Source organism: Eretmochelys imbricata, chromosome 4 (assembly GCF_965152235.1).
Source record: "Eretmochelys imbricata isolate rEreImb1 chromosome 4, rEreImb1.hap1, whole genome shotgun sequence".
NCBI classification, from domain to species: domain Eukaryota; kingdom Metazoa; phylum Chordata; order Testudines; family Cheloniidae; genus Eretmochelys; species Eretmochelys imbricata.
In genome coordinates this window covers 1,054,529-1,115,476 of record NC_135575.1, presented here as the reverse complement: position 1 = coordinate 1,115,476, position 60,948 = coordinate 1,054,529, and the positions used below count along the sequence as shown (strand labels likewise).

The window sequence follows — 60,948 nt, the reverse complement described above, 5'->3', positions numbered from 1 at the left end:
CATTGGAATTCTGGGTTGAGATCCCAAAGCCTGATGGGGCTAAAATATTGTCTCGGGTGGTTCTGGGTCCATATCGTCAGGCCCCTGTTCCCTCCCTCCCTCCGTGAAAGCAACAGCAGACAATCGTTTTGCACCTTTTTTCTTGAGTTACCTGTGCGGACGCCATACCACGGCAAGCATGGGGCCCGCTCAGCTCACTTGGGCAATTAGGATCACATTAAACACCACACGCGTTACCCATCATGGTGCACCATGGTGCTAATGGGGCAGGTTCATGCAGTGGAACGCCGATTCTGGGCCCGGGAAACAAGCACAGACTGGTGGGACCGCATAGTGTTGCGGGTCTGGGACGATTCCCAGTGGCTGCGAAACTTTCGCGTGCGTAAGGGCACTTTCATGGAACTTTGTGACTTGCTTTCCCCTGCCCTGAAGCGCAGGGGTTTTTGTAACCTTTAAGCTGGACCCCAGAACGTCACTCTTGGTGCTGAATCCTTGCAGCTGCTCTTTTAATATCTAGCAACTGCCTGAGTCTCCACATGCTTGTTCTTTCTTTCTTTCTTTCTTTCTTTCTTAATAAAATTTACCTTTTTGAAGACCATGCCTGTGTCTTTAGAGGTCCGTACACGTTTTTCAGTTAGTTGCTCGCAACAGCTGATTTCTTCTTCTTTTCCTTTTCTCAGCTCTTCCCCGGGGGTTGGGGGGGGGGTGGAAGAGCTTGGGGGTACCCCACAGGAAGGAATTCCCGAATGTGCCTTCCTGGGTTCTCAGAGGGGTTCTGCATTTGGTGGCAGCATTTCCCAGCCCAAGGCCAGGGGGATCTGGAACCGTGGGAGTTTAATACAAGCCTGGAGTGGCCAGTATTAATGTGTAGAGACCTTGTGGATCCCGGCCTTCTGCGCTCTAAGTGCCAGTGGGGAATCCGCCTTGACAGCATCCCAGATGGGGAAGTTTCCCATGAGCCTGGCTCCCCAGACCAGGAGAGACCAGCCCAGGGCAGGATCCAAAACCCAGTGATACTAACGCCCACAGTGACCCTACTGCAGCATGGGGCAACCTTCCCAGGCCCCAGAGCCTCGGAACCTCCTCTCCCCGCCAGAGGAGGAGACGCACCAAAAAGAGTTCCCAGAAATGATGTAAACAGCTGAGTGACCAGCAAAAGCAGAGAAAATAAAGGGGTTAGGTCATCATCTGCCTGTGCCTAGATCAGGGGGCTGGGGCCCGGACTCCTGGGTTCTCTCCCTATCTTTGCTGCTTCCTTGGCAAATCCCTTTCCTCTCTTTGTGGCTCTCTCCCCATGCCCGGGGGGTGGCGGCGCTGGGAGGTGCCGGGATGACTGTGTCTCACTCCCCCAAGGGGAGAGCGGGGCGGGCGCTTCGTTCACCGGCCCCGCGGAGCGGTTCGAGCCCCTCGCCGGCCGGAGCAGCGGCCGAGCTCCGGGAGAGCGGCGAGAGCCCCGGCCCCGGGGCCCCCGGACCGACCGGAGCCCGAGCTGCCGCGGCCCGTCCCCCGCGGGCTGCGGGGCCCCTGGAGGCTCGGGGGGATCCCCGGCCGGGGCGGGGCCCGGCCCGAGCTGTGACCCCCCCTCTCCCGCCGGCCACCCCCAGCCGGGGGGTGCGGCCCCCCCCAACCTCCAGCCTCGGCATCCAGGGAACAGCGACCTCGGCCGGGGAGCGAGTCGCGGCTCCGGGCCGGGCAGCCCCGAGGCCACGGTCCCCGCCGCGCCGAACCCCCCGCTCGGACTGCCCCTCCCCTCCGCCTACCGGCCCCGCCGGGCTCTGCCCAGCGACCGGTGACGGCGCCGGGACTCCGCGTCGCGATTGGTGGGATGCTCGGGGCAGGAGCTGGCTCCGCCCCCCGCGGCGTTCTCGGGTCCCGGGGCCGCGTCCGGTCGCGCTGCGGGGGGTCCGGGCCTGGCGCTGGCGCTGCGCCTCCTGCTGCCGCTGCTGGGGGCTGCAGCCCTGCCGGGGGCCCGATCCCGTGAGCATCGGGGCGCGGGCAGCCGGGCTGGGGGGAGCTGGGTGCCGGGGGGGGGGCAGTTCTGGGCTCTGCGTTCAGAGGTGTCGGGAGACCCCCCCCCGCGCCCCCCCCCGGCACTGAGCGGTCGCTGACAGGGATCAGTGACGTTGCTATAGTGACCGGGGGGGGTCCTGGCCCCCTTGTGCCCGGCGCTGCCGGGGGCTGCGGGGACAATGTGCCGTGGGGGGCGGAGCGCCCCTGACCCGAGCGGTGACCCCGGCGTCTCCCGCCGACCGCCCCCAGCCGGGGGGTGCGGCCCCGCTCGGACCGGCACCCATGGGTGCTGCACCCGCCGACGAGCCCCTCGCGGCCCCGTGCGGCTCCCGGGCTGCGGGGCATCCCCGGGGCCAGGCGCTGCCCAGGCCGGGTCCCTGCCCGCGTCTCCGGGCCGGGCGGGGCTCTCAGACCCGCGTCCTGTGGGCAGAGCCGGGCTGAGGGTCAGCGGGGGGAGTAAACTGACCCCCCAGACAGACCAGGGTTCAGTGACCGGAAAAGGCTTCTCGGGTCTCTCGGACCTTTAATGGCTCCCAGACGGTTCCTCACGCCGGGTTTCACCCCAGGGCCCGGGACTCCCGAGTGGGGCTTGTCCTCGGCTCCGTCCAGCCGGGCTCCGTCAGCACCAGTCTAGTCCCACCCACAGTCCCCAATGGGTCCTGTCTGTCCTGGGAGCAGGTCCTTCGAGGCGTCATCCCAAGGAGGAGATGTCAACCCCGCTCTCTCTCTGGCCGCGTGTTGGCACCCCGGGTCGGGGGGAGAGTTTGGAGCCCCTGGATCTGTGCGTTAGTCGGGTCTTCGTTTGGGCGAGGTGAGCTCCCGCGGCAGAGCCCAGAACAGCTGCTGCGTTTGTGCGGTTGGGGTCTCCTGAACCTGCCGGATAAAGAGCTTCCGGATCCCTGCAGGGTGGGGTGAGGAGAGGGGAAGGCCCATCCTGCTTTTCCAGGCGTGGACTTGAATCTTCCTTGTTCCCCAGGGGGCAGCAGCTCAGACCCTGGGGAGCTCAGGAGCCTGTATTGAGCTGGGTGAGGCTGCGGGGTGGGTTTGGGGTTCGTTTGAAATGGTTTAAGGCACACTGGTGCCCTTGTGTCACCTCAGTAACAGGCTTGTTTTGACTTAAAGAGGGTTAGGCCCCAGTGCAGCCTGGCCCTACAGGATCATAGGACCATGGAAGACATGGGTTGGAAGAGACCTCAGGAGGTCATCTAATCCAACCCCCTGCTCAAAGCAGGACCAATCCCCAACTAAATCATCCCAGCCAGGGCTTTGTCAAGCTGGACCTTAAAAACCTGTAAGGAGGGAGATTCCACCACCTCCCTAGGTAACCCATTCCAGTGCTTCACCACCCTCCTAGTGAAATAGTGTTTCCTAATATCCAACCTAGATCTCCCCCACTGCAACTTGAGACCATTGCTCCTTGTTGTGTCTTCTGCCACCACTGAGAACAGCTGAGCTCCTTCCTTTTTGGAACTCCCCTTCAGGTAGTTGAAGGCTGCTGTCAAATTCTCCCCTCACTCTTTTCTTCTGCAGACTAAATAACCCCAGTTCTCTCAGCCTCTCCTCATAAGTCATGTGCCCCAGCCCCCTAGTCATTTTCGTTGCTCTCCACTGGACTCTATCCAATTTGCCCACGTCCTTTGTTTAGTGGGGGGGGGACCAAAACTGGCCGCAGTACTCGAGATGTGGCCTCACCAGTGCCGAATAGAGGGGAATAATCTCTTCCCTCGATCTGCTGGCAATGCTCCGACTAATGCAGCCCAGTATGCCGTTGGCCTTCTTGGCAACAAGGGCACACCGCTGACTCATCTCCAGCTTCCCATGCACTGTCATCCCCCGGTCCTTTTCTGGAGAATTGCCACTTAGCCAGTCGGTCTGCAGCCTGTAGCGGTGCATGGGATGCTTCCATCCTAAGTGCAGGACTCTGCACTTGTCCTTGTTGAACCTCATCAGATTTCTTTTGGCCCAATCCTCTAATTTGTCTTGGTCACTCTGGACCCTGTGCCTACCCTCCAGCATATCTACCTATCCCCCTAACTTAGTGTCATCCGCAAACTTTCTGACGGTGCAATCCATCCCATCATCCAGATCATTAATAAAGGTGTTGAACAAAACCGGCCCCAGGACTGACCCCTGGGGCACTCTGCTTGATACCGGCTGCCAGCTAGACATCGAGCCATTGATCCCTACTCGTTGAGCCCGACGATCTAGCTAGCTTTCTATCCACCTTATAGTCCATTCATCCAGTCCATACTTCTTTAACTTGCTGACAAGAATACTGTGGGAGACCGTATCAAAATCTTTGCTAAAGTCAAGGAATAACACGTCCACTTTTTTCCCCATATCCACAGAGCTAGTGCTCTCATCATAGAAGGCAATCAGGTTGGTCAGGCATGACTTGCTCTTGGTGAATCCATGTTGACTGTTCCTGATCAGCTTCCTCTCTTCCAAGTGCTTCAAAATGGATTCTTTGAAGCTCTGCTCCATGATTTTTCCAGGGACTGAAGTGAGGCTGACAGGTCTGTAGTTCCCTGTATTTTTGTTCTTCCCTTTTTTAAAGATGGACACTATATTTACCTTTTTCCAGTCGTCCGGCACCTCATCCCAATGGCCTCAGGTTTTCAAGGATAATGGCCAATGACTCTGCAATCACATCAGCCAACTCGGCACCCTTGGAGGCACTAGATCCGACTCTATGGACTTGTGCATGTCCAGCTTTTCTAAATAGTCCTTAACCTGTTCTTTTCACCATTGAGGGCTTCTCACCTCCTCCCCATACTCTGCTGCCAAGTGCAGCAGTCTGGGAGCTGACCTTGTCTGTGAAGACCGGCAGAAAAAGCATTGTGAGTACTTCAACTTTTTCTACATCATCTGTCACTAAGTTGCCTCCCCCATTCAGTAAGAGTCCCACACTTTCCCTGACCGCCTTCTTGTTGCTAACATACGTGTAGAAACCTGTCTTTTTACCCTTCACATCCCTTGCTAGCTACAACTCCAATTGTGCTTTGGCCTTCCTGATTACACCCCCGCATGCTCGAGCAATATGGTTATACTTCTCCCTAGTCATCCAGTTTCCACTTCTTGTAAGCTTCCTTTTTGTATTTAAGTTTACCGAAGATTTTCACTGTGAAGCCAAGCTGGTCACCTGCCATATTTGCCATTCTTTCTGCACATCGGGTTGTTTCTTCCTGTGCCCACAATAAGGCTTCTTTAAAATACAGCCAGCTCTCCTGGACTCCTTTCCCCTTCATATTAGCCTCTCAGGGGATCCTGCCCATCAATTCCCTGAGGGAGTCAAAATCTGCTTTTCTGAAATCCAGGGTCTGTATTCTGCTGCTCTTCTTTCTTCCTTTTGTCAGGATCCTGAACTCGACCATCTCATGGTCACTGCTGCCTAGGTTGCCACCCACTTCTACTTCCTCTACCAATTCTTCCTTGTTGGTGAGCAGGTCAAGAGGAGCAGGGCCCGTAGTTGGTTCCTCCAGCACTTGCACCAGGAAGTTGTTCTCAACACTCTCCAAAAACTTCCTGGATTGTCTATGCACTGCTGTATTGCTCTCCCAGCAGATGTCAGGGTGATTGAAGTCCCCCATGAGAACCAGGGCCTGTGATCTGGAAACTTGTTAGTTGTCTGAAGAAAGCCTCGTCTACCTCATCCTCCTGATCTGGTGGTCTATAGCACAAGCCCACCACGACATCACTCTTGTTGCTCTCTCCTCTAAACTTAACCTAACCATTAGAGAATGGAAAGTTACAGCAAGTCCATCTGGGTCTGTCCAGAACTTTCTCTTTTGTTCCAGTCCAGAAGCTTCTCCTCCCTCCAGCAGCCCACACTTAGCCCCAAGGGGCCCCTCCTTAGTCTTTTGTTGTTGTTTCTGCCAAACATTGTCATCTGGACTCGTCTTCGGCTCTTTGTTTTTCAGCTGGTCACAGCTGGTTGGCTTCCTGCAGAGAATGGGTCATCCATCGTCATTAGTTGCTTGGTGCCAAATGTCCAGGCAGTTGTCTTCTGGGACTCCCCATCAGCATGGGGCTCAGACCCCAGATAGTGAGGCATCAGTCACACCTGGATCTCTGCAGCGTAAACAACCTTTTCCCCCACCTTGATAACCATGCAGCTTATAGGGGAAACTGAGGCACACACATTACAAATCATTGGGAGAGGTGATTGGTGGGTGATGCTGAGAAAGACCAGGTGATGATCGGAGCAGAGGAGTCTGCACCGGAGAGTTCAGAGAGCAGGGCTTGGTGAACCCAAGTCCAGTGCATGGCCCTTCTGGAGAGTCGGGGAGCTGACCCAGGGCAGCCAGGTGAATGCAGAGGGGAGGGTGAGAAGATGGGGAGCAGAGGGTCGGATGGGCCATCGCCTTGGAAGCTGAAGTTACTGAGGGGGAGTGTGGGAAGCTGAGGAAAGGGAGGGAGAGCTGGGGTGGGGACCAGGGAGGGTGACTGAGGGGAGGAGCGGGGTGGATGGCAGATGACAGCAGCGTGGAGAGAAGAAAAGAGAGAAATTAAGTGCAGGGCCCTGTAAAAGAAGAGATGGAGTGAGGAGGGGAGAGGGAGTGGCTGGAAGTAGCAGGTGAGTGGGGAGCAGAGGCCGCTGCAGGGCAGTGTCAAGAGGCAGGGAGCCAGATCTCTGAGAGGCAGGAGCGGGATCAGACTCTGATCCGTAGTGTCCCTGTTGCTCCCATCACTTCAGTGTCCAAGGGCTAGAGCCATAAAGGGGCTAAGGTGCCTAAATCCCAGAATCAGGCCCCCCAGTGTTCACAGTTGTGGGCCCCACGCTGCAGGCCAGTCAGCCTCACCTCAGTCCGTGGAAAAATCATGGAGGAGGCCCTCAAGGAATCAATTCTGAAGCACTTACAGGAGAGGAAAGTGATCAGGAACAGTCAGCATGGATTCACCAAGGGCAAGTCATGCCTGATTAACCTAACTGCCTTTTATAATGAGATAACTGGCTCTGTGGATGAGGGGAAAGCAATGGACGTGTTATTCCTTGACTTCAGCAAAGCTTTTGATACGGTCTCCCACAGTATCTTGCCAGCAAGTTAAAGAAGTGTGGGCTGGATGAATGGACTATAAGGTGGACAGAAAGTTGGCTAGATCATCATATAGTGGAGAAGCAGCTGTGGGTGACGGTGAGGAACCGGTCCCTTGGACATAGGGGAGGAGAAGCTGCGGACGACGGTGAGGAACCGGTCCCTTGGATAAGGGACCATAAACCAGTCGGAGAACACTTCAATCTCTCTCGTCACACAATCACAGACATGAAGGTCGCTATCTTAAAACAAAAAAACTTCAAATCCAGACTCCAGCGAGAAACTGCTGAACTGGAATTCATTTGCAAATTGGATACTATTAATTTAGGCTTAAATAGAGACTGGGAGTGGCTAAGTCATTATGCAAGGTAGCCTATTTCCTCTTGTTTTTTCCTACCCCCCCCCCCCCGATGTTCTGGTTTAACTTGGATTTAAACTTGGAGAGTGGTCAGTTTGGACGAGCTATTACCAGCAGGAGAGTGAGTTTGTGTGTGTATGGGGGTGGGTTTTTGGAGGGGTGTGAGGGAGTGAGAGAACCTGGATTTGTGCAGGAAATGGCCTAACTTCATTATCATGCACATTGTGTAAAGAGTTGTCACTTTGGATGGGCTATCACCAGCAGGAGAGTGAATTTGTGTGGGGGGGTGGAGGGTGAGAAAACCTGGATTTGTGCTGGAAATGGCCTAACCTGAAGATTACTTTAGATAAGCTATTACCAGCAGGACAGTGGGGTGGGAGGAGGTATTGTTTCATATTCTCTGTGTATATATAAAGTCTGCTGCAGTTTCCACGGTATGCATCTGATGAAGTGAGCTGTAGCTCACGAAAGCTCATGCTCAAATAAATTGGTTAGTCTCTAAGATGCCACAAGTACTCCTTTTCTTTTTGCGAATACAGACTAACACGGCTGTTACTCTGAAACCTGTCTTATGAAAGGCGACTCAAGGAGCTTGGCTTCTTTAGCCTAACCAAAAGAAGGCTGAAGGGAGATATGATTGCTCTCTCTAAATATATCACAGGGAAAAATACCAGGGATGGAGAAGAATTATTTAAGCTCAGTACCAATGTGGACACAAGAACAAATGGATATAAACTGGCCATCAGGAAGTTTAGACTTGAAATTAGACGAAGGTTTGTAACCGTCAGAGGAGTGAAGTTCTGGAGTAGCCTTCCAAGGGAAGCAGTGGGGGCAAAAGACCTATCTGGCTTCAAGATTAAGCTCGATAAGTTTATGGAAGAGATGATATGATGGGATAACATGATTTTGGCTATTAACTGATCTTTGACTACTAGTGGTAAATAGGCCCAATGGCCTGTGATGAGATGTTAGATGGGGTAGGATCTGAGTTACTACAGAGAATTCTTTCCTGGATATCTGGCTCGTGAGTCTTGCCCACATGCTCAGGGTTCAGCTGATGGCCATATTTGGGGTTGGGAAGGAATTTTCCTCCAGGGCAGATTGGCAGAGGCCCTGGGGCTTTTTCGCTTTCCTCTGCAGCATGGGACATGGGTCACTTGCTGGAGGATTTGCTGCACCTTGAAGTCTTCAAACCATGATTTGATGACTTCAATAGCTCAGACATAGGTGAGAGGTTTATTGCAGGTGTGGGTGGACCCCCATTCCCTGTTCCCATTCCCCCTCTCTCACTTCCTGATTGACTGCAGACTATATAGTAAAACTTGAGTTCTGCTTAGCTATGCCTTAATCAATCATTTTCCTGAAATTTAACTAACCAATCCTAACATATTGTAACATGATTATTAGGCAATTATATTCCACCACCTTAATTAGTTTACACCCAGCAAAATTAATTATACAGCAGAGAGAAACAATCACAGAACCAGACAGAGATTATACAGACAAACAATGGGGAAATGGGGACTACAGTGATAGAACAACACAGAAATGAGAATTTCACATCCCAGCTATTGATAAAAAGAAAAGGAGTACTTGTGGCACCTTGGAGACTAACCAATTTATTTGAGCATGAGCTTTTGTGAGCTACAGCTCACATCATCGGATGCATCACTTCATCGGATGCATACGGTATGCATCCGATGAAGTGAGCTGTAGCTCACGAAAGCTCATGCTCAAATAAATTGGTTAGTCTCTAAGGTGCCACAAGTACTCCTTTTCTTTTTGCGAATACAGACTAACACAGCTGTTACTCTGAAACCAGCTATTGATAAGTGAGTTCTTGCCAGACAGGATGCTATCAAACTAAGTTTCTTTTTACATTTTCTAGGCACTTCCCTTTCTCTGGAGGCGATAGGCATTATCAGGACAGGATTGTATCCTAACAGCCCAATAGCACCTTCTTTCAATGTGACTAGTTTGGAATGTGAGGATGTGACCGGTCACTTCCCAGCTTATGGCTGCCTCTGTTGCTTAGCCATAGGCCTTAGCCTAAGAACAGGGCCTCAGACTGTCACAGTAGGAGACGGCCCTTACACTGGCAGACAGTGACTTTGATTCTTTCTTTTATACCTCTAGAATTAGCTAAGTGCTAAGAATACACCGAATTTCTTAGAGTCTAGGCCTTTACAGACAGGCTTGAATGTCTATATCCTAACAGACATAAGCTTTCCTGTGCTGGAACCCACTTCGTCAGATGCATACATGAAAGCTTATGCTCAAATAAATGCGTTAGTCTTTAAGGTGCCACAGGACTCCTTGTTTTTTTCAATGTGCAGTGGAAGTCAAACAAGCTATCAGAATGTTGGGAATCATAAGTAAAGGGATTGAGAATAAGTCAGAAAATGTCATGTTGCCCCTCTATAAATCCATGGGACGCCCACATCTTGAATACTGCGTGCAGATGTAGTCATCTCATCTGAAAAAAGATTTATTGGAATTGGAAAATGTACAGAAAAGGGCAACAAACATGATTGGGGTATGGAATGTCTGCTACATGAGGAGAGATTAATAAGACTGGAACTTTTCAGCTTGGAAAAGAGACGACTAAGGGGGATATGATGAATGTCTATAAAATCAAGACTAAGGCTATGTTTTTTTCACAGAGGTCGCGGAAGTCACGGAATCTGTGACTTCCAGCAAACTCCATGACTTCAGCCCGTGGCGGCCGGAAGCTGTGGGGTCCCCCTGCCACCTGTAGCAGCCGGGAGCGGCGGGGGGGCCTCCATGGCTGTGGGGGGACCAACCGCTCCCAGTTGCCATAGGCAGCAGGGGGACCCCGGAGTTCTGAGTGGCCCGCAGTTGCCTAGCCCCTGCAGGTGGTGTTTGGGTCACGCAGCTGAGCTCCCCGTTTTGCCATGGATATTTTTAGTAAAGTCATGGATGGGTCACGGGCTTCCGTGACCTTTTCTTTGTTGCCTGTGACCTGTCCAGGTCTTTTACTAAAAATATCCATGACAAAATCATAGTCTTCATCATGGCAGGTATGAGGAAAGTGAATCCCGAAGTGTTATTTACCCCTTCATGTCACACAAGAACTAGAGTTCACCCAAGGAAATTAATAGGTAGCAGGTCTAAAACAAACAAAAGGAAGTATTTTTTCACACAATTCACAGTCAACCAGTAGAACTCCTTTCCAGAGGATGTTGTGAAGGTCAAGACTATAACGTGATTCAAAAAAGAACTAGATAGATTCATGGCGGCTCGGTCCATCAGTGGCTATTAGACAGGATGGGCAGGGATGGTGTTCCTAACCTCTGTTCGCTAGAAGCTGGGAATGGGCGACGGGATGGATCACTAGATGATTGCCTGTCCGTTTATTTCCTCTGGGGCACCTGGCACTGGCCACGGTTGACAGACGGATACTGGGCTTGATGGACCTTTGGTCTGACCCCATCTGGCCGTTCTTATATTCTGAATAAGTTATAGTAAATTGTGTGCACAGCCAGTGTCCTGGCTCCCACCTGTATCTTGGACACATCCCCCTGCCCACCTTGCCTTCCCCAGCTTCAGCTCCTGCATCTCCCATCCCCCAGTCCTCCTGCCCCACCCTCTCTCATAACACCCCCTTCCATTTCCCCACACTGCACTCCAGCCTGCCCCTCCTCCTGGGCCCCCTTTCCTTCTTCACACTTCCCTGCACGCCCAATACATTCTCCCCATATACTCCCCTCCTCCTCACACATGCTCCAGCCGCCCTGTACCTCCCCACCCCTTCCCCTCCTCACTCCCCCTCCAGCCCTGCCTCCCTTTCTCCTCGTACCACACCATCTCTTGCTCCCCAGTCAGGCCGTTCTGTGAGCCCTTCCCCAGGTCTCCCTCCCACAGGAGCGCTCCTGTGTATTGCCAGGGGCTACCTGGCAGGGTCTGGTTGGATCTGACCTCCCTGCCCCCAATCTTTCCCCCCAGGCCTGCACTCCAGGCGTGTATTGGACACGGTGGTGTCGGAGCCCGGCCCGGGGCTTCCCTGGTACAGCCGTGTTGTGTACGTGGACGATCAGGTCACCTATGTCTACACCAGCGGGATGAAGAGGGCAGAGCCCTACACAGCGTGGATGGCGCAGAACGAGGGTCTGGAGTTCTGGGACGAGGTGACCTGGTGGGGACTGCGCTTCCAGAAATGGTACAATGTGAGTCTGACCACCCTGGGTCAGCTCTACAACCAGAGTGAGGGTGAGTGCGGGACCCGACCCGACCTAGGGACGCAGGGACATGGGGTGGGGGGCCTGGTTGATGTAAACAGGGTGAAGGGACACAGGGATGCGTGTTGGGGATGGGGGGAAGGGACAGCCCCCAGGGGCATTTTCTCGCTGGAGTCCGTGTGAATGTGGGGGACAAAGGGACATGGGGCGGGGGGAGGGGCTGCAGGATGGAGGGTTCATGTGAAAGACATGTTTTGACACCCTCCAAAGTGGGACTCTCATACTGTCCCCTCCCCAGACACCCCAGATTTGTGCTACCAGTCCCACTTGCAGCTTCCTCTGCTGCCCTTCGGGGGACCCCCCGCCCCTTGTGTGTGGTCATTTCCTGGGCAGAGCGGCAGAGGTGCGAAAGCCAGAAGTTCCCGTCAGACCCGGCTAGTCTGACCTCCTGGTCACCCAGGCCAGAGAATCGTACCCAGCAATTCCTGCACGGAGGGGTTTGTTCCTCTCGGCTACGACAGTGACGCTGTCAGACCCTAGAGCTAGAGCAGGGCTTTGGGACGTCTTGTCTCAATTCCCAGACACCGAGTGATGGGGAATCCCAGTATCGACAGCCCCAAGTGTTGAGACATCACGAGTCAGGCCCCCAAAATCCTGAGTTTGGCTTAAATGTCGTCAGTATTTTGGGAATAGTATTGGAGCTTATTTTTATTTGCCCTCTGGTCTGAGCCTTTAGGGGACACATTTCCGGGGTTTTCCCTGCTCCTAGAAGGACTAGAAGTTACTGCTGTAAGAAGAGAGCTGAGTCCTCTAATCTCATGAGTCCAGGAACTAGGGATTTAATAAAACCATCCAGCATCATGAGACGCACGGTAAAGTCACAAGAGCAGGCAGTGCTGCATTCACCCAGCCCTGGGGAGAAGCTGCTCACCGGTGAGCCTCCTTCATTGTTCGCTTTGTCTTATTTCCCAGGTGAGTTTGTTTAAGGTCAGATTCCTCTTCACTCCGCAGAGTGAGGGACTGACATTGACTTGGGCTGGAGAGTTAGTGAGAGAATCAGCCCCTGCAACGTGCAGAGACTCCCGGGCTTCCTTACTCCCGGCAGCACAAACCCCAGCCTGTGTCCACTGGTTGGAGCCCCTGGGGTCAGGCAGGTTCCCCTGCACACTATCGATAAATGTGTAAAGAGCCGTTCTTCCTGCTCAGCCTTATATGTGGGGTGTAGCCCCTTGGCCAGGCCCCTGGATTGGGCTGTCTCACTTAGCACGGGGATGATCCATAAGCGTTCAGTGCCTGTCACTGCTGAACTATTCCTGGCAGATGAGGGTCTCTGATGTAATTGCTCTGCCCTTCCTGACAGGAATTTTCACTCGCCAGCCCCGTGATTCCCCTGTGTCAGTGGTACTGGCCTGTCACATTGGTCCTCACCCAGGAGTGTCCCCAACCCCTTGTTATAGCACCCCCCGGCCTGCCCGAATCCCTCCTGGCTCCCAGCACTGAGACAGCAGCAATGAGAACTAATTCCCATCCTCTCATGGACACCTGGGTTCCTGGTGGCGCTGCCCCATGGCTAAGCGACAGGGTGGAGGGTTGTCAAGTGTCTGCCCCCTAGTGTGGGAGCCCCTTCTGTAGCTAGTTTAACCATCTCCTGACTAGTCTCACCCATTGGTCCCCGGCTGCTGAGACTCCAACCTGACCTGCTCACACGGACACTTGCCTCCCCAATGTTAAGAAAGGGGCTCCGCTCGCCTGCCCCTAACCCTGCGGTGGGGAGCTGCTGTTCTGTCCCCGCAGCCCCCTCCCGAACCACTGTCCTGACTGCCCCCTCCTGCCTTCCTCCCCCCATTTACCCCCTCCTCGCAGTCCTCGGGCTGCCAGGTCACCAGAGACTGTCCTGAGTCCTGCATCCTGGCCACCAACGCTGTTCCCCTCTCTAGCTGTGTCTGCCCCCAACACGCATATGGGGGAATTCGGAGTCTGGTCCCTCTGAGACCCCATCGGTGCCCCCACCCTGCTCATCCCTGTGGAGATCAGCATAGAGGAGAAGAGGGATGTGTGGGGCTGCTTGCTTCTCTCATTACTCCATCCCTTTTCCCCTCAGTTGTTTTTCTCACTTTTTGACTTCAGTTGACTGGAATAAATAGTTAGTTGGACTCTCATAGCAGAGTTTCTTCTGGTCCTGAAACTGGGCATGCCTCGGTCTCCGGGCTTCAAACCCGGGACCTTCTGCGGCGAGCCCATGCCTTTGAGCGACCGGCACTCTAGCTGTCTAAAGTGCGTGGATGAGACTCCTCTTGCGGATCTCTGTCAGCTCTGCCACCAGTTCAGTCCACATGTGAAACAGGATAGGGAGGCCACGCTGAAGTTGTGACAGGTTTGGTCACAGAGACTCCCCTCGAGACTGTCACTCTATGTGCTGAGATACCAATGAAAACAACCCTCCTGCGAGAATAGGCTCCCCTCTACTCCTGTCTTGCTGAGTTAGACACACCAGTCATCTCCAGCACAGACACAGAGGTTGGGCCACAGAAGCTGAGTTTCACTCAGCCCTGGAGCTTTTCAGTTAACAGGGACTTTCCCAGCACCCAGTGTTCAGCCTTTCTGGGAGCCTGAACCCCAAATAAATCTGTTTTACTCTGTATAAAGCTTATACAGGGTAAATTCATAAATTGTCCACCCTCTATAACACTGCTAGAGAGAGATGGAAAGCTGTTTGCTCACCAAGGTATTAATCACTTACTCTGTGTTTATTAATAAACAAAAGTGATTTTATTAAGTATAGAAAGTAGGATTTAAGTGGTTTCAAGTAATAACAGACAGAACAAAGTAAGTCACAAAAGCAAAATAAAACAAACTCGCAAGTCTAAGCCTAATACATTAAGTAACTGATTACCGGAAATATCTCACCCTCAAAGAAGTTCCAATAAATTTCTTTCACAGACTAGACTCCTTCCTAGTCTGGGCCCAATCCTTTCCCCTGGTACAGTCTTTGTTAGATCCAGCAGACAACTCAGGTGGTAAGTAGGGGTTTTCTCATGACTGGCAGCCCCCTTTGTCCTGCTCCACCCCCTTTTATAGCTTTGGCACAAGGTGGAAACCTTTTGTCTCTCTGGGTCCCCACCTCTCCTGCTAAATGGAAAAGTACGAGATTTAAGATGGATTTCATTACCAGGTGATATGGTCACTGTAAGACCCCTAGTCTCCATTCTTCCTGGGTTGGCCCTCACATGCACAGGAAGGCTTGCAAGTATATGGAGCCATTCACAGTTCATTGACTCTGAAGCATCCTTAATGGTTTCCAATTAATATGTTTACATTAGTGATACAAGTTTATATCTTATTCTCCTAACTCCAGAGATGGAATTAATACATGCAAACAAATGGGATGAATACACTTAGTAGATTACAAGCTTTCTAATAATACCATACAAGAGACCTTTTGCATAAAGCATATTCCAGTTACATCATATTCACATTCATAAGCATATTTCCGTAAAACACATGGAGTGCAACGTCACAGAAGTCCCTCCTGATGGAATCAGCACTCAGACCTTCTTCAGAGCTGAGCCAGTCAAACTTGGCACCGTGTACCTCAGTGCTGGTACGAAGAGCTGCTGCAGAGAGAGTCCGTACGGGACTCTCGGCACCGTTCCCCATGCCCAGGGCTAGGAAAGAAACATGAGCAGCAGCTGCCTGAGAGGTTCCCCATCTCTCAGAATGGACAAGCATGGGGAGTGCCGGGGAGTGCGACCAGCGTCTGGCCACTCCTCTGCCCCTGCTCCGTGGCGATACCGTCGACTCCGCCCTGTCCACAGGCCCTGTGGAGTCTGGTGCCCGACCAGCCGCCAGCACCAGAGGGGCAGAGAGGCACAGCAGGGTCGCGGTGCCGTCCGTCCCGGAGGGGTTTGCGGTGGCCAGGGACTGGCTGGCATGGTCGCTACCACCCTTGCTGGCAGTACAAGAGTTGGTGCCAGCAGTGGGGGAAGCAGAAGGGAGCATGTTGCCCCGAGCTCCCGTCTGGTACCAGGCCCCTTGCTCTCTGCTTATGTCGAAGCAGCTTCCCCATCTCGGCCCGATCCCTGGATCCTCAGCACTGTCCCTTGGAGCCGATGGGTACCACACCCCCCTCGTCTCCACAAGATGACTCATCAACCAAGTTGGAGTTTGAATCTTGCACCCAACCGAGGGCCTGGTACCAGTACCCCAGCAACCAGCCCTATGCAATGGTGGGTCCCGGGGTGGGGGTTCCTCCGATTGCCTGGCTCAGTGGGCAATGGCCCATGCAGATACAATGGCCTTTTCAGAACCCCTGGGGTTTTCCTCCACCGCCTGGCCTCCCGTCTAGGTGCTCCTACTCAGTGGTGTCTGAGAGAAGGCTGCCTCCTCCTCCCCAGAAGAGGCAGGGATGTGTGTTTTGCCACCCCAGGACCCTTCAAGGCTCACCAGGAGTTATGGAAGAAGGTGGCCTCAAACTTAGGGCTGAAAGTGGAGGTAGTTAAAAAAAATCCTCCAACAGCTTTGTCAACATCTGGGCTGCAGTGGTCCTGTTGAAGGTAGCTCTGCCTTTCAATGAGGCCATAGTGGGTCCAGTTAAAACACTATGGCAGACCCCTTCCTCACTGCCCCCCACGTCAAAGAAGGCAGATAGGAAGTACTATGTCTCCACCAAAGGGTAGGAGTACATATGTTCCCATCCCCCTCCCGGATCCTTGGTCGTCTCGGCAGCCAATGAGAGGGAAAGGAAAGGGTTATGAGGAGCCACCCCCAAGTCAAAAAACTAAAAAAAGCAGGACTATTTTGGTAGGAAAATGTATTCTACCAACGGTCTATGGCTCCACAGCGCCAGCCAACAGGCACTGCTGGGCAGATATGACTTTCATTCCATGTTGAAATTTAAAGACTAGTTTCCCCAAGAGTCCAGGCAGGAGATTGTTGCTGTGGTGGAAGAAGGGAAGGCAGTGACCAGGGCTTCCCCACAAGCCACCCTTGACAGAGTGAATGCGGCAGCCGGGGCTATGCCGTCACCAGTGGCCATGCAAAGGGGCTCCTGGCTTCAGTCCTCTGGCCTACAGACAAAGGTACAGCAGTCTCTTCAAGACCGTCTGTTTGAAGGGACTTTGCTCTTCTCAGAGCAAACGGATGCCAGACTCCACTGCCTGAAGGACTCCAGAGCCATCCTCAAGTCCTTGAATCTCCATGTCCCGGGTGCCTTTGAGGAAACAATTCAAACCCCAACAACCTGCCCACTTCCCAGGCCCGCCGCCTTGTCAAGACCTGTTCAAAAAGCAGAACAGCAGTTGTAGATGCAGACAGGCGCCCCCATCTGCCTCAGCCTCGCTGTTTGGCCCTCATGGATACTCAGGGGGCTCCAAGCAAAACTTTTGATGGGGCACCCAAGGGCATTACACCAGTCCACATACCAGATCCTGCCCCCCTTTTGTTTTTGGACCATCTCTCCTGCTTCAGTTTGGCATGGTCCCTTATCACCACAGACCATTTGGTGCTGAGTACAGTGGAGGAGGGATTATACAAAGCAGTTTGTTTCCATTCCTCCCTCCTACCCCTCATCCGTGTCCCTCTTCAGGGACCCTTCTCATGAGCAACTTTTAGCCCAGGAGGTGCAAGTCCTTCTGTGGCTCGGAGCCATGAAGGAGGTGCCTCGGAACTTAAGAGGGAAAGGGTTTCACTCCTGTTATTCCTGTGATGGGTTCTGTCACAGAGATCCCCTTCGGACTGTCACTGATATACTGAAATCATCTCTGAGCCAGTTTTCCCTGCCAGCTTGGGAATTCCAGAACCCTGTCTTGTTGAGCCAGACATGCGAGTCTGTTTACACAGACCCAGGGTCTGGGCCACGCTCCCAAAGCTGCAGGCTTTAGCTGAAAGCTGTTCTGCAGGTTACCTGTCTCCAGTGCCCAGACACCCAGTTCCCAATGGGATCCAAACCCCAGATAAATCTGTTTTACTCTGTATAATGCTTATACAGGGTAAATTCATAAATTGTCCGAACCCTATAACACTGATAGTGAGATATGCACAGCTGTTTGCTCCTCCAGGTATTAATCACCTACTCTGGGTTTATTAAAAAACAACAGTGATTTTATTAAGTATAAAAGGTAGGATTTAAGTGATTTCAAATAATAACAGACACAACAAAGTAGGTCATAGAGCAAAATGAAACAAAACACGCAAGTCTAAGCCTAATACATTAAGAAACTGATTACAGGAAATATCTCGCCCTCAAAGATGTTCCAATAAGTTTACTTCACAGACTAGACTTTTTCCTTGTCTGGGCCCAGTCCTTTTCCCCTGGTACAGTCTTTGTTAGATCCAGCAGACATCTCAGGTGATAAGCAGGGGTTTTCTCATGACTGGCACCCCATTTTATAACTTTGGCACAAGGCGGGAATCTTGTGTGTCTCTGGGTCCCCGCCCCTCCTGCTAAATGGAAAAGTACCAGATTTAAGATGGATTTCACGACCGGGTAACATGGTCACCTGTCTAGTCTCCATTCCTCCTGGGTTGTCCCCCACATACACAGGAAGGCTTTCAGGTAAATAAACCATTTACCATCAATTGTTCTAACTAATGGGAGCCATCAAGTTCCTAATGCCCCATTGATGGCCCTCACCTGGTGTGACTACAACAGTGATACAAGTTTATATCTTATTTCCCCAACTCCAGACATAGAAATAATACATGCAAACAAATAGGATGAACACACTCAGTAGATTACAAGCTTTCTAATGACATCATACAAGAGCACTTTTGCGTAAAGCATATTCCAGTTACATCATATTCACATTCGTAAGCATATTTCTATAAAACATATGGAGTGCAAAATCACAATACATTAATCCTGAGTGTCAAAGGGCGTCTCTGACCCATTCTAGTCCTGCAACACCTCAAAGGCTGAAGTTGTGCATTGTCTCCCTGGCCTTCATCATTCCTTCCCTGGATCCAGGGGATGGGTACGCTGCCCTCGATTTGAAAGATGCCTATTTCTACATCTCTATTTTCTGAGACCACAGAAGGTTTCTCAAGACTGTTGTGAACCAGGCTCATTAGCAGTTTACCATCCTCCTGTTCATCCTGTCAGCAGCCAAATGGGTCTTTATGAAATGCATGGTAATAGTGGCAGCCTTCCTGAGAAGGTGAGGGGTGCAGGTGTATCCGTATCTCAGTGACTGGCTGGTCAAGGGCCAGTCCAAGTGCCAGGTAAAAGCCAGTATCCACCTCGTCCAAGCAACCTTTCGAGCACAGGGCCTGCTGATAAACGAGCAGAAGTTTATTGAAGCAGTGCTCTATTATACCCAGGCCAGGGCTTCCTCCCAGAAGCCCACTTCCAGTCAGTGTCGTCACAGGTCAAGGCCCTCTCAGGCTGTTGGGTCACAAGGCCTTCTACATATATGTGGTGCGATATGCGAGGTTGCACCTCAGACCCCTTCAGGCTTGGCTGGCCTTGGTGTACTGGCCAAACAGCCATCATTTGGACTCGGTGCTCATGGTGCCTGCCCATCTCGGACACCTCAGGACACAAGGTCAGTGGTCCCAGCAGTAACTCTTGCTACAGATGAACATCAGAGAGCTCAGGGCGGTCCGCCTAGCACGTCAGGTGTTCTTCCCGCTCATCGCAAACAAGGTGGTGCGAGTTCTTACAGAGAATATGGCAGCCATGTTTTACATTGACAGGCAGAGAGCGGCCCGCTCTTCTCCCCCCGTGTCAGGAGGCCATTTGCTTGTGGGAGTTCTGCATAAAGCACTCGAGCCACCTTGAAGCTTCTCACCTTTCGGGAGCCCAGAGTGAGCTGGCAGATCAGCTCTTCTCACCGCGAATGGTCCCTATGCCCTGACATAGCACGGGCCATTTTCCAGTGGCGGGGTGCTCCCCTCGTAGAACTGTTCACAACCAGACAAGAAGGGGAAATGTCAGCAGTTCTGCTGTCTGCATGACTGCAACCTGGGCTCGCTCCCAGATGCCTTCTTACTCCCTTGGAGAAAGCACCTGTTCTGCGCCTTCCCCCCCATTCCTTTAGTGCACAAGGTCTTGCTGAGGTCAGGGGCGAAGGTTATTTTCATAGCCTCAGCCTGGCCACGTCAGCACTAGTCTGGCTTATTTCTAGACCTGTCAGTAGCTACTCCAATGCTGCTCCCTCCCCTTCTGGACCTGATCTCGCAAGATCACGGCCAGATGCTCCATCTGCCTGACAGCTCCATGGTGAAGCCTGCAGAACTGGCCTGTTCGGAGCAGGTCTGTTAGGTCTTGCTAGGCAGTAGGAAACCTTCTAGCAGAGCTACTTACCTCCCCGAGTGGAAGCGTTTCTCCATTTGGTCGACCCAGCAAGGCCTCTCACCGGGGTGCCAGAACCTCTCTATGAGTGGGGGGGCCCCCGGGGCTGAAACTGTGACTCCGTCTCTTCCCCGACACCCTCCCCCCCGCTCCAGCTCTTCTCCTGAGGCTCTGTCCCCTTCCCCCTGCTGCTGAAGTGGCAGGGCCCTGGCCCCTCGGTCCCCCTGTTCCGGCACCCCTGCCCCTCACCGGCTGAGTCATCTCTCAGATGAAGCAGATTCTCCAGAACAGTCTGGGAACAGCCAGGTCTAGCGATTCCATCTGTTGAGGTGCACCTAGCCGCCATCTCCGCATTCTACCCCCAGGTGGGTGGGTGGGTGGTCAGTTTTTTCACATGAAATGTCCCTTCACTTCCTGAAAGGCTTTATCCGCGAATCTGGGAACCCGTCTGTGATAAATGAGGGTGGGTAGCACCCTTATGTAACTCCCCAACCATTCAGTTAGCCTTAGAATCCTTCTTAGCCGCTGCACCCTAATTGCCTTACCTGTGAAGGGTTAAGAGGTAAACGTCAAATGAGTTGGCACCTGACCAGGGGAACCAATAAGGAAGCTGTACCCTCTCAAATTGGGAAAGACTGCTGGGTGTGTGGGTCTTTTGTTCTCTCGGCTGCAGAGGGACAGGGCAGCAGTCATGCTGTAAAAAGCTCTGGGTCAGGTATGAAAAGTCATCTGGATCATACCTAGAAACTACTCATTTGGAACCACTGATATGGAAGTAGAACAGGAAATGGTCAGGTAGACGCAATTAGGCTTGTCTCTTTTTATGGCTTGTGGACTCCTCTGTGCTGACCCCAGGTGCTTTTGTTTTGTTGTAACCTTTAAGCTGGACCCCAAGAAAGCTACTCTCGCTGATTAATCCTTGCGGTTGCTCTTTTAAGATCTAGCAATAACTTAAGTTTTCCAAACGTGTTTTCTTTCTTTTTTATTTTTTAATAAAATTTCCTTTTTTTAAGAACATGATTGGATTTCTATGTCTTTTGAGGTGAGGAGGTTGTGCATATCTTAATCTGCCAATACAACAGCTGGGTTCCCCTTTTCTTTTGTTTCCTTTCTCGGCTTCCCCGAGGAAGGGGTGGAAAAGCCGAGGGGCCCCAGAAAATCTTCCCAAGTGAGTTTTTCTGGATTGGCAAAAGGCAGATTTTCACTTGGGTGGTGGCAGCATTACCAGCCTGGAGTGGCCAGTATTAATTTTTAGAGTCCTTGCAGGCCCCCACCTTCTGCACTCGAAGTGCCAGAGTGGGGAATCAGCCCTGACACCATCCCCCTGGGGGACTTAAACATGGTCCTGTCAGAGCTCACAGGGCCTCCCTTTGAGCCACTGGCATTGTGCCCTCTGTTGTACCTTTCCTGGAAGATCGCCTTTCTGGTAGCAATTACCTCAGTCAGGAGGGTCTCGGAGATCAGAGCTCTTATGTCAAAAACTCCGTATACAGTGTTCTTTAATGACAAGGGTTGCACCCACCCTTGTTCCTCCTGAAGGTAGTCTTGGAGTTTCATAGTAATCAGGCTATTTTCCTGCCCATTTTCTTCTCGAAGCTGCACAAGAATAGGGAGGAAAGACATCTCCATACTCTTGGATGTTAGGCAGGGCATCCTAGTGTTCTGTATAGAAAGGACTATATAGAAAGTCGATCCATAAATCCACACAGCTCTTTGTGGCAGTCGCTGATAGGATGAAAGCCCCACCCATTTCAGCTCAGAGAATTTCATTGTGGATCACACTGTGTATTCACATGTGGTACGAGCAGGCAGGTGTCCCACCACCTGCCTTCCCGGCGGCCCAGTCTATGAGAGCACAAGCTTCCTCAGTGGTGTTCATGGCCCAGGCTTGATCCAGGACATTTGTAAAGCAGCGACCTGGGCGTCAGGACATACTTTTTCTTCCAACTACGCCATCACCCAGCAAGCTAGAGATGACACTGGGTTTGGTTGGCCCACCTCTTACGGTACTGCAAGGGAGTCACCGAACGTGGCATGAACGTGTGCAAGCAGTTGAAGAAGAAAAAATGGTTACTAACCATTCTGTAACTCTTGGTCTTAGAGACCTCTTGCAAACGTCCATTCCATGAGCCACCATCCTCCTCCTCTGTTGGAGTTGCTGGCAACAAGGAACTGAGAATGTGCGGGGTCGACGGGTCCTCTTATACTGCGCCATGAGCGCATGGTACCAGAGGGTACGAGAGGCGACCTGATGGGTACCACTGAGAGAGAAATTTCTGGCGACTGTGCGCGGGGCCCGCACACCTAGCGTGGAATGGACGTGTGCAGCACAGCTCTGAGAACAGCCGTCACAGGAAGGTTAGTAACCGGTTTTTGCCCAAGCCTGGGGCATGGTTCAGGGACACAGCTCAGTGGGCTCGGCTCTCACCTGTGGCTGTGACCCCAAGTGGTATTTTAATCCCTTGGCCGACGTTTTTCCAAACGTGATTCGTGATTTTTTGGGTGTCTGAGATTCAGCGGCCGGGTGCCACCATGTTCTGATCAGGCCCCTTTAAAAGGTCTCAGGTGGGCACCCAAAATCACTAGTGATTGCTGAAAATCTAGGCATTTACCTCGGTGTATCTAATGCATGATGGGGGAGGGGTGTAAATACTTGGGACCCTGTGTGGGGTATTTTTGTGCCCCCACATTCTGCCCTGTTTGCCAAGCGCGGGGTCTGATCCGTTCCCCGCGCGTTTCAGTCTTCCTCGTGATCCTCACAGTGTTCTCTGTTCATCACAGCCTCCCTCCCTCTCTCCTAAATTCTCCTTCCTGTCCCCATCTCCTTTCCCTCCCCCCTAGTCTCCCTCCCTGCCTCCTGTCAGGCCGGGGGTGGCTGTATTAACTGAGTCTGCTCTTGGTTGTGTGCGAGATGGTGGCCGTTGTTGTGAAGATTAGCCTGGCTGTGGGAAAATGGTGGCCAGTTGAACTAAAGGCCGTCAATGGCCTGATCCTTACAGGGAATCACCTTGAGACAGTGGCCGTGTGAAAAAGAGGCCAAGCATCCGAAGTTGGTGCTTTGCCGTTCCTAGATTGAGCTGGAGACACGGGGAAGATGGGGCAGGGAAACAGAGGGACCCTGGGGATTCTGTGAGGTCATTAAACCAGAGCAGAAGTTAGTGTGGGGGACAGATCTCCTGTACCCCTTCTCTACAGGGACATGCGGGTAATGTGAATGGAGGAGGTGGGGGACCAAGTCACCCTGAGGATCCTGCAAAATTAATACAACCAGAGCAGGAGAGAGTGGGGTATAGACACCCCGAACTCTCTCTCTTCTCCAGAATGACCCTGATTACCAGAACTGGGGGAGTCCTCAGAGAGCAGAAGAGAGCTGGAGGGGATAGACCTCTGCAATATGGACTATATGGTGGATAGAAAATTGGTCCTCGGGCCGGTTTTGTTCAATATCTTCATAAATGATCTGGAGGATGGTGTGGATTGCACCCTCAGCAAGTTTGCGGATGACACTAAACTGGGAGGAGAGGTAGATACGCTGAAGGGTAGGGATACGATACAGAGGGACCTAGACAAATTGGAGGATTGGGCCAAAAGAAATCTGATGAGGTTCAACAAGGACAAGTGCAGAGTCCTGCACTTAGGACGGAAGAATCCAATGCATCGCTACAGTCTAGGGACCGAATGGCTCGGCAGCAGTTCTGCAGAAAAGGACCTAGGGGTTACAGTGGACGAGAAGCTGGATATGAGTCAACAGTGTGCCCTTGTTGCCAAGAAGGCCAATGGCATTTTGGGATGTATATGTAGGGGCATTGCCAGAAGATCGAGGGACGTGATCGTTCCCCTCTATTCGACATTGGTGAGGCCTCATCTGGAGTCCTCTGTCCAATTTTGGGCCCCACACTACAAGAAGGATGTGGACAAATTGGAAAGCATCCAGCGGAGGGCAACAAAAATGATTAGGGGACTGGAACACATGACTTATGAGGAGAGGCTGAGGGAACTGGGATTGTTTAGTCTGTGGAAGAGAAGAACGAGGGGGGACTTGATAGCTGCTTTCAACTACTTGAAAGGGGGTTCCAGAGAGGATGGTTCTAGACTATTCTCAGTGGTGGCAGATGACAGAACAAGGAGTAATGGTCTCAAATTGCAGTGGAGGAGGTTTAGGTTGGATATTAGGAAAAACTTTTTCACTAGGAGGATGGTGAAACACTGGAATGCGTTCCCTAGGGAGTTGGTGGAATCTCCTTCCCTAGAAGTTTTTAAGGTCAGGCTTGACAAAGCCCTGGCTAGGATGATTTAGTTGGGGATTGGTCCTGCTTTGAGCAGGGGGTTGGACTAGATGACCTCTTGAGGTCCCTTCCAACCCTGATATTCTATGATTCTATTAATATCCAGAGTACTCCCTTTGGGGTTGTGCCACCCTGCACCCCCTACAGGGAACATACAAGAACAAGCAGCAGTGAGGTGATCCTTGAAGGTTGTGAGCTCTCTATAGTGGGGGGTCTTTAGTGTACAAAGACCCAACAGATGGAGCGTGGGCCCCCTGTGGGTTTGGCTTCCCTCCTGAAAGGAGCTGGGAGGGTGTAGGACCCAGCAGCATAAGTGGGAACCCCATTTCTCAGGGGAGGGAGGGCCCAGTAGCAAGGGGAGGACCCAGTGGTCTACCTGCAATGGGGTCTTGGTGAGATTTCAGAGAGAGGCTGCTGCTGAACCTCAGCTGTGTTTCAGGGTTTCACATTATCCAGACGATATACGGCTGTGATCTCCGGGAAGACAACACCACTTGGGGGGTTTATCAGGATTCATATGACGGACGCGACTTTCTTACCTTCGATAAGGAGACCATGACTTGGGTAGCAGCAGATATTGGGGCTCAGATCTCCAAGAGGAGATGGGATGCTGAAGTACTTGACAACCAGCGGTGGAAACGCTACCTGGAGGAGAAATGTATTCCCTGGCTAAGGAGTTCTCTAGAGTACGGGAAGGAGACTCTGCAGAGGAAAGGTAAGATGGGGCACAAGCCCCACCCAAGAGGTCAATACAAGTTACATCTCCATTCCCCAGCCCCAGTTCCAAAATGGAGCAGGGGAGTAAGGGGCAATTCAGCGAACCTTGCACCAGGGATGGGTGGGGAAAGAACCCCTTCCCCGCCAGCGCTGCTGGAAAAAAAGATAAGAAATTGAAAATGTTAAAAGCAGCTCACTGTAGAGAAGCTGATCAAATGAGCCCAAATTTGCAGCACACATTCTAGCTCTTCCCCTGGTGTTGACACAGTAGTTATCAAGGCAATCTGCCAATGCGTGTGCATGTTAAAGCACTTTACTTAATTATGGAAGAGCCACCACTTCTCTGGACACCAGCTTCATTCACCATGTAATTCTTCCTCATTCACTGTCTGCACCATCATATTTTCTTGTGTTACCCCCAGCCCCTGTGTTCCACCAATGACGGTAGCTTTGTTCTTGTTGCCTTTGTCCAAACTTCTCCCACAGTCATTTATGTGCTTTCTTCCATGCCATCCCCTACATGTGGAATTGCCCTCCCCATACTAATCTGGAAGAAGGCACCCCTTGTCCTTAAAGTTTTCCCCCTCAAGACCTACCTTTGCTGCAACACCCTCTTACTTATTCCTTGATTCTTTTATCAATAAGACATCTGATAATCACACTCAAATTTATCAAAGCTTTTTCAGTAAAGATTAATCAGCACAAACATAGAAGGGAAGAGGTTAAATGCTTTACCACTCCGACTCAGGAGGACAGTTGCAGCGTAGTCTGCTTCAAAATGTTAACTCGCTATTACTCACATATGTACCTTGTGTGTTACCATGTACACACATTTCCCAGATTAGTTAGCATCATTACACACCCTAATCTTTCCCTTCCCAAACAGTTTGCACTTGCTGTTCAAAGTTACTTGAAATTTGTACCCAGTTTTTTGCAACATACTAGTTACTTATTTCTCTCAGGAACCTCAGCAGAACATTATCTTGTCAATTGCCATCTTTACAAATGCCAAGAAGTAAAAGCCATACACAGCAGTCTAATGTATATTTCAGTGCCAACGGGCTGGGAAACTGATTTTTCAACATAAGAGTAAATGCATTTGAAATCCATAATATTGGGGTAAATAGATTTGGTAACAACCTACAAGAAATTAGCCAATTAATATTAGTTAATTTGAGGGGCAATTTAGCACTGTCACTTTTTGTTAAATGGGCCCTTTCCATCTTTAATTGGTCATTTTATCTAGTTCATTTTTTTGCTCCCTGGCCAGGGCAAGATTCTTCTCTCTTTCATATCCAGGGACTGAGAGGAGATGGGCACAAACCTAGCACATGATTGACACCTGTATGTGGAGCTTAGTGAAGCCTTTCAAGGTACTTGTGTCACTGTGGTTGGGAGCAGAGGCCAGGTCAGGGACCTGGATTTGTGGTTCACCGTTGCTGATGCTGTGAATTGGGCACAGGAATTCTCTAACATGGTGGTTCTCTCTCATCAGAGGGATTCCGTCTCATGGACTTTTGTCCTCTCCCACTCCTGGGGTCTCAGAATTTCATGCTGCAAAGCTCCAGCAAAGGCTGCCTGGATTAGAGCTTGAAAATAACTAACTTCAGTTTCTTCTTTTTCCCAGTGCGCCCAACAGCTAGAGTGAGGGACAGGTCATCTCATGACGGCCTCACCACCCTCTCCTGTAAGGTCAGTGGGTTCTACCCCCGGGACATCACCGTGACCTGGCTGAGAAATGGGGAGAGCAGACAGCAAGAGACCTACTCTGAAGGCATCCTACCCAGTGGGGACGGGACCTACCAGACCTGGGTGACAATGGAGATTGATCCCAAGATCAAAGGCCATTATTCATGTCACGTGGAGCATGAAAGCCTATCAGAGCCACTCTCCATCTCCTGGGGTAAGGCATTTGTGTGTGTGTCTCTTTTTTTCCTTGTGGGAGAGGGGGAATCCATTAAACTCAACCCCTGAAAAATTCTCATTTGGATTTATAGGCTGAAGCTGGAATTTCCTCAGGGTCTGTGAGGCCCTGTCCCCTTTGGCCCTGTCCCTCTGCATCAAGTTCTTGTGCTAGAGTTGGGACCCACAGTGCCTGGGGCTCATGCCTTGCTCTCCAGTTTGCTGCCTCTGGGGCTGTTCGATACATCTCAGCAATACACTGTCTCTGAAGGGAGAAGATTAGTAATCGGACATTAAGGCCTGAAGGGACCATTCTAATCATCTGATCTGAGCTCCTGCATAGCCCAGGGCAGGGGGGAATCACACCAGGGACCCCAGCATCCAGTCTGGTCATCCGTGAGCAAACTAGAGCTCATCCTTCAGAAAGAGATGTCGATTCCAGATATAAAGTCTCCAAGGGATGGAGAATTTACCACATCCCAGGGGAAGCTCAAATCTGCCCCTTATTTCCAGACAGAATTGGTCTTGCTTCAGCTTGCAGCCCGGTGTCAGAGAAAAACACAGTTCTCACTCTCAGGTTGGGTGCAGCAAGTCAGATACACTTTATTATCTCAAGCAATTGCACAGAGGGAGAGAGTGCCCTAGGACACAGGGTTTCCCACACCTAGGCAGGTCTCTCTACAGATAAACAATTAGAGCAAGTATTTATACCTTTATTACAGACAATAATAAGCAACAGCTGCATATTGTTTATACATATTCCTTCATGATATCTCATTTTGCTCAATTTCTCTTATAGTCTACGTTCTATTCTTATCTAATACAAGGTCACAACAGCCTCTTTCACAGTTCTTTTCCACTCGCTTCGCACTATCCCCGCTTCTACAAATCTTGCGTTATTAAAGCTAGAGTTAGCCTGACTTCTGTTCATTTCAGAGGCCTGCATCCAAATTCCCTTTATATACTTCCACTTCGGTCTCAACTTCATGCACTTGTTGTCCTGCCATGAGTGCAGGGGACGGGACTAGATGACCTCTTGAAGTCCCTTCCGGTCCTCTGATTCAGCAGGTTCTCAGAAACATGGTTCTACGGGCCCTTCATTCTTGCCCATGTGGCCAGATAGAGAGGTTTAATGTTGGGAGCAACTTGTTTCTGTGCGCAGTGATGCTGGAAGGGAGGTATGGCCTTGGAATGGAGCGAGGAGGCAGATGAGAGCCCTGCATCACGGGGGAGAGTCTCCTATGCCCCTAGCACAAGAAAGTCTAGGAATAATTTATTGCACATGGAGCTGCCTTCCAGCCATCTTTTTGCTTGGTTAAATGGGATGTGCAAAAATGCAGCATTTGGAAGTGCAAACAATTTCTGAGAGGGCAGCCTGCACCGGGACTCTCGTCAGCAGATAGTTTCACATCACAATCCTGCTACCACGTCCCCTGCCAATTTTTGTGTCATAACCCACATTTCCTTATTCTCTTAGAAATATTTTTCTTTTTGCTGTTTTATTATGTGGCTCTTTCAGACAACAGGAGAAACTGATTAGTGAAACGGAAAGTGTATACAGAACTCGGGGTTTAACAGGTTTATATAAACCAAAAACAGTATTAATATTTCTATCCTCCCCTCTTCACTTCCTGGCCCCTCAAAAAACACGCATTGTGTCTGTAACTCCATTCATGGCAGGGAAATCCAGAGCTTTGAGGTCAGTTTCCAGTTTGGCACCAGACTCCCACAATGGGACTGTGTTCCATTAGTCGTGAAAGTCAGCCTGGTCAAGGAGGGTTAGGGACTGGGAGCCAGGACTCCTGGGTTCTGTCCTTGGCTCTAGGAGGTAAGTGGAGGCAAGTGGGTTAGAGCAAAGGGGCTGGGAGCCAGAATTCCTCGGTTCTGTCTCTGGAAGGGGAGTTGGGGTTAGTGGGTTAGAGCAGGAGGGGCTGGAAGTCAGGATTCCTGGGGTCGAGTCCTGGCTCTTGCACTGCCTCACTGTGTGATCTTCAGCAAGTCTCCCCCCTTTCCCCTTTAGGGATGATACTGACATCCATGCTGTCCCACAGTTAGGTTTATGAAGTTCGATTAATGTTATAAAAGTCTTCAATTCATAATAAATATTTAGCACTTAAAATAGAAGTGGTAGAGACTGTGTCCAGGACTTCCTATGGTGGGATGCAATGCATGGTGGCTGCAGTGGAAGGGGTGGAGGGTTGCAGGACTCAGCCCTTATCTGCGGAGCTGACTGACTGATCCCTGCAGTGGGATGAAAGGGGGTTTTAGTCGGGGGGGAGTGGGGGGATTTTTCCCCATTGATCATTCTCTCCATTTCATTTCAGAGCCAAATAACAATCTGATTCCCATTGTGGCTGGAGTTATCACAGCAGTTGTCCTGATTGGTGTTATAATCGGAATAATCATCTGGAAAAAGAAACGCCCAGGTAAAGAGCCTGGGATATGGGGGTGGATTCCCTGGACTTGCTGGGCCCTGCACATACCCCTAAGGAGTACAGGAGCCTGTGTCAATTCGGTGTAACTGCCCCATTGCGGGACTGAGCTAATGACCCCCAATGGGAGCTGCTGGAGGGCCAGACCCAGAAACTGGGTGCGGGTTACAGTTTAGATGGGGCTAGGTTTTCCATAGAGCTCAGCACCCAGTGCACCGAGGTCTTTGGAAACTGTCTCATTGTGTCCTTCTCTCTTGCCAATTGTGAGCGCCTGGGACCTTGAGTCCATTACTGAGCGCCAGGGGTCTGTGCTGAGCCAGGGGCCCGGTTTCTGAGCTGTGGACACCAATTGCAGTCAGTTCCTGCCTTGGGAGCTGCATTCACTGAAATTTGCCTTCTCTCTGCAGGGAAGAAGGGAGATGGCTATGCTGTAGCTCAGGGTAAGTGATAAGAGACCCATCACCTCTTTTCAAGTGGCCATCTCTGAACGGCCATCAGTATTTGCTTGTGGATTTTAACCTGGAGCCACTGATAGGAGATCCTCGCTCCCACTCATAGGCCTTGTCTACACTGAGGATTTTAGGAAAATCTCCAACTATTGCTCTAGTACCATAGAATCGTAGAGTCGTAGGACTGGAAGGGACCTCGAGAGGACACCTAGTCTAGTTCCCTGCACTCATGGCAGGACTAGGTATTATCTAAACCATCCCTGACTAACCTGCTCTTAAAACCCTCCAATGAGGGAGATGCCACAACCTCTCTAGGCAATTTATTCCAGTGCTTAACCACCCTGACAGGATTTTGTTTTTTGTAGTGTCCAACCTAAACCTCCCTTGCTTCAATTTAAGCCCATTGCTTCTTGTCTTATCCTCACAGGTTGATGAAAGCAATTTTTTTCCCTTCCTCCTTCCCCCTCAGTCTTCTCTTCTGCAGACTAAACAAACCCAATTCTTTCAGTCTTTCCTCACAGGTCATGTTTTCTAGGTCTTCAGTCATTCTTGTTGCTCTCCCATGGACTTTCTCTAATTTGTCCACATCCTTCCTGGACACAATACTCCAGTTGAGGCTGTATCAGCACAGAGTAGAGCGGAAGAATTACTTCTCGTTTCTTGCTTATGACACTCCAGCTAATCCATCCCAGAATGATGTTCGCTTTTTTTTTTTTTGCAACAACGTTACACTGCTGACTCATATTTAGTTTGTGATCCATTATGATCCCAGATCCCTTTCCACAGTACTCCTTCCTAGGCAGTCATTTCCCAATTCTTTATGTGTCCATCTCATTGTTCCTTCCTAAGTGGGATAATTTACATTTGTCCGTATTGAATTTCATCCTATTTACTTCAGACCGTTTTTCCAGTTTGTCCAGATCATTTTGAATTTTAATCCTATCCTCCAAAGCACTTGCAACCCCTCCCAGCTTGGTATCATCCGCAAACTTTATAAGTGTACTCTCTATGCCATGATAAAATAATGAACAGACCCAGAACTGATCCCTGAGGGACCACTTGTTATGCCTTTCCTGCTTGACTGTGAACCACTGATAACTACTCTCTGGGAACGGTTTTCCAACCAGTTCTGCACCCACCTTATAGTAGCACCATCTAGGTTGTACTTCCCTAGTTTGTTAATGAGAAGGTCCTGCGAGACAGTATCAAAAGCCTTACTAAAGTCAAGATATACCACATCTACCTCTTCCTCCCTATCCACAAGGCTGGTTACCCTGTCAAAAAAAGCTATCAGGTTGGTTTAACACAATTTCTTCCTGACAAATCCATGCTGACTGTTACTTATCACCTTATCTTCTAGGTGTTTGCAAATTGATTGCTTAATTATTTGCTCCATTATCTTTCTGGGTACTGAAGTTAAACTGACTGGTCTGTAATTCCTCGGGTTGTCCCTAATCCCCTTTTTATACATTGGCACTATATTTCCCCTCTTCCAGTCCTCTCTCTCATCTTTCATGACTTTTCAGAGATATTGACTCAGATATCGCCTCTGTCAGGTCCTTGGACTTCCTCTTGCTTCTAATGTGTTTGTAGAATGTTTTCTTGTTACCCTTTATGTCTCTAGCTAGTCTGATCTCATGTTGCACCTTGGTCTTTCTAATTTTGCCCCTACATCCTTGTTTACAGTTTTCCTTTGTAGTTTTATCTAGTTTCCACTTTGTGTAGGACTCTCTTTTGATTTTTAGATCATTGAAGATCTCCTGGTTAAGCCAGCGTGGTCTCTTGCCATCCTTCATTTCTTTCCTGTGCAGTGGGATAGTTTGCACTTGTGCTCTTGATAATGTCTCCTTGAGAACTTTCCAACTCTCCGGAACTGTTTTTCCCCTTAGACTTGCTTCCCATGGGATCTTACCTATAACTCCCTGAGTTTGCTAAAGTCTGCCTTCTTGAAATCCATTATTTTATTCTCTTGCTTTCCCTCGTACCATTCCTTAGAATCACGAACTCTCTCATTTCATGATCACTGTCACCCAAGCTGGCTTCCACTTTCAAATTCTCAACCAGTTCCTCTCTATTTGTCAAAGTCAAATCTAGAACAGCCTCTCCCCTAATAGCTTTCTCCACATTCTGAAAAAAAAATTGTCTCCGATAAATTCCAAGAACTTTTTGGATAATCTGTGCCCTGTGATGTTGTTTTCCCAGCAGAGGTCTTCTTCAGTAGTGTAGCGTGGCTGTAGACACATGTTCTCTAACCTTGCTCAGAGGAAGTCCTAGACGATACAAGGGTTAAAAACACCTGAACCCCATCTCCTCAATTGCTCCACCCCTGCTCTCTCTGGTGGAATTGCATGGCTTGCGGGCATGGGTCCCAATTTTGCTAGTGCAGACAAGGCGATAGTCAGGAATGTATACGGTGGTTTGGGGCTGAATTATTATCCCCCTAGAGCTGTGCTGTGTGTGGCTGACTTTGACCCTGAAGGTGTTTGACCTGCTTTTAACACCCTGCTAGGGTGCAGTCATCCAGCTCTCTCTTTACCCTCTCCGGGGTACCTCCAGCGGGTAACGGAGGGGGTTTGAGAAGTGCCAACAAATCCTCCCCTGAGCACCACCCTTCTTCCTACAGCTGGCCCTCAGTCATGCCTCCCTCACTCCTCTTTATTCTAGAACAACGGAAGTTCACATGCAAGAACTTTGTTAACGGGGAATTAAGGTTGCAAGTGGTCAGCCCTGCCCTGGGCTCCCTGTGTCCTTTCAGAATGGGAGTGTTTAATTCCCAGAAGTCAAAAGTTGGCAAACGAGGATATGCAGAGGTGTTATGATGAGGGCCTTACCAAATTCACAGCCTTGAAAAATGCGTCACGTACATTGAATTCTGGTGTTGTGTGCTTTTACCTGATACTATACAGAGTCCACAGGGGAGACTAGTGTGTCTCAGACCAGGGGTCCTGACCCAAAAGGAGGTCTTTGTGGGGGTTGCAAGGTAATTGTAGGGGATTCCAGTATTCTGCACTGCCTTCAGAGCTGGGTGGTCAGAGAGCAGCTGCTGCTGGCCAGGTGCCCAGCTCTGAGGGCAACGCAGAAGTAAGGGCGGCAATACCCTCTACAGTAACCTTGCTGTGCCCTCCCAGCCCCTTTCTGGGTCTGGACCCCTACACTTACAACCAGTGTTCCCTCTAATTTTTCCCACTCGTATGCGGAATGAATCTTATGTGACACCGATATGGAGGTGATGTGTGACAGATCACTTCCATATTGGGGCAGATAACAAAATTAATGGGGTGGAGCTGAAGGATTTGTTTGGTGTTCGGGAGGGGGCTCCAGGCTAGGGCAGAGGGTTGGAGTGTGGGGGTGAGGGCTCTAGCTGGGGATGAGGGATTCAGAGTGCAGGAGGGGGCTCAGGGCTGGGGCAGAGGGTTGGGGTCCGGAGTGGGGGGATGAGGGTGTTGACTGATGACAAAACTATATAAATACACTAGCCAGATTAGATTTACCAGAAACTATAAACTGTTCAGCCCCAGTTTCAGAATGTGTGTTAAATTGTCTTGCTTTCAGACCCTATCTGTATAGAAATTGTATTAAAGCCCAAATGTACATGAATTGAAAATTTATACATTTTATATAGGACCAAAGAGACTGTTGTATTGGGACCAGTTGGCCTTTACCTTTCACTTTCCCAACTCTTCTCTATCCTTTGCAGTCTGTCTTTCATGTACTCTTTCTGCTCAGGTTGCTTTCAACAAAAGGCAAGAGTAATTTTCTCTTCTTAATTCGGTTGCCTTGAGTGTTGTCGCTTTCTCCTTTGCCCTGTGTTTTCAAACAACAGTTCTTGGTTTTGTTTTGGGGTTTCTCATACGTACCCACATTTTAAAACAGCACCTTTTTAGAGCTCCACTTCTTGGGGTGGATAAAAATCAGAACTTTAAAATTTGTATTTAAATTATGACATTTAAATTTAGAGGGTTTTTTTAAACTTAAATCAGATTTCTTATTTACATATTGCTAGATCTTCTCTTCCATTTTATGGTCTTAAATTGTCAAAGTGGATGTTTTCTAACTTGTTTGTTTTTTTTAGTTTCCCAATTGTTAATAAAATTTCAGATTTTATGTAGGTTTTTTCTACTAAGAAGTTTCACACTTAAAATGCTCATCTATGCTGAAAAAGACAAGCCCAAGGCCTCATTAATATCCCCTAGTATGAGACTATAGAGAGACAGAATTCAAAACCAAGTAGCCTGTGCTCTATGCCTCCTTGATAAAGAGCTTTGAGATCTACTAGTGAAAAGCAACGTGGAAGAGCGAGAGGATTTCTGGCCAGTACACTGTACTTCCACAAGTAAAGAGCTGAAATGCTTCAACCATCAGGTTTTGCAGTTTGAAGTCAATAGGACTTGTGCCCTGAGCATTCTCGAAAACCCCTCCCTTAGGTGGCTAAAGGCAGGCTGAAGAGCCTGAAAACTTTGGGCTATATAAAAAAATTACTCCTGTAAATTACTGAGAGTTCAAATAATTTTTTATTGTTAACACAAAATTGTTTCACTGTTGAAGTGACAAAGATTGTATGCCACTACATGACAAGTTCTTAATAAAAATACACTGAGTCCCTGATGCTGCAAACACTTACTGAACTTTAAACAACGGAACTGTTTCTATGAGTAAAGTTATGTATCTGTTTAAGTGTTTGCAGGATCCGGGAATTGATTTTAAATATTTGGATTTTTGCGTACAGCAATTTTATAAAATTATGATACCCAGTGACTTGGAGTCCAGGGGCTGCGGGCTCTGGGGTGGGACCGGGGATGAGAGGTTTGGGGTGCACACAGGCTGCCCCGCTGGGGCCAGAGGATTTCCTGCAGCCCCTCTCCCTGCTGGCAGCAGCGAACTCTGGGGGAGGGGCCCCGCTCACCCCGCCAGAGCTCTGGGGCTGGGAGAGAGGCCTGTGGCAGCCCTGCATGCCCCAACTTGCTTCCCTCCCCAGTTCCCACCCACCCCTACCTCTCTCCTCTCCAGCCTGCTGCTCCCGGCCCTTTATAGGTTCTGCACAGCCCTTTATAGTCTGCTGTGCAGCTTAGAGGGAACTTAGGTTACAGCACCATGAATTATCAGACTGAAATATCTGAATAATGAAATTTACAATTTTTAAAATCCTAAAACTGTGAAATTGACTAAAATGGATCTTGAATTTGATAGGTCCCAATTCTGATGCTTCCCATGCAACTCAAACTCTGCCCCAGTGGGTCTGGGAATAGGAACAGGAAGTAGGCCAGCACCATGCCAAACCAAACTTGCCCTTGTCTGTGTGCCCAGCACCACCCCAAATCCGCATTCCTCTTCCTACCGTCCACACTGTTCGGAGCAGCGCCATTGATTAAGGCGGGAATTGAATTGATGTTGATTGGCAGGGGGACTGTTCCCTCTATTTTTTTCCATCACTGTGCAGAAGGAATTTTGTTATGTGCACCAATATCGAGGTGGATATGTGGATGTGTGCCACCAGTAGGTACAAAAAACCTAGATTTAATGTATATATTTTAAAAGTTACCATAGGGATAATTACTCCAGCCAGGACAGGTTAGGCATTTTAGAACTCACTGCTCAAAGAATTAAATTTAAGCATAAGAGAAATATTTTTTTTACTGCACAGACCAGTCAAAAATCTAAAATAATAGCACTTTGAAGGAATAAAATTACAGAGAATATGTGTGCACTGAAAGAAATACCAAGAAGTAACAACAACAAGAACAACACAAGTATGTGTTGGAGGTGAGTGTGAAAGAGAAAGTGAGTGAGTGTGTGAGAGAGAGAGACACACACACAAAATCTGTGTGTGTGTGTGTGTGTGAGAGAGAGAGACAGTTTGTGTGTGAGATACCAGACTCTGTGTGTGTGTGTGAGAGAGAGAGACAGTTTGTGTGTGAGATACCAGACTCTGTGTGTGTGTGTGAGAGAGAGAGACAGTTTGTGTGTGAGATACCAGACTCTGTGTGTGTGTGAGAGAGAGAGAGACAGTTTGTGTGTGAGATACCAGACTCTGTGTGTGTGTGTGTGAGAGACAGACAGTGTGTGTATATGTATGTGTGTGCATGTGTGCTGGCTGCTGGGGAAGTCTGAGAGACCGTGCGCTGTCTCTTGAAGGCACTCACACCAGAAGGCTCAGACCCCAGCAGCTGAGCTCTCCTGCTCCTGATCCCTGTCCCCCCCTCCCCCCGGCCTGCACTGCAGAGATGGGTCAGGTGGGTGGGGGGAGGGGGAAACCCTGACATCAGCGCCACCTCCCTCCTCCCCGCTCTGCACAGCCAGGAGGAGGGTCTCGGGAGCTGCTGCCCAGGGGCTCCAAGGCAAAGGGCAGGAGCAACGGGGCTGCAGAGCAGCGGGGGGAGGGGCACCTGAACACATGCTGCCATGCGCAGCTCTGCTCATTAAATGCGTGGGATTTGATTCATTCCTGGGTGGCCGCGCGACCGTGCAGCTTAGAGGGAACACAGGGTGAGGGTGAAGTATATGGTGTCCTTGAAGGACCCGTCTGGGCACAGACAGAAGGGGGCAGAGTTGAGGGTTTTTGGCAGGAGTATCTGTGGAACTCCTTGCCAGAGGACGTTGTGAAGGCCATGACTATAACAGGGTTAAAAAAGAAACTAGATAAATTCATGGAGGATAGGTCTGTCAGTGGCTATTAGCCATTATGGGCAGGGATGGTTGGATAATTACCTGTTCTGTTCATTCCCGCTGGGGCACCTGGCACTGGCCACTGTCAGAAGACAGGATACTAGGCTAGATGGACTTTTGGTCTGACCCAGTGTGGCCGTTCTTATGTATCCTTAACCCAGCATTTCCTACTTTGCCAGCCATTGAATGTTGAGTAGTCCGGGCTCCCGTTCTGACGAGGCATGAAGAGCACAGAGCAGTGCTGAACCCCTGCAGTGGTAAGGTTTTTTGCAGGTGAATAATGGAAATCCTGGGCAGCTGCCCTGTAGGCTGGTTAAGCCAGCGTGGTCTCTTGCCATCCTTCATTTCTTTCCTGTGCAGTGGGACAATTTGCACTTGTGCTCTTGATAATGTCTCCTTGAGAACTTTCCAACTCTCTGGAACTGTTTTTCCCCTTAGACTTGCTTCCCATGGGATCTTACCTTAGCAAACTCAGGGAGTTGCTAAAGTCTGCCTTCTTGAAATCCATTATTTTATTGTGTTGTTTTCCCTCCTACCATTTTTTAGAATCATGAATTCTGTCATTTCATGATCACATTCACCCAAGCTGCCTTCCACTTTCAAATTCTCAACCGGTTCCTCACTATTTGTCAAAGCCAAATCTAGAACAGCCTCTCCCCTAAAAGCTTTCTCCACATTCTGAAAGAAAAATTGTCTCCAACACATTCCAAGAACTTGTTGGATAATCTGTGCCCTGCTGTGTTGTTTTCCCAGCAGAGGTCGTCTTCAGTAGTGTAGCGTGGCTGTAGACACGTGTTCTCTAACCTTGCTCCGAGGAAGTCCTAGACGATACAAGGGTTAAAAACACCTGAACCCCATCTCCTCGATTGCTCCACCCCTGCTCTCTCTGGTGGAACTGCATGGCTTGCGGGCATGGGTCCCAATTTCAGTAGTGTAGACAAGGCGATAGTCAGGAATGTATACGGTGGTTTGGGGCTGAATTATTATCCCCCTAGAGCTGTGCTGTGTGTGGCTGAGTGTGACCCTGAAGGTGTCTGACCTGCTTTTAATGTTACACTTCTTTTGATTTACCTGAAAGTTGGTTTGGTGCTTGTGATATCTGGGCCTGATCCAAAGCCTGTTGAAGCCAATGGGAGTCTTTCCACTGACTTCAGATCAGCACCACTCTGTCGCCTCGATGACAAGTTCAAATCCCCTCCTCAATTGTCTCCTGTAATTAGCTTTACCAACAGGACCAAGACTAAAAATTATGGGAGATATTTACATACATTATTGACTGCATCTGAGGCCCTCTAATGTCTGGTATGAAGAGCCAGTATAAAGTGCACAGATCTGCCGGGCCCTGCTAGGGTGTAGTCATCCAGCTCTCTCTCTATGCTCTCAGGGGTCCCCCAGCAGGTAACGGAGGGGGTTTGAGAAGTGCCAACAAAACCTCCGCAGAGCACCCCCCTTCCTCCCGCAGCTGGCCCTCAGTCGTGCCTCCCTCCCTCCTCCTCGTTACTCCAGAACAACAGAAATTCACATGCAAGAACTTTGTTAATGGGGAGTTAAGGTGGCAGGTGCTCAGCCCTGCCCTGGGCTCCCTGTGTCCTTTCAGAATGGGAGTGTTTAATTCCCAGAAGTCAAAGGTTGGCAAACCAGGATATGCAGAGGTATTATGGCCAAATTCACAGCCATAAAAAACGCATCACGGACCATGAAATCTATACAGATTTCACCAGGGAGACCAGCGCTTCTCTAACTGGGGGTCCTGACCCAGAAGAGGGTTGTGGGGGGCGGAGGGGGTTTGCAAGGTTATTGGAGGGGATCACAGTATTGCCACCCTTACTTCCGTGCTGCCTTCAGAGCTGGGGAGCCAGAGAACGGTGGCTGCTGGCCAGGCACCCAGCCCTGAAGGCAGTGCCCCCCCAGCAGCACCCTAGACGTAAGGGTGGCAATGCCGTGACCCATCGACAGTAACCTTGCTGCCCCCCCCAGCCCCTTTTTGGTCAGGACCCTACAGGTACAACACTATGAAATTTCAGATTTAAATAGCTGAAATGATGAAAATAACAATTTTTTACATCCTGTGACTGAAATTGACCAAAACCAACCGTGAATTTGGTAAGGTCTTAATTATGATGCTTCCCACGCAACTCAAACTCTGCCCCAGTGGGTCTGGGAATAGGAACAGGAAGTAGACCAGCACCATGCCAAACCAAACTTGCCCTTGTCTGTGTGCCCAGCACCGCCCCAAATCTGCATTCCTCTTCATACCGTCCACACTGTTTGGTGCAGCGCCATTGATTAAGGCGGGAATTGCTGTTCATTGGCGGGGGGAGGGTAACATCTGTGGTCTGCGTGAGGGACCCCTCTGGGCACAGCCCAAAGGAGGCGGAGTTGAGGTTGTTTGGCAGGAGTATCCTTAGCCCAGCATCTCCTGCTTTGCCAGCCGTTGAATGTTGAGTAGTCTGGGCTCCTGTTCTGACGAGGCATGAAGAGCATAGAGCAGTGCTGTCCCCCTACAATGGTGACGTTTTTCGCACGTGAATAATGGAAATCCTGGGCAGCTGCCCTGTAGACTGATCTGTGCACCAACCAGCTCACTGCTCGGGAAGGGTCAGGTGATGACTGTTCCCTTTGGATAGGAGTCCCCGTATCTACTAACTACGCTGAAACTCTGCCTTGTGAGAGACGCTAATATACTCTCTCTTCTCCTCCTCCTCTGCACAGCAAACGACCAAGGATCTAGTGGCTCTGACCTATCTGCCAAGGGTAAGTGACAGGGGCTCTAGCCTAGGGGTTCACTGCTCTCACTGAGGCCTCTGGAGAGAGAGACCTAGTCCAAGTCATTGGACCCTGAGTCTCCCTGGCCCGTCCCCTCTAGCAAACCAGCCCCAAGGAGCAGAACAGGGGAGTTCTGGATCTCTTATTTCCCTTTTATTCACACTGGGGGTGCAGGAACAGGTTTGCAGCCAAATCCCCCTTGTTTTCACTGCGATGACTTTAGGTGTGAAAGACGCTAGTGAGAGGGATTTCTCTGTGGCTGCTGACACAGCGTGGGCTGAGCTCAGCTTTTGCAAGGATAACTCCAGCTGCTTCAGAGAACAGTCTCCAGTGAACTGCAGGGAGGAAGCAGCAGGGACAGAGCCCAGCACTTGGGGCTCCAGGAACCCGGGTCTGTGACCCTGGAGCTACAAGCTTTGTCAGCGGGGTTAGAGATTTTGTCCACTGAACCCTGCAGCCACTCGGGCGACCGCCCTGACCGCAGCGTGCACTGTCATTGCAAAACATGATGGCAGGTTTCCTTTGACAGACGTTGCCTGTGTTTAACTTCTGCAGCTTAACTGAGCCTGGTGGAGTCTGTGCCTCAGCCTGAGGGGACCCCCGAGAGGAAGACGGATGAGCTCTGCTCTGTCTCCCTACAAGAACCAGTCAACCCCTCCCTAGCTTTCCTCTGGCACTTGGAGCGTCCCGTGTGGGATTTCCGGCCTCGTCTCTCTGCTCACTGAACCACGTTTTGCTTTTCAGGTGTCATAGTTTTCTGTAATAATGTTTTATTTGCACAAAATAATTTCCAACATTTTAATGGATAAAAACTCTGTTAGTCAGAGTTCAGTGTTTGCCCCATTCAGTGTGGGCACGCCGTGCTCTGGCTGCGCGGTGCGGTGAGCTAGGTCTGTCAGCAGTAACTGCTTGTGCGTCTGTGGTGGGGACGGCTTTTTTTCCTGCCGAATTTCATGATTATAACACGGTAAATGGCCGGGTCTACTCGCAGCTGGTCGCGCTGCTGCCATCATCAGCTGCGGACATCTGTTGGACAGGAATAAGTGTCTGCATTTAGTTTGTAAGTGCCTCTAATGTCCTTTTCACCATTCATAGAGCCATAGAAATGCTGGGCTAGAAGGGCCCTCAAGAGATCATCAAGTCCAGCCCCAATCTCAGGCAGCACCAAGTTAACCTAGACCATCCCTGACAGGTGTTTGTCCAACCTGTCCTTAAAAACCTCCGAGGATGTTGATTCCACATCCTCTCTAGGCAACCTGTGTGACGAAGTGGGGTATTTTCCTAATGTTGCGTATGTATACTGTGTGCCTCAGTTTCCCCCATGTGCTGCATGTCTAACCCAGGTGGGAGGTGGGGTGTCTGTTGTTGTAGAGGACCAGGTGTGACCCGGTCTAGCAGCCTGGACCCCAGACCATGGCCTGGGCACTTTGTAACTTAGCGACTGATGACCTGAAGGCCCATCCCAACTTGGAGCCAGCCAGTTATGGGCAGCGGAGAGAACAAAGAGCTGAAGAGAGAGTCACCTGGAGACCTGTTTGCCCGGGAAAGAAGACAGATGGAGATGGGGCCTTGGAGGTGATATGGGGTGGGCCGCAGAAAGGAGGATTCACTTCTGGTCTGGGAACAAAGAGCGGCCTGAGCCCACCTGGGTGGGGACAGACCCAGATGGACGCCCCTGAGAAGGTCTTGTAATCTGCTCCAGACGTACAATAAACCCTTCTGTGCTGCGCTGGCTGAGAATCGCTGCAAGCTCGAGAGAGGCAGGCATGCTGGAGGCTCAGACGGGCGGTACTGGGAGGCGGAGGAGAAGCCTACAGCTTAAACCCTGAGCAAAGAGTGTGACCTCATGTAGGCTCAATACTCTGAAAGGCCGGTTCCCCACAGGGGCCATACGGAGCCAAGAGGGCACTGGCCTGTGAGTCTGTGACAACCTGTCCCACACTGAACTGTCCTTAGAGCTAGAGAGTTTTCCTAATGTCTAACCTAAATCCCCCCGTCTCCTACTATCAGTGCACCTGGAGAACACTTGATCACCGTCCTCTTCTGAGCAGCCCTTAATGCCGGGGTAGATAATTATTTTTTGTCAAGGTCCAAATTTCTTGGTCACGATATAGCCACGGTCCAGACTCAAGAGAAACATTTTTCACACCACAAGTGCCCTGTTCAACGACCGCCTGCAGTGCTGTGAAATGTGCCCAGGGCCTATATTGTTTATATTCTTAGTGCATTAAATGAAAAATAAAATCAAGCCATGGTATAGCCTGAAAATAACCTCCAAGAAAGATAACGAGGAGTCTGGTGCCACCTTAAAGACTAACCGATTTGTTTGGGCATGAGCTTTCATGGGCCCACGAAAGCTTATGCCCAAATAAATCGGTTAGTCTTCTTGGAGACCCCAGGGCATGGCCACTAGTTAAGTCGAGGGGATGGAAGGCCATAAGGGTCGAGGAAGTCTCCCTGCTGAAGGCCGAAGGGCTTCTTCTCAATGCCCCTTAATAGAATTCAGGCCTGGCTGGTTTGAGTAAGCTCTTTTGCTCTTAAAACAATGTTGCAGCTGCAGATAATGCCTCATCGTGTAAGGTTTGCTGACGCCAAGTTAAAGATAATAGGAGAGAGAACTACAAGGCCAGACAGGACGTGCTGATTGTTTAAGTTGCTAGGAATGCTTGTTAGCGGTTGCAGGAAATAAACATTGTTGTAACCCATATAAGGAAGGCAGAGTATTTGTGTAAAGTTTTAATTGGATGATGTGTAGTGCAGTAGCATTAAGGGATATAAAAGTGTGTGTAATGACCTGCTCTGGGTGCAGGATTTGAGATTCTGTTCTCCCTGGACCTGGTTTGCAGCTGCACATAAACTTTTCTGCTTCTCCACCCCATTGCGATTATTGAGTGAAGCACACCGGGTAACGAACCCCTGCTGTTGTTTGGCCTCTGGGCACTGGGTGCTGGCAACAGTCTTTAAGGTGCCACCAGACTCCTCGTTGCTTTTGGGGATACAGACTAACACAGCTCCCCCCGATACTTGTCTCCAAGAAAGATGTAATTTATCTGAAACGCTGAGAAAGTGTTTAGAAAATGTCAAATAGATGCAACTATTAGCATTAAAAATACTTTCAGGCAACAGGTTTAAGTCTGTGTGTGGGTTTGTCAAATATGGTTATTGTAGGCGTATCCGCACAGAGAGAGAGAAACAGATTCAAAACTTTTTCAGCCGTTTCTGGTTTATTTACCATCAGTATCAGAGTTTGAAAGAAACACTTAGTACACCTGAACTCTTCATCTTTTATGATTCAAGCCTTTCCACTACCAAACACCCACCCACCACCACTCCCAGATCCTTCTCAGCAGCGCTGCTGCCGAGCCAGTTTGCCTCATTCTGTATTTGTGCATCTGGTTTTCCTTCCCTACGTACCACACCTCACATTGGTCTTTGTTGAATTTCATTTTGTCATCTGTGGCCCAGTTCTCCAATTTATCCAAGTCCCTCTGAATTTTAGCTGTATCTTCCAAAGTGCTGGCAACCTCCTTCCCCCCACCCCGCAGCTTTGTGTCATCTGCATCATTGATCAGTCTGCTCTCTGTACCTACATCCAGGCCATTAATAACGATGTTAAATGCTGGACCCAGAACAGATCCCTGGGGAACCCCACTGAAGACCACCTCTTTTGCCCTCACAGTTTACAGCTCTCTCCTCCCCCTCAGGGTGCAATGATCCTCTACAGGTTAACAGGACCTTTTTCCAGTGAAAGAGCCTTTATCACACTGTGAATATTCTTAAACATGTACATGTATTTGTTAGCAATCAACAGCTGATCAGCAGAATACACTCACCGAGCATCTAATGCTCACCACTCCCAATAAAGCAGACAGACCTCTCCTAATGGCCAGTCAGCGTTGTGTCATCAGGGGCTCTGGCTTCTCCACAGTCTGGTCATGCAAGGGTTAAAAATCCGAGCTGTTCTGGCCTTGAGCCGAATCCCCGAGCTACGTTCCAATGAGCTTGTTTTCTCACCCTCCGGATAGAGTTAAAATGAGAGTTCTTCTTACAATACCTTCTTCGCCAAGTGTTTTACTCAAAGCATGACTAGACGTCTCACCAATCATAACCCCTCATGGGCTAAAGCAATTTCTCTAGCAACAGCAAAAGCAACTTATCAGCAGAAGCAACTTTTAACTCAAACTCCCACGGGCGCCCAGTCAGAGCCTTGCAGACACGCCAGGGCAGCGGGTCCGTCCTCCCTCCCGGTCCAGTCGCTCTGTGACGTTCCTGGGTCTGTCCCGGGGAGTGATGCTGCAGCTGCCCCTGGCATTCCTTGTCCCTGCGCTCAGGAGCACAGCAGGGGAGCTGCCTTGTTCCTTCCCCAGTCCTGGGGCTGCCTGGACCCACCGCAGGCTGGGGAGGGCGGCAGGTGAGAGACACAGATGGCCTCGAGACCCCTCCCTGACCAGCCTCCACAGACGGGGCCAAGCCCCTCTGCCTGTCCCAAGCAGCCTGGAGGGCTTGCTGGGTTTAACTCTCACCTCCGGGGTGAGACTGGATCGTACCACAGTGTAACGGGGACGTGCTGGTGGCTCCTCCCTGGGGAATTTGGGTGCTTGGTGCCCAGGGTTCATCTCTCCTGGTGGCAGAGAGCACAGGAGCAGCCAGTGCAAACGTTATAGCCTTCCCCTCTGCTCATGGGTGGCTGGGCTTAAAGATGCCTCTGAGCCAGGCACCTTCACCCAAAAGGGAGCTGATTCCTGGCCCATGGCAGGGCGTGAGCTGGCATCAAACAGCTCACTCTGGGCAGGGCCTTGTACCCTTACTACCCCTATTTCTCCAGAGTTGAAAGGTCAAAAATCCCCCTCAAATCTTCCTTTAAGAGATTAATAGCGTCTGAGCTGCGTGGACAGCGATTTGCACTAGTTGGTGTGGGGATGGGGGGGCTTGGTGTTGGTTGGGGAGCTCCCTGTCCATATCCCCCACCCCGGAGCCCACTCCAGGCTCATCCATACCCCCCTGCGGTCTCCCAGGAGCTGGAGCTGCCTCCTCTCTGCGTGATGAGTTCCCTTCTTGATGGAGGGCTCTTGCAGCTGCTGTGATCCGGTGTAGTTTCACTCTGTTGTGGCTGTGAGGACGACTGTGCCGGTTTCAGGCAGCCCAGGGGCTCTGGGTGAGGGAGCGGCTGACAGGGGATGTTTGATCTAGAACAGGAGTTCTCCAACTTCACTGCACCATGACCCCTTTCTGACAACAAAAACTATGACATGTCCCCACGGGGGGGAGCTGAAGTCCAAGCCTGCCTGAGCCCCACTGCTCTGGGTCCCCACTGCTTCAGCCCCAGGCAGGGGTCCTGTAACCTGAGCCCCATCACCGAAGCCCTCAGGCACATCTAAGACAGCCTGGTGACCCCACTAAAATGGGTTCGCAGCCCACTTTGGGGTCCCAAACCACAGTTTGAGACCCATTGATCTAGAAAGTTAAAATGTTTTTACTGGTACCTAGGTAGCAGCTGCCCTTAATGATTTTATAAAAGAGAATGTTTTACATAGTCTATTCTGAGATGTCCGTAGTAGCCATTAAATACAAGAAACCATGTAAAAATAATCTTCTAAAATAACTAAATGAAATTTCAAAATTGTTATATTTTCTAAAATTATTATTTTTTTAATTCTCTCTAATTGGCAGTTTCAGAAATATTTGTTTTCATTCTGAACTGGATCAAAAGCAAATTTCAATATGTTAAAATTCCCCCTAAAATAGAAATTCCAGGTTCTGACCAGCTCCCCCCATAATTCCTGCCTCCCAGCCCCCATTATAACACGGCTTTTGCCTTCATAATCACAGCCAATGCTGGTCAAACTGAAATGCAACTAAGACAGTTTAATAGCGCCTGATGAAGAAACCAGGGATAGTCTGTTCTGTGTTTGTACAGCGCCGAGCGCAGCGGGACCCTGGTTCATGCCCATGGCCCCTATGATAAACACGGGATAAAGGACAGTTCTGTGGGCAGAGGGATCTGGAATGCGGGGAGGGGGGTGTGAGGCCTCCTGGAGCCAGCAGAGGGCAGCAGCGACCTCCTGGCAGACCTGTACTCCAGCTCCTGTCTCCGGGGTCCTGAGTCCTGGTTCTGTCCCCAGCCTGTGCTGGAAAATGCACAAGGAGCAGGACTGACCTGCCTCTCCCGCAGTGTGATCCTCACACAGAGACTCCAGCTCCGGCCCAACAGCACTCACAGGGCAGCTGAATTTTCTGGGGAAAAATTGGCTAAATATAGGGTTCACAACCAATCATTTCTTAAAATGTCCCCTCGTGTCTCACTTTCCTAATCTAGCCTTTCTCAAAGGCCAGGTGAGCTGATCAGAATGGGGCCTTCTGTCCTTACCAGCTTTGAATCTGGGGAAAGGTGCAAAGTTGAAATGTTAGTAACCATTTAAAAGCGGCCAAGCGTCCTGTGGCACCTCGAAGCCTAACAGACGTCCTGGAGCATGAGCTTTCGTGGGCGAATACCCCCGTCGTCGGAGGCAGGGAGTGGAAATTCCCAGAGGGGGGTGTAAATATGAAGCAAGAATCAGGCTAGGGATAACGAGGCTGCACTTGGGCAAGTCTCTTCATGAGGCTGATGGATTTCCACTCCATGCGGCTAAATGCAGGGCCTCGCAGGGTGACAAGTATCATACTTTAGCCGTAGGGAGTGGAACTCCAGAGTCCTTATTAGCCTCCTTCAAATCCCTCCAAGGTGTCTGCAAAAAACCTGACAACGGTGAGGTTGCTGGTGTCCTGTCATCACAGCTGATCCTGCTGACCAGTGTTGTCTCATTGCTTCCTTGGGCTCCTCTGTCTGTCTCCATCTAGTGTTTCTTGTATTCGCGTCACGCCCCCTCTCCACCCGGTTACCTTCTTTAACGCCAGTCTGCAAACGGGTTTTGATGGACAGGTCTGGGTTCTTCTGGGTCCCGCCACCCACCCAGCAGGGTGTATCTTCTTTGTGTTTCCCTGTGAATGTATTTGGTGGTGTCTCCACCACCCTCACTCCTTCCTGGCAGGGTCCCCAGGACGGCTTGGGAGGAAAATGCCAACCCCAGGGTAACCCCCACTTACCTGCCAGAAAGTCGGAGACTCCCAAGAAATCACACAAATACATAGAATATACTCAACACAGTAGTTATATTAAACAGGAGACAAATATAACATAACAGGGTAAAACACTATTCTTCGTGCCCACGCTGACAATCCCCGTGACTTTCCCCAGTATTCCTGATGTAGCCAATGTAAGATCAGTGTCCCGTTGGTACGTGTGCTTTGTTGGGGCCCTTGATGACCTATGCCCATGATATCTTCCCTGCAGTGGTTTAGCAGGGTGGCTGACTGGGCTCAGTGCAGCCCAAAGGACTCACAAGTGGGAGGAGGTGGTCAGTCCCTCCACAGGTGTACTATGCAGCCGGTGATAAAATCCCCAAACCCGTACTCCCTGGCCTGAGGACACAGTTCAGGGAGTAGGGGGGTCCCCAAAACAAATTCCCGGACTGACGAACTAAAAGATGGTGCACGCACAAACTCCATGAATGATCCTCAGGTTCAGAGATGACTCTGGACCCCTCGGTCACGGCAGAGGGGCTGATCTCTGCTGGCAGGGAGCCTCTTCAGGCCCGAATCAGGCTGCTTTGTCCCAGGATTTCCCCTCACCACACATGGGTGCAGGGCTCAAGGTGCAGATTACAGAACTGGACTAAACTCCAAACTGTCGTCTCCTAGCCCAGCGTCCAGGCACATTCCCGGCAGGCCAGCCCTGGACTAGCAGCCAGAGCAGAGCTGGCCCTGTGGTGACTGGTCTCCCCTAGGGAGCTGAGGGCGAACTCAGCCTGGCTGGGGAAGTTTCCCAGCAAAACTCTACAAACTGGGAGTCATCAGTGGAGAGGGAAAAGCCCAGCAGAGGGATCTTGCTGTCAGGTCCCTAGAGGCCAGTTTTTGGGGGAACCCTGCATGGGGGCCTGGGACTCCCCAGCTGACCACACAGTCAGGCCTGCCCTTGCCCTGCCTGGCTCCAGACTGACTCCAAAAATGGCTTCTCCCCTTTCCTGAGCTCCCTGGGAAGGGCCTCTCTGAGTCTGCCTTGGCTCCCCCTCCCTGCCAGGGACAGTGCCCCTCCCGGAGCTGCCAGCAGGCAGAGCCTTGGGGGTTACAATGGTAAACAAACAAACAAACAAACCACAAAGCAGAAAGCAAACCCATGACCTAGAGGGGAAGTGAAGGGAGCTATATGAAATCACTCTGATACTGGGAGTCCTGAGGAAGTGGAACCACACAGGACAGTTTGGGAAGAGCCAAAGGGAACATTTGCTGGAGACCAGGGATGGGAAGAACTTGGAAGACTCAGCCCACAACACAGGGCAACAGGGAAACAGCCGGGGCAGAGACAGGGTGAATTCACTCACCAGAGCAGAGGGGTTGGAAAAACCAAAGAATCCCCACTGGAGACAGATCCAGTATGCTTGGTGACTGTGGGAAAAGCTTTGCTGGGACTTCAGCCCGTATTACTCCGCACAGCAGACAATCCACATGGGAGGAAAACACTATTGATGTGCCGAGTGCAGGGAAATCTTCGGTCGGAGCTCCCAGCTTCTTTCACATCAGAGACAGCACACCGGAGGGAGACCCTGTGGATGCCCTGCCTGTGGGAAATGCTTCTCTCGCAGCACTGCCCTTATTAACCATCAGGGAATCCACATAGGATTGAAGCCCTACAAATGCCCCCAGTATGGGACGAGCTTTGCTCGGCACTCACAGCTTGTTGTACATCAGAGAATCCACACGGGAGAACAACCCTGTGGAGAAAGCTTCCAATACAGTTCAAACCTTCTCACACATAAGAGAAAACACACGGGAGAGAAACCTTATAAATGCCCTGAGTGTGGGGAAAGCTACAGTGACAGCTTTAATAGGCATTGGAGGGTGAAACTGGAGAGAAGCCCCTCAAGTGCTGTGATATTTGGAAAAGCTTCAGGAAGAGCTCAGACCTTATTGCACATCAGAGAATACAAACAGGAGAGAAACCCTATAAATGCCTCCCTGAGCTGTGGTAAAAAATTTCATTATAGCTCAGACCTGATTAAACATTAGAATATCAGGGTTGCAAGAGACCTCAGGAGGGCATCTCGTCCAACCCCCTTCTCAAAGCAGGACCAACACCAACTAAATCATCCCAAACAGGGCTTTGTCAAGCCACGCCTTAAAAACCTCTAAGGAGGGAGATTCCACCACCTCCAGAGGTAACCCATTCCAGTGCTTCACCACCCTCCTAGTGAACCTAGATCTCCCACACTGCAACTTGAGACCATTGCTCCTTGTTCTATCTTCTGCCACCACTGAGAAGAGCCGAGCTCCATCCTCTTTGGATCCCCCCTTCAGGTAGTTGAAGGCTACTCTCAAATCCCCCCTCACTCTTCTCTTCTGCAGACTAAATAACCCCAGTTCCCTCAGCCTCTCTTCATAAGTCATGTGCCCCAGCCCCCTAGTCATTTTCGTTGGCATCCGCGGGACTCTCTCCAATTTACCCACATCCTTTCTGTAGTGGAGTCCCCAAAAACTGGGCACAATACTTCAGATGTGGCCTCACCAGTGCTGAACAGATGAGAATAATAATTTCCCTCCATCTGCTGGCAATGCTCCTACTAATTCAGCCCAATATGCTGTTGGCCTTCTTGGTAAGAAGGGCACACTCTTGACTCATATCCAGCTTCTCATCCAATGTAATCTCCCGGTCCTTTTTTGCAGAACTGCTGCTTAGCCAGTCAGTCCCCAGCCTGTAGCAGTGCATGGGATTCTTTCGTCCGAAGTGCAGGACTCTGCACTTTTCCTTGTTGAAGCTCATCAGATTTCTTTCAGCCCAATTCTCCAATGTGCCTAGGTCACTCTGGACCCTATCCCTACCCTCCAGTGTATCTACCTCTCTCCACAGTTCAGTGTTATCCACAAACTTGCTGAGGGTGCAATGCAACGCAGCATCGAGACAGATCATTAATGAAAATGTTGAACAAAACCAGCCCCAGGACCAACCCCTGGGGCACTCACTTGATACCGGCTGCCAACTAGACATTGAGCCATTGATCACTACACATTGAGCCCGATAATCTACCCAGCTTTCTGTCCACCTTATAGTCCATTCATCCTACCCATACTTCTTATATTGTTGGCAAGAATACAGTGGGAGATCGTATCAAAAGCTTTGCAAAAGTCAAGGTATATCACATTCACCGCTTTCCCCATATCCACAGAGCCAGTTATCTCATCCTAGAAAGCAACCAGGTTGGTCAGGCATGATTTGCTCTTGGTGAATCCATTTTGACTGTTCCTGATCAGCTTCCTCTCATCCAAGTGCTTCAAAATGGAGTCCTTGAGGACCTGCTCCATGATTTTTCCAGGGACTGAGGTGAGGCTGACCAGTCTGTAGTTCCCCGTATTCTCCTTCTTCCCTTTAAAAAGATGGGCACTATATTTGCCTTTTTCCAGTCGTCCAGGACCTCCCCCAATCGCCACGAGTTTTCAAAGATAATGGCCAATGGCTCTGCAATCACATCAACCAACTCCTTTAGCACTGTCAGATGCATTGCATCTGTTCCCATGGGCTTGTGCATGTCCAGCTTTTCTAAATAGTCCTTAACCTGTTCTTTCACCAGAGAGGGCTGCTTACCTCCTCCACATACTGTGCTGCCCAGTGCAGCAGTCTGGGAGCTGACCTTGTCTGTGAAGACCAAGGCAAAAAAAGCATTGAGTACTTCAGCTTTTTTCACATCATTTCTCACTAGGTTGCCTCCCCATTCAGTAAGGGTCCCACACTTTCCCTGACCTTCTTCTTCTTGCTAACATACCTGTAGAAGCCCTTCCTGTTCCCCTTCACATCCCTTGCTAGTTGCAAATCTAATAGTGCTTTGGCCTTCCTGTTAAGTCAATCTGGTTGCCTGACATATTTGCTATTCTTTCTGCACACAGGCAAGAAATCCTAAAAGTGCCCTGACTAGGGATTCGCCAAGTGAATATCATCTTTGCCATTTACCATGAACCTCAGAGCATCTGGCCAGGCTGGAGTGGCTGTTTAATGAGGATATGCAATGGTTATAAAGTAGAGAATAAATCACATTCCTGGAACAGAGTCATGTAGGGCAAGAGGCTGAGATAAGATTCCCACATTGTGATGGAATTTGTTTATGATTTTTCAAGAACCTCTGACTGTCCTCTGATCAACTCCTCCATCAACACAATTTGTCAGTTCAGGCCATAGTCGAGGAGCACTTGCTAACACTAAGCTCCGACATAGCAGCATCCACAAATAATGGTCTCTATCATCTCCCCTTGGCTTGGAGATGCTGTTCCTTCCTGGCAGACAAACATCTGGCCTCAGTTACTTACAGCTTTGTCACCCCTCAGCAGGGCTGCAGCAATGTGATCTGCCTGGCCATGAAACCATCAATGCCGGGGGACCTTCAGCTAGTACAGAACGCTGCAGTGCATCTCCTCTGCAACACAAGCTCCTGTGAGCATATCACGCCTGTCCTTCACTCCCTGCATGGCCTGCCCACCGAATGTCAAATTATATTCAAGATTTTGGTCCTTGTCTCCTGGGTGCTCCATGGCCTCAGCCGAGGTTATATTAAAACTTCCTAAAGCTCTGTGATGAAGACCACAGACAGCAACTTGCATTGGAACTCAAGCACCATGAAACAGGCCACAATGACTGTAATGTTTATTTGTGCGGGAGAGAGAACTGTTTTTGTGGCTGGGCTCAGGTGGTGCAATGAACTCCCCCAGGAACTAAGGATCGTCACCAACCTGACCATCATTTACTCCTAGTGCTTGGACTTTGCTTTCTCTAGTATAAATACTTATCAACACGTTCACTTATCGCAACAAACTTAGCAGAACTCTTCCACTGCACACGCTTCTCCCCCAGAAAGGATGAAAGAACAAAAAACATGGGACAGAAGGTTGCTTATCACACTACTGAAAGGTGATCAGATACTGTGGGGAGGAACATGGTATGAGCACCGATAGAGAAGAAATGAGATTTCTGCTGCCATGCAGCTACAACCTTAGTATCTTATTCTCTGTGACTTTTCATTTAGACTTGACAGTAAATTATTTAATAAAATGGATACATTCAGGAGCAATAATGGTCTCCAGTAGGTTTGAAATGCAATGTCCTGACCTAGGCTTAGAGGGGATGATGGTTTACTTGTGACTTTCTTGCTTTGCACGAGGAGGAATAACATGGGTCTGAGTTTCTCAGAATCATTCATCTGCAGAAGAGAAGAATGCGAAAATGGGCCTTCCTGGGGTGAGACGGGACCTTCAGAAAGTCTCTTGACATGTTTCTTTTAAATTACAGAGTCTAGGAGGGCTCTGCTGTTTATTCCCTACAGGTACTATGCATATCTAGATCTAGACGGGTTATCTAGGTGACCGAGGTGCTGATTGTTACCCGTAGAGTTACACACTGCCACTGCCATGGGTCTGTAGTTCTCCTTTATGATACATGTCTCCTCTACAAAGCCCTGGACTAAGAATGTGAAATCCATGACCCCATTTCTTGTACCTACTCCACAGGGTTGGGGGATTAATCTGCAGACATTTAGAATCCAGATGTATTAACTGCAATACATTTCTTTTCTGATTAGCTTTCTACTTCCTTTTTTTATCCAGGCACTTATCAGAAAAAATGTCAAAATTTTCACTTCAGAGTCATGATAGAGAAAAGACATTGAATCTAATTCCCTGGTATCTCAAAATACCTGATCAACCTAAAATGGAATAAACATGATAATTAGACAGGAGACAAAACTGGCTTCAAATAATAATTTCTCACCGTAAATATTGTCACAGGCAGATTATAGAAAGTCTTGAAAGCCAGCGGCATCTGTCTGCAGCCTGAGATTTCAGGTATTATTGCTCACAAACTAGATGCCCTTCCAGCCTGGGCTCAACCCTTCTCCCCACAGTTCAGTTCTTGCTTCCAGGTGCTTTTCAGTGTCTCTTTGGGTGGGGAGGCAGAGGAAAACCACGAGGATGTCACTCCCCTGCCTTATATAGCTCTTGTGTATGGTGGGAACCTTTTGTCTTCCAGTCGAAAAAACACTGGCATTCAAAAGGGGGGGAGGGTCCAGTACCAGGTGACTCGGACCCAGGTCTCTGCAGGGCTGTGGCAGCCATTACTCTCAAGCTGTCTGGAGCATCCACAGGAAGACTAAGCCTTTCACAGTCCATTGTCTCTGCTAATGGGCCATCAGCCTGTCTGGCTTGTCACTGTTGTACCTGCAGGTCTAGTTGTGGGTGACACCCAAAGTAAACCATTGGAAATACAGATACGTGGTCAATATTTCTAACTTCAGATACAGAAATGATACAGTCACACAAACTGGATAATCACATTCAACAAATCGTAACCTTTTCAATGATATCTTCCATGAGCCATTCTGCATAAAGTACATCTCAGTTATGCCAGATCCATATCATAAGCATATTTCCATAAAGAATATGGAGTGTAACATTACACAGTCTATCTGGTTTACATTTGCACATATCCCCAATATGGAACCCTGGCTGTTGGCATTTATTCCGTGATATTAATCATTTCTATGATTTCGAGGATAGGATGAAAATTTAAAATGATCTGGACAAACTGGAGAAATGGTCAGTGGTAAACAGGATGAAATTCAATAAGGACAAATGCAAAGTACTCCACGTAGGAAGAAACAATCAGCCACACACATACAGAATGGGAAATGACTGCCTAGGAAGGAATGCTGCGGAAAGGGATCTAGGGGTCATAGTGGACCACAAGCTAAATATGAGTCAGCAGTGTGACACTGTTGCAAAAAAAGGGAACGTCATTCTGGGCTGTATTAGCAGGAGTGTAGTAAGCAAGACACGGGAAGTAATTCTTCCACTCTACTCTGTGCGGATTAGGCCTCAACTGGAGCATCGTGTCCAGTTCTGGGCACCACATTGCAGGAAAGATGTGGACAAATTGGAAATGGTCCAGAGAACAGTGACAAAAATGATTAAAGGTCTAGAAAACACGAGCTGTGAGGGAAGATTGAAAGAATTGGGTTTGTTTAGTCTGAAAAAGAGAAGACTGAGAGGGGACATGAGAACAGTTTTCATGTACCTAAAAGGTTGTTACAAGGAGGAGGGAAAAAATTATTCTCCTTAACCTCTGATGATAAGACAAGAAGCAATGGGCTTAAATTGCAGCAAGGAAGGTTTAGGTTGGACATTAGGAAAAATTCCTTAACTGTCAGGGTGGTGAAGCACTGGAATAAATTGCCTAGGGAGGCTGTGGAATCTCCATCATTGGAGATTTTTAAGAGCAGGTTAGACAAACGCCTGTCGGGGATGTTATAGATGGTTCTGGACCTGCCATGAGTGCAGGCGACTGGACTTGATGACCTCTCGAGGTCCCTTCCAGTGATATGATTCTATGATTCTATATATTAATGATATAATATTAGCTATATAATATAAATAATAACTTTACTTCCTGGAAAAACGAGGATCCTTGCGGCACCTTAAAGACTAACACATTTATTAGAGCATAAGCTTTTGTGGGCTTCAGCCCACTTCTTTGGATACAGAAACGCAAGCTGGAGTTTGGCAGGGGAATAAATATATGCTTACAGAGATGGGTGTGAAGCATTACTGTGCAGAGGCCAATACAATCTGAGGGGATGTGGCCCATTACTAACTGTTGATGAGAAGCTGTGAATACCAGAAGAGGGAGAAAATCTTTTGTAGTGAGCCAGCCATTCCCAGTCTTTATTCAGGCCGAGTGCGATACAATCAAATTTGCCAATGTATTACAGCTCAGCAGTTTCACACAGAAGTCTGGTTTTGAAGGGTTTTTTTAAGAATGGCAAATTTCAAGTTTGTCACTGAGTGTCCAGGGAGATTGAAATGCTCTCCAGGGAGATTGAAATTTGTGAAAGTTCCCAATCTTGATGTCAGATTTGCTCCATTTATTCTTTTGCATAGAGACTGTCCGGTTTGGCCAATGTACATGGCAGAGGGGCATTGCTGGCACATGATGGCATATATGACATCAGGTGAATGAGCCCCTGATGGTGTGGCTGATGTGGTTAGGTCCTGTGATGATGTCACTTGAGTAGATATAGGGACAGAGTTGGCAACGGGGTTTGTTGCCGGGGATGGTTCTTGGATTGGTGTTTCTGTGGTGTGGTGTGTAGTTGCTGGTGAGTATTTGCCTCAAGTTGTGGGGCTGTCTGTAAGCGAGGACTGGCCAAGGTTTCTGAGAGTGAGGGATCGTCTTCCAGGATAGGTTGTAGATCCTTGATGACGCACTGGGAGAGGTTTTAGCTGGAGGCTGAAGGTGATGGCTGGTGGCGTTCTGTTATTTTCCTTGTTGGGCCTGTCCTGTAGTAGGTGATTTCTGGGTACCTGTCTGGCTCTGTCAGTCTGGTTCCTCACTTCCCCAGGTAGGTATTGTAGTTTTAAGAATGCTTGAAAGAGATCCTGAAGGTGTTTGTCCCTGTCTGAGGGATTGGAGCAAATGTGGTTGGATCTTAGGGTTTGGTTGTAGATGATGGATCGTGCGCTGTGTTCTGGATGAAAGCCGGAGGCGTGTAGGTAAGTATAGCGGTCAGTAAGTTTCTAGTAACAAGGGTGGTGTTTATGTGTCTATCACTTATTTGCATGGTAGTGTCCAGGAAGTGGATCTCTTGTGTGGACTGGTCCAGGCTGAGGTTAATGGTGGGATGGAAATTGTTGAAGTCCCGGGGGAATTCCTCAAGGGCCTCCTTCCTGTGGGTCCATATGATGACATCATCAACGTAGCACAAGTAGAGTAGGGGCGTTAGGGGACGAGAGCTGAGGAAGTGTTGTTCTAAGTCAGCCATACAAATGTTGGCATCCTGTGGGGCCATGCGGGTACCCATCGCAGTGCCGCTGATTTGAAGGGACAAATCGTCCCCAAATGTGAAATAGTTATGGGTGACGACAAAGTTACAAAGTTCAGCCACCAGGCTTGCCATGACATTATCGGAGATACTGTTCCTGACGGCTTCTCGTCCATCTTTGTGTGGAATGATGGTGTGGAGGCTTCTACATCCATAGTGGCCAGGATGGTGTTTTCAGGAAGATCACCGATAGGTTGTAGTTTCCTCAAGAAGTCAGTGGTGTCTCGAAGGTAGCTGGGAGTGCTGGTAGCGTAGGGCCTGAGGAGGGAGTCTACATAGCCAGACAATCCTGCTGTCAGGGTGCCAATGCCTGAGATGATGGGGGCGTCCAGGATTTCCAGGTTTATGGATCTTGGGAAGCAGATAGAATACCCCTGGTCAGGGCTCTAGGGGCGTGTCTGTGTGGATTTGTTCCTGTGTATCTTTAGGGAGTTTCTTGAGCAGATGGTGTAGTCTCTTTTGGTACTCCTCAGTGGGATCAGAGGATAGTGGCCTGTAAAATGTGTTTGTTGTCTAGTGGCCTCCTGTTCAGAATCCCATCTGTTCATGATGACGACATCACCTCCTTTGTTACTTCCTGGCTCTCCCATAACCCCACAGCTCCCCAACTCAGGGCCATCCCTCCCACATCCTCTCTCCTTCACCTTGTCATGCTGCAGATATCCTGGGTTCCCCACATCCCTGATTATAAATCTGGCACAGCAGTCACTCTCCTGTCCAGGAAGGAGGGGTTGGGTAAGAGCCTGGGGGTGTCAGGGAGGGCAGCAGCTTTGGGACTGGCAGACCCCTGCCAGGGAGCAGAGCTGAGGTGAGGAGGGGCCATTGGTGCAGAGTCACTTTCCTGCCCAGCCCCAGCTCTTTCCCAAACGTCTCTCCCCTCACCTGGAGTCTGCAGCTCAGGAGCTGGTGTTGGCAGAGCCTGGGGCTGCCCGAGGGGCTGGTTCCAGCCCCCGCCCGGAGAACCTCCCCCCGGCCGGGCACAGAGGGGCGCTAGGGAAGGGCGCTCCCTGCTCACACCCCACGGGGGAGCAGCAGCGGCTCAGCCCGGTTCCTGGATCCCATTAAAGCAGAAGTTCTCAACCCGCAGCCCGTGGCTGCTTGTGGCCCAGTCTACACACGACGGCGACCCATGTGACATCCCCGGGCCATACAGGTAATACTGTACACAGCCCACAAGGGGAAATGGGTTGAAAACCAGGGCAATAAAGGCAGCAGGGGTGGCCTCTGACCCAGGAAGTTCAACCTCTGATCTGCTGAGCAGCACGAGGGATGGGCTCCTACGAGGCTCGTCCCAAGACTGCTCCTTGGCACCATTTGCTACCAGTAGCAGACGCTGGCACGAGATCCTCCCTTTTGCTCTGCTGTCAGCATTTGCTACATCCCACCCACCCGTCCCCGTCTCCTGGACTTCAGACAGCAAATCCTCACAGAGCGGGGTCTGCCTCTCCCAAGGTGCTGCCCGTCACCTGTGTCCATCTCCTGGCCCTCATGATGTGGTGCCGGGGGCTGGCAATAGCCCCTGGGTGCCATAATACGCAGACACACAGCGGGACTAAGGGACAAGGCCGTTGTCCGTGTGGTGGGTGCCGGAGATTTCAAGTCCACATCCATCTGCAGGGCCCCCAGCTGCCATTAACTGTGTTCAGTGTCGCGGGACTGAAAGGAGGAATGAGCTGGATCAGCTTGGCAAAGAAGGGAGCTGGACACGGATCTGCCGTCTCCCATGAACAACAGACCTCCTTCCGCTGGGCAAGGGGGCAGCACCTTGCGGGTTAAACCTCCAGCACAGGGCAGAGCCGGCGTGTTTATCGTAACAGCAGCTAGGGAAAGAGGAAAAGCAACAGAGAAAGTCCTTCGGCTCACAGGGTGATCTGTGCCCTGAGCCTTTAGCTCCCTTTACAGCTTCAAGCAATCACTCTCATGGGAGGCAACTATCCCAGAGGAGGCTACAGAGACATTTCATGATGCACAGAGATAAGACATTTGTGGCGACATCCTTAACCTCCTGGGTTCAGAGCAAATATTGCAAAAGTCCATTAATTTTGCAGTGTTGTTTGTGCTTCGGGTGTTCAATTCTCTTCTCTAGGGGGTGGACAGCGCTGTATTTTGGCATGACACACACGGCAACGGCTGGCAGGACAGGGGGTGTTTCCCCTCCATTCCTGCACCAGCTCTGGGGGCACCATCTTCCTAAATAGCAACGCTACCAATCTTCCTGGTTTACCCATTGCCTTTCTGAACAAGACCCTTCCCTGCCTCTCTGGAACACACCTCAAGGTAAAATCCTCCAATACGAGAACACCCAAACTCCCTCCCAGATTCAGCACGCCAAACCTCCTGCTGCACCTCAACCCCCGTCCCGTCCCTGGCCCCACCCCGGAGCCCACCCCACCAGCTGGAGCTGCCCCCCCTCCCACACTCCAGTCCCCTGCCCTGGCCCTGAGCCCGCTCTTCTACTCCAAGCCTCCAGGAGCCCCACAACATCTAATAGCCCACAGGAGAATTAATCTGGCTCTTTCTGCACTATGTTATTTGTTAACTTTTTTAATCAATTGGTGTTATTATTTTTTAAGTGTCCAACTCTACTAAAAAAAGTCAGTCTGGAATATTTCCATCAATATGTAACATTCCCCAGAGCATCAATTCCTAATAAAATCAAAACTGCAACATATTTCAGTCATTTCTTTGCTTCCAGCACATTCATTTCCCACCCTTCCACCTTGGTGGATTCATGGCACCTTCACGCCCCTATTTCCTTTCCTGTTTCGGGTGTTACACAGTGGCATCTTCTCTGCCTGTTCCAGAAAATCTCTCCCCGTCCGCCACCCCCCCACCAGCGCGGATCTCCCCGAAGCACCTGGCACAGAGCTGTCCATCTGCAGCTCCCCCGCGTATCGTCCAGAGCTGCTGGCTCCTCTCCGGGGAAAGGTTCCTGCGCCAGGGAAGCAGAGGGTGAGGTGGGTCTCTCAGAACCACAGGGGGAACCACAAACACCTGAGTGTCCACACTCGCCTGGGGAGCAAAGGTTCCCATCTTCATGGCAGAAAACAAAGCAGAAGCTCCTGTCACCACCGACCTGTCCAGGCCACCCCACGTGAATACCGGTGACCTTGCCAGGGCGACCAACCAGGCCTTGCAGCACCATGAAGAAATAGCCCAGGCCTTTGATAAGCTGTAAGAGCCGGTGCGGGGGGCAAGGATTAGGCACATGAGTCCCACAATGCCACTCAGGAACCTCAGACAGGCAAAGCCATCAGGAACTTCCTGTGCATGGCCAAGCTTCACGCCCCCGCCGAGCAGCACCCCTCTGGAGCAGCACACGCGTCCCCAGCCGTCGATCCAGCTGCACTGCACTGGTTAGCTACACGCCTGAGCCTCTCGCATGTGGGGAGCTCCCGCCTGGCGCTGGCCACGTGCAGGGCCATCCTTAGGGGAAACAGCACCCTGGGCAACCTGTATTTTGGCACCCCTGTCCGTAGGTGCCTTCCAAGGCTCCCCTTCTCCCCCCAGCCCACCCTGCCTCTACCCCCCCATTGCCCCCAACTCCCTTCCGTGACCTCGCACTCCAGGCCCACCCTGCTTCTTGCCTCTTAACCACAGCACCTCCCTGACCACGGCACCCACCCGGAGGGCCGGTCTTGCCCCGCAGTGACTCACGTCTGGATGCCACGGTGACGGGCCCCCTGGGAAACCCCACAGCGGTCACGTTGACTCCCCCAGCCAGTGCCACAGGGACCCCTCGTCTGGTCGCTGAGCAGGACAGCCAAGACGATGGAGCAGGCGTTCGGCCGCGCTCCGACAGGGCGAGCGGGCTCTGGGGCAGGCGTCCCTCTCCTGCACCTCCCAACCTCTCCCACTCAGCCCCGCATCCAGCTCCTCTGCCAGAGCCCAGAGGGTCGCAGCCCAAGGGGGGCGCTGTGACAGGAGGGCACCAGAGGGCTGTGGTGGCCGGGGCGCATGGTGACCTGAGAGCCCCAGAACGGGGGGGGGGAACCGGACGTGGCTAGATAGACTCACACTGGTGTGGGGATACTGGGAGGGGGCAGTGACATGCGGGCTCCAGAAGGGCAGATTTCTCCCACCCCAATGCTGAGCATCACCAATGTTCAAGTGCCCCTCCCCCGGCCCAGAGCAGGGGGTGATTGGGGGAGGGGGCGGTTAACATGCTCCAGCGCAATGGAGGGAGCTAGGGTGGGTGGTGATGGTGGAAGGTTGACTCCCGAAATCTCCCCAACCCCCTGCACCAGCCTGTCCCTTTGGGCTGAGTAAGAAAAAGGGGGAGCCCCTGAGAGCTGGGGAGCATGGGGACCTGTCGGGTCAGAGTGTGGCCTGCAGCAGGGGACCCTGAAAACTGGGGAGAATTGCAGCAGGAGGCTGAGAACTGGGAGGCTTGGACCTGTGGGGCAGAGGGAAGGGGCCTCCTGGGAGCTGTGTGGACATGGCTGGGGGCTGGGAGCTCTGGGTATAGGGAGGAGTCCCCCTGGCTCTGGGGGCACAGAGAGGGGCCTCCTGGGAGTTGGGTGGGCTGGGACCTAGAGGCATGGGGTGGGGCCCTGGAAGCTGGGTGGGTGTGAGCTGGGGCACAGGGAGAGGTCCCCTGGGAGCGGGGGTGGGCTAGAAGCTGGGGGACTGGATTGGGACCCCCTAAGACTTACTGTCTCTCTGCTCTGCAGTTTTAGTTCCCAGTCCCTTCCCTTCCCCTCCCCTCGCTTCCCAACCTAGAAGAGTCTGGCAACTTCCCGCTCCCGTTGGCTGGCCCTATTCATCTTCCATTGCGCCCATGGAAAGAGGAACGGCAGGGCTGGGACCATCTGGGGTGGTGGTGGGAGGGGAAGGGGAGTGTGGCGGGTTCACTTGTAGAGCCCCCCTTGGGACTGTCACTTGATTCCTGAGCTACCACGGAGCCTAACCCTTCTGCCAGCCTGGGCACCCCTTGACTCTGCCTTGCTGAGCCAGACCCTGCAGGCCCCCTCCAGCACAGACCCAGAGATAGGCCCACACCCTCTGCTGAATACAGACACGGAGATTCACTCAGCCCTGGGGCGGCTCAGTTAACAGGGTCTTGCCCCAGCACCCAGTGCAGTGCCTTCCTGGGAGCCTGAACCCCAGATAAACTCCTCTCACCCTGTACAAGTTTTACGCAGTGTGAGTTCGTATTATTCGCCCTCTTTCTCCTTGTAAAGAGAGATCTGCACACACTGCTCTCCCCCCAGGGACCAATGACTTACACTGGGATTATTAATGAACAAAAGTGATTTTATTAAGTATAAAAGGTAGGATTTCAGAGTTTCTATGAGATAACAGACAGAACAAAGTAAGTTACTAAGTAAAATAAAACAAACAAAAGGCTAAACCTAATACACTAAGAAACTGGCTCCATGCAATATCTCACCCTCAAAGATGTTCCAATAAGCTTTTTTTCATAGACTGGACGCATTTCTAGTCCGGTCCCAATCCTTCCCCGTTTAGTTTATGTTAGTTCCAGCAGACATCCTGGATGGTGAGCAGGGGCTTTCTGCTGACTGGCCGCAGCTTCCCTCCTGTTTCACCCCCTTATATAGATTTGGCAAAAGGAGGCAGTCCTTATTTCAGCTTGACCCTCCCAGTTCCTTATGGAAAAGTACCTGGTTTAAGATGGATTCCAGTATCAGGTGACATGGTCACATGTCCCTGTGAGACCCCAGTCTCCACACTTTATGGGCTAGCCCACACATCCGCAGGAAGACTTACAGGAAAACAAAACCATTCACAACTAGTTCTAGTTAACTGGAGCCATCCAGTTCCTGAAATACCATTAATGGCCCTCCCTTTGTCTGACAACATTAGTAATCCACGTTTATACCTCATATTTCTAACTTCAGACATGGAAATGACACATGCATACAAATAGGAT

At 50.4% G+C, this 60,948-nt stretch overlaps 1 protein-coding gene across 1 annotated transcript; it reads left to right on the top strand.

Annotated features, from left to right (window-relative positions):
• Positions 1-1,845: 1,845 nt before the first annotated feature.
• Positions 1,846-42,235, top strand: LOC144263814 (class I histocompatibility antigen, F10 alpha chain-like). Its single transcript, XM_077814801.1, has 8 exons — positions 1,846-1,977; positions 11,371-11,634; positions 24,619-24,894; positions 26,524-26,799; positions 29,123-29,224; positions 29,638-29,670; positions 39,055-39,096; positions 39,664-42,235. The coding sequence occupies exons 2-8, from the start codon at positions 11,487-11,489 to the stop codon at positions 39,666-39,668; spliced, it is 882 nt and encodes a 293-aa protein (XP_077670927.1). The 5' UTR covers positions 1,846-1,977; positions 11,371-11,486; the 3' UTR covers positions 39,669-42,235.
• The last annotated feature ends 18,713 nt before the right edge of the window (positions 42,236-60,948 follow it).

What these genes read in the sequence shown, in the direction of transcription:
- LOC144263814 (XM_077814801.1), top strand. Translation starts at nt 11,487, where the DNA reads ATGAAGAGGGCAGAGCCCTACACAGCGTGGATGGCGCAGAACGAGGGT. An exon ending in GCTCTACAACCAGAGTGAGG is followed by an intron (nt 11,635 to 24,618) that starts GTGAGTGCGGGA and finishes GCTGTGTTTCAG; the next exon opens with GGTTTCACATTATCCAGACG. An exon ending in GCCACTCTCCATCTCCTGGG is followed by an intron (nt 26,800 to 29,122) that starts GTAAGGCATTTG and finishes ATTTCATTTCAG; the next exon opens with AGCCAAATAACAATCTGATT.